At 35.3% G+C, this 68,810-nt stretch overlaps 10 protein-coding genes and 1 pseudogene across 15 annotated transcripts in view; 4 read left to right on the forward strand and 7 right to left on the reverse strand.

The window, feature by feature from the left end:
• Positions 1-2,953: 2,953 nt before the first annotated feature.
• On the reverse strand, positions 2,954-4,972 carry LOC125215392 (U-box domain-containing protein 9-like). Its single transcript, XM_048116797.2, has 3 exons — positions 4,617-4,972; positions 3,282-4,272; positions 2,954-3,206 (listed from the first exon to the last, which is right to left on the reverse strand). Exons 1-3 carry the CDS (start codon positions 4,875-4,877, stop codon positions 3,109-3,111), a joined length of 1,350 nt encoding a protein of 449 aa, XP_047972754.1. The 5' UTR covers positions 4,878-4,972; the 3' UTR covers positions 2,954-3,108.
• Positions 4,973-5,669: 697 nt separating this feature from the next.
• Positions 5,670-13,169, reverse strand: LOC125208895 (serine/threonine-protein kinase TOUSLED-like). Its single transcript, XM_048108406.2, has 16 exons — positions 12,945-13,169; positions 11,209-11,298; positions 10,879-11,049; positions 10,661-10,711; positions 10,419-10,526; positions 10,231-10,275; positions 9,860-9,972; positions 9,052-9,118; positions 8,670-8,736; positions 7,948-8,045; positions 7,691-7,870; positions 7,327-7,537; positions 6,848-7,112; positions 6,604-6,658; positions 6,366-6,527; positions 5,670-6,199 (listed from the first exon to the last, which is right to left on the reverse strand). The coding sequence occupies exons 1-16, from the start codon at positions 13,167-13,169 to the stop codon at positions 6,104-6,106; spliced, it is 2,004 nt and encodes a 667-aa protein (XP_047964363.1). The 3' UTR covers positions 5,670-6,103.
• Positions 13,170-18,802: 5,633 nt separating this feature from the next.
• LOC125209044 (protein YABBY 2-like) lies at positions 18,803-20,829 on the reverse strand. 2 transcript variants are annotated; one of them, XM_048108630.2, is made up of 6 exons: positions 20,558-20,829; positions 20,364-20,483; positions 20,080-20,203; positions 19,299-19,347; positions 19,111-19,186; positions 18,803-19,013 (listed from the first exon to the last, which is right to left on the reverse strand). In XM_048108630.2, the coding sequence occupies exons 2-6, from the start codon at positions 20,460-20,462 to the stop codon at positions 18,969-18,971; spliced, it is 393 nt and encodes a 130-aa protein (XP_047964587.1). In that variant the 5' UTR covers positions 20,463-20,483; positions 20,558-20,829; the 3' UTR covers positions 18,803-18,968. The 2 variants fall into 2 exon arrangements, with proteins under 2 accessions (XP_047964587.1, XP_047964584.1); XM_048108627.2 differs by having other exon boundaries at positions 20,080-20,209; positions 20,558-20,820.
• Positions 20,830-24,287: 3,458 nt separating this feature from the next.
• Positions 24,288-29,969, forward strand: LOC148930179 (uncharacterized; annotated as a pseudogene).
• Positions 29,970-35,195: 5,226 nt separating this feature from the next.
• On the reverse strand, positions 35,196-36,291 carry LOC148930180 (uncharacterized). The gene is made up of 2 exons (XM_089067196.1): positions 35,486-36,291; positions 35,196-35,378 (listed from the first exon to the last, which is right to left on the reverse strand). Exons 1-2 carry the CDS (start codon positions 36,246-36,248, stop codon positions 35,350-35,352), a joined length of 792 nt encoding a protein of 263 aa, XP_088923322.1. The 5' UTR covers positions 36,249-36,291; the 3' UTR covers positions 35,196-35,349.
• A 6,269-nt stretch (positions 36,292-42,560) lies between these two features.
• On the forward strand, positions 42,561-47,335 carry LOC125213616 (uncharacterized). Of its 3 annotated transcripts, XM_048114263.2 has the most exons (5): positions 42,561-42,996; positions 43,385-44,664; positions 44,957-44,982; positions 46,285-46,726; positions 46,823-47,335. In XM_048114263.2, the coding sequence occupies exons 2-5, from the start codon at positions 43,413-43,415 to the stop codon at positions 46,984-46,986; spliced, it is 1,884 nt and encodes a 627-aa protein (XP_047970220.1). In that variant the 5' UTR covers positions 42,561-42,996; positions 43,385-43,412; the 3' UTR covers positions 46,987-47,335. The 3 variants fall into 3 exon arrangements, with proteins under 3 accessions (XP_047970220.1, XP_047970219.1, XP_047970218.1); XM_048114262.2 differs by having other exon boundaries at positions 42,567-42,996; positions 43,389-44,664; positions 46,285-47,335; XM_048114261.2 differs by having other exon boundaries at positions 42,569-42,996; positions 46,285-47,335.
• Positions 47,336-47,765: 430 nt separating this feature from the next.
• LOC125211213 (small ribosomal subunit protein eS25y) lies at positions 47,766-49,096 on the reverse strand. The gene is made up of 4 exons (XM_048110931.2): positions 48,978-49,096; positions 48,805-48,879; positions 48,567-48,701; positions 47,766-48,059 (listed from the first exon to the last, which is right to left on the reverse strand). The coding sequence occupies exons 1-4, from the start codon at positions 48,978-48,980 to the stop codon at positions 47,946-47,948; spliced, it is 327 nt and encodes a 108-aa protein (XP_047966888.1). The 5' UTR covers positions 48,981-49,096; the 3' UTR covers positions 47,766-47,945.
• Positions 49,097-52,107: 3,011 nt separating this feature from the next.
• On the forward strand, positions 52,108-53,008 carry LOC125209243 (uncharacterized). Its single transcript, XM_048108846.2, has one exon. The coding sequence runs from the start codon at positions 52,244-52,246 to the stop codon at positions 52,808-52,810; it is 567 nt and encodes a 188-aa protein (XP_047964803.1). The 5' UTR covers positions 52,108-52,243; the 3' UTR covers positions 52,811-53,008.
• An 883-nt stretch (positions 53,009-53,891) lies between these two features.
• On the reverse strand, positions 53,892-57,243 carry LOC125214985 (diaminopimelate decarboxylase 1, chloroplastic-like). Its single transcript, XM_048116249.2, has 8 exons — positions 56,683-57,243; positions 56,173-56,347; positions 55,541-55,690; positions 55,167-55,328; positions 54,704-54,889; positions 54,451-54,573; positions 54,282-54,371; positions 53,892-54,124 (listed from the first exon to the last, which is right to left on the reverse strand). The coding sequence occupies exons 1-8, from the start codon at positions 57,165-57,167 to the stop codon at positions 54,044-54,046; spliced, it is 1,452 nt and encodes a 483-aa protein (XP_047972206.1). The 5' UTR covers positions 57,168-57,243; the 3' UTR covers positions 53,892-54,043.
• A 2,139-nt stretch (positions 57,244-59,382) lies between these two features.
• LOC125212823 (phosphatidylinositol/phosphatidylcholine transfer protein SFH3-like) lies at positions 59,383-63,407 on the forward strand. Of its 2 annotated transcripts, none has more exons than XM_048113088.1 (13): positions 59,383-59,514; positions 59,639-59,736; positions 60,260-60,521; positions 60,595-60,694; positions 60,775-61,041; positions 61,295-61,372; positions 61,470-61,571; positions 61,651-61,700; positions 61,818-61,917; positions 62,026-62,145; positions 62,260-62,377; positions 62,483-62,862; positions 62,942-63,407. In XM_048113088.1, exons 2-13 carry the CDS (start codon positions 59,691-59,693, stop codon positions 63,029-63,031), a joined length of 1,713 nt encoding a protein of 570 aa, XP_047969045.1. In that variant the 5' UTR covers positions 59,383-59,514; positions 59,639-59,690; the 3' UTR covers positions 63,032-63,407. The 2 variants fall into 2 exon arrangements, with proteins under 2 accessions (XP_047969045.1, XP_047969046.1); XM_048113089.1 differs by having other exon boundaries at positions 59,418-59,486.
• Positions 63,408-63,618: 211 nt separating this feature from the next.
• LOC125212822 (phosphatidylinositol/phosphatidylcholine transfer protein SFH6-like) overlaps positions 63,619-68,810 on the reverse strand; it is a 5,583-nt gene continuing 391 nt past the window's right edge. Inside the window, exons 2-14 of one of the 2 annotated variants that reach the window (XM_048113084.2) lie at positions 67,958-68,261; positions 67,363-67,462; positions 66,985-67,251; positions 66,800-66,877; positions 66,596-66,697; positions 66,454-66,503; positions 66,266-66,365; positions 66,058-66,153; positions 65,854-65,964; positions 65,132-65,267; positions 64,340-64,719; positions 64,010-64,084; positions 63,619-63,925 (exon numbers count right to left, since the gene is read on the reverse strand). In XM_048113084.2, the coding sequence (XP_047969041.1) occupies positions 63,905-63,925; positions 64,010-64,084; positions 64,340-64,719; positions 65,132-65,267; positions 65,854-65,964; positions 66,058-66,153; positions 66,266-66,365; positions 66,454-66,503; positions 66,596-66,697; positions 66,800-66,877; positions 66,985-67,251; positions 67,363-67,462; positions 67,958-68,261 (1,820 nt within the window). In that variant the 3' untranslated portion in view covers positions 63,619-63,904. The remainder of the gene's footprint in view (positions 63,926-64,009; positions 64,085-64,339; positions 64,720-65,131; positions 65,268-65,853; positions 65,965-66,057; positions 66,154-66,265; positions 66,366-66,453; positions 66,504-66,595; positions 66,698-66,799; positions 66,878-66,984; positions 67,252-67,362; positions 67,463-67,957; positions 68,262-68,810) is intronic. The other variant, XM_048113085.2, reaches the window with a different exon arrangement.

The following is a 68,810-nucleotide window of genomic DNA, read 5'->3' on the forward strand; positions in this document are numbered from 1 at the left end:
AAACAAATAGAACGATAGAAATTTTATCGGGTTTTCGGGCCGGCCCATCGGGTTTTCGGGTCTGGCCCTAACGGGTTGCGGGTTAATCGGGTGCGGGCTAATCGGGCTGTAATTTTATCGGGCTAGAAATTTTCAGCCCTAACCCTATAAATTTGGCGGGCTATTCGGGCCGGCCCACGAGTTGCGGGCTACATTGACATCCCTATTGAAAACTTTAGAGCAATGATGGAGGGATTTCATTACGAGGAATAATGATTCTTTGAAATAAATAATTCCATCTTTCTTTTCTAATTTATCCTAATCAGTTAAGTGAAGAATCAATGGACTGAATTATAACTTTCCAGTTGAGACAGAGATATATATTGTTTTTTTTCCTTCTAAATATCACCATCAATTTCTTGATAATATTATCTCGAGTTATCAACTTCTACACTAATGATAAATTTCCGTATTTTTTTAATAATTCAGACCATAACTAGTAATTCGCATTAGAATTTAAATAACATTATAACACAGTAATTTCAAATATTTTTGACCATTTAACCTAATAACAAAAAAAATTATAGGAAGACTCGGCCTAAACATGGAAGAACTGATTCAAATGTAAGCCTACTTTTTTTTAATATGGGCTCTTGGTTTTGTAACCGCAATGGTACATAGGCCAGCAATAGGCCAGCCATCCTCTCCTCTGCCACGTCACCAGCACTAAAAAATCCACCTGCCACATCAGATTTAGGCCAGTCATAGGCCAGCCGCAATAAATTTAATTCAAAAAATACTACATTTACGGAATTAAAATTACGATTAAATTTACGGAATTAAATTTACGAGACATATACGGGAAAATTCATTAACTTTATTTAAATAAAAAAAAGTACATTAACTAAAAATCAAAAAAATTACATAATAAAAAAAAATCCGGGCTTCCACACACGAGCCACCGCCCCACTCTACTCCTCACTAATTTATTAAAAAAATACATTAACAAATGTTAGTATGCCTTGCACTGTTATAGTTTCCCGACGGTATGACATGTTTCTGTTTTAGGTCTTAATTTTGTAGTGGGTCTAGCCCGTCGTCTGTGTGCCTATTTAAAAATTACATAATTAAAAAATTCATTAAAAAAATGTACTCCCTCCGTTCCCTCATAGTTGAGGCGGAACTTTTCGGCACGGAGTCTAAGAAAAGAATGTTTAGTGAGTTAAATAGATAGCTAATAAAGTGGAGTAAATTAAGAGATTGATGTTTTTAAATTTAAATTTCATTTTTGTAAAAATTGAATCTTTTATTTACATGAAAAATTCTTTGATTTTTTAAAATGAACATTCATAGTTAATTAATCCTAAAACTCTTTTGTCCAGAAACTGAACATCCGAGAGAGAAGAAAATGTAATGAAACACAGAATTTTTCATAGCTCTCTACTGTAAACTTAATTGAGAAAGAGTGAAAAGAAACTCTAAACATCTATCTTCATCTATTTCACATATTATCACCATCAAATATTTAAAATTTCAAACTTGAAGTTCATATAAACTTCTTAGATTTGGGGTCTGTCATCGGAACACAATTAGCTAAGGAACTCAAGTGTATTCAATCCACAACCTAATTTTTGAACAAGAAATTATCAGAAAAAAAATAAAGATCTGCCTTTATTACTCAAAATTTCCAGAAAATCACTACAACATCCGAAATTAAACCATAGTTCCAATAAATTGAAGGTGGGTTTATCCACCCATCAGCGTCGGCAAGGAGGTGGCGTGGGTTTATCCACCGTCGGCGCCGGTAAGGGGGAGCACGCCATAGATGGGGTTCGAATTGTAGGGAGAAGTGAGAGATCCTTGTTGTAGAGAGAGGGGCGGCGAAATGAGAACCCGATTTAGGGTTAGAATTGTAGAGAGGAAGGAGAGATCTTTGTTCTTGACGGGAAGGGGGAGGCGACGAAATTTTGAATTGTAGAGAGAAGGAAGAGATTTTGTTCTTAGAGAGAGAGGGGGGAGGCGGAGAAGTGAGATGAGAGAAATTAGGGTTGGTTCAATTTTTTTATTGTTTAATTAGGTTAATTAAGTGTAATAAGGGGATTCTAATTTAGAGCTCAAATCACCATTAAATATGCTAATTCTTTCCTTATTTAGAAACGACTCAACTACGAGGGAACTTCCCGAAATGGCAAAACGACTCAACTATAAGGGAACGGAGGGAGTATTATATAGTTTTTCAAAAATTAAAAAAAAAAAATTAAAAAACGGCACTAGCCGAGCGCTGGCCGATCGGACCTCCACAATGGCGGCTAGCCAATCGGCCAGCGCCCACCGATCGGCAAGCGGACGCCGATTTGTTCGCCGATTTTGCGCTGGCCGATTGCAATGGTTCGGCTAGCCGATCGGCCAGCGCGACGAATCGGCTAGCCGGTCGCTAGCCGACCATTGGAGATGCTCTAAGAGTGTGGGCTTTTGATTTAATGTGTTTATTTTAAGCCTATTAGTTAATGGAGTGTTAAATGGTAACGGAATTAAACGTTATTCATTATTTAATTTTGGATATCAAATTCTCATCTGTTATATAACATACGTGATTAAAATCAAATTACCAAAATATTTTGATTTGATTACTACTATTGTACATACAGAAACAAGAACTCGTCTTCATCACTCACACATATAACTGAAATAAAAAAATAAAAATCCCATATCACTATATCAACACTTAATTCCAAATCCTTTCATCGCCTCTAAAAAGCTTTTCGATACTTGGATCATTCCCTAATGGTAGGTGGTTCCTATATTCCCCCTGGCAAGCCCAAAGAACATAATAACAGTGAGGGCAAGTTTATATCCAAACACGACACCACGCTACCCTCGTCGTGTAGGAGGTCATTAGTGTGACAGAGAGGGTGTTACGATCACCCTAACGCCATCCCACGAGAGGAGGAACACTTTTCAAGACATCACAAAGTACAGTGAAATAAATTAGTCTTAAGATATGTCTAATAAAGATAAGGTGCTCAATGAAAACAAAGTGATTCGCTGTTCAAGATAAAAATCCTACACAAAGTGATAACAATCCTGTGCCTCTGCACAAAGTGATTCGTTGCTGCTCCTTGCTTCCACCTAATCATGGCGTCTTGCTGCTGAGGCTCGACTCAATCTTTCGATGACATCTTCGGTCGTCTCATTAACCCACTCGTCATGCCCTTGCAGTTGCCCACCTGCATCACAAAACATATACTTGTAAATTCTATGTTCATTCATCCCATTGTATGACAAGAATATACGAGACTCACCTGTACTATTTTGCATATCATTCTTCACCTTCTCCTCAATTTCCTGTTGCCAAGTTGCCAAGTTTTCCTTCAAATTATGGCTGTCCGGATAACGGAGGCAGATTCTGTTCAAGATAAGCTCAATGTTCTTTTTGATCAGCGGGTTCTGATGATTGTATAGCAGAGGAAGCAAGTACAGGACCGCATCCACCACCATCCTATCAACTGCAAGCTCATTGGTAGAAAGCAATAAGAGAAGGTCAATCGGTTCATTACCGATCGTTTTATGCTTGAACATTTCAGCTCCGAGAAAACTAGTAACACACATTTCGACTACTCCATCCGTAATAGCCTTCACCTTATTGCTTTCGACGCTACATAGCTTGTGAATTGCAATGACAGCCTCTTCCACTGCGAAATCTACACCTTCATTCACTAACCTCACGAGTGGTTCAAAGGGCTCCAATTGCCCGATCTGTTCCTTGAAAAGATCATTGGTGCATATAGACGAAAGGGCTGCAGCAGCTCCGGCCCTAACCCGCACACTCGCATAAGGCATACGCGGACCCGACAAAGCACTAATAAGAAGCTGAATGGCAGAAGGCGATGTTGTTGCCACAACACGGCTCTTGATGCCGTCGTCGTGGAAGCAGAGGCTCGTGATCATCGCAATGATGTCCTCTTTCAAGCCATAATGCTGGGGATCGATTTGAGAGAGAACATTCACAAGTTTTTCTACGGCATCATCCGATTCTGCAAACTTTGCCCGGATTGAAGGCTTTACTTCTATCGATTGGCGCAGCTTCTTCGCATAATCTTTCTGATCAGATGTGGATGAGATCTTCTCCAGCATATGTAGCAAATCATCATCTTCTTCTTCTTCTTCTTCATTGTAATTACTACTTTCTGGTAGATGGATTGAATGCTCCTTGCACCAGTTCTCTATCATGTTGCGAAGTAGGCGGTTTGGTATGAAATTGACCTGCTCCTTGAGGCTGGCACGATCATATGTCTGCCCAACACTCACATATCAACAGTAGAAAAGATAAATAAACCAAGTCAAGAATTCAAATATACTACTACTGTATTTGCTAATCAAACCAAGAAATTACCACATATATTTGGAAGATTTTCAGCATAGTCAACTTGGTTATGTTAGAAATTACTCCTATCTATGCAGTAGCAAAATTTCCCACAGAAACCAGAAAAACCATAGATCTAAACACACAAACACAATTCAAACTTGAAAACAAAGCATTTCTTGAAAACAAAGCATTTATCATAAGTTTCCCACAGAAACCAGAAAAACCCTAGATTAACACACACAAAACACAATTCAAACAATCAACAGCTCACCCCAGAAGAAGAATTAGTGACCGGGTCCACCATGAGTTTCTTAGTAGCGGGGCATATAAATTCCACCGGCACCACCATATCTTGATCCGAATTATTAGCAGCCTTCTTCAGTTTTAATTCCATAAACGAATGCATCAGTTGACGAGCAGTTTCCATATCCTCCATATTGACGGAGCCCTCCGCCTCAGCCTCAAGCCGCTGCAATAGCTCCACCAGCATTGACATCAAGTCGTCCGCCGCCGTAGTTTCGTCATTCGCCATAGCAGCAATTGATTGAAACCTAATCTACTCTCTCTCCCTCTCTCTGTCGATGTGTATTTTTTAGTTTCGTAAATCGTAGTAAATGAAGTGTTTTGTGTTTACCAACCAAAACAAATTGACAATAAATGATCTTTAATAAACAAAGCATGTTCAATTAATACAATCCATCTTAGCTTAATTACACCGTGTTAACAGTGCAACCTAATCAAACTCAAAAGTTTGGTTATGGATTACCTCATTGATTAATTACCTTAGCTTTTTCTTAGTTTTATGGAAAAATTATATTTTAATATATTTAATTCAATTACATTTTTTTATTATTACTGCATGTATGTCCAAATTCATATAGACACGTATCCACACTTCAAATTCCACTAAATAATTTCACATTTACATGTAAATAATACTACTACTTTATTTTTCGTTCCAAAGGACCATCACTTGTAAATGAGGATTATTTTATTCCTAGCCATTGCCAATACGACTATTTTATTCCTTTGTTATCAGTAGAGTAAGATTTATAAATGAGTATCTAATGAATTAGGTGAAAATTAATAAAGAAACGGAAAGACTAAAATTGATAAATAAAATTAAATAAACAACTAGAGACATTGTACTTAATAGTATATGACCAAGAACAAAGTCATATTATATTAAATGTGTTGATTTTTGCTGTAAAAATAAATGATTCAATTATAATGAGATGACAAAATAAGGAATATAATTCAATTATGGCGAGACAATGGTGATATAGCTGGGGTATAAAATATCGGTGGCATATTTAATAAATAGTTTTAAAAGCACAAAATACTATTTTTCCTATTTTTTCAGGACATGAAAAAATACGTATGTCAATTCTTACAACTCACCACGTAAAAACAAAATTATTCATGTTGCCCGATTGACATCCCTACTTTTCAGGGACGGATTAAACTTTTCAGCGACAGAGAGTAATTCTTAAAAAATGAATTAACTACCCTTACAATCTATGAAACAATCTATGAAGTAGTTTTAAAATTTGTTTAATGGGAGTATTGTTGGAGAAAAATCTATTTTTCGAAGGTCAAAAAGGATCAAAAGATAATTTTGTTTAGAGCCCAATTGCAACACAGACTTTTTACCAATGTACAAAGTTTCCAAGTTTTCATCTCCTCAAAAATTGAATGACTTCTTCCCACAGACGTACATTCTCTCATCTGCAGCTGTACCTCCAAGCCGCACAGTCGTCATTTCTTCGTATAGATCACGTATGGATCCTGAGCAATAGCTAAAACATCAGGTCGCTCGGCTTGATTGTATGTTAGGCAACGGCAAATAAAATCCTGCAGCAGCAATAGACGTAATGTTTCAAGTCACCAAGAATCAAGAACAAGTATAGATTCTCTCGTTTGTGTGTTTATTGTGCAATTTCATTAGAGCAATATATAAGAAGAGCAGAAGAAAGAGATTCGACACATGCAGCACTGAGCTCGGACGTGCAAGAATTACCTTTGCCTCATTAGATACAGATGGTCTTGAAGGGAACTCAACTTTAGGAGGTTGGATAATTGTATCTTCACAAAGAATTCTCTCTTGACTTTTGTCGTGCCCAAAAGGCCTTCTGCCAAACAGCATTTGGTACAATAAGACACCCAGAGACCAAACATCAACCTGTACAATAAACCCATTTGCATGATTGGTTTTATACGAAAGGTACAAGAAGAAAACGTCATCTAAAATTACTGACCTTCGAGGAAATGAGAGGTATCCTGTTTAGCTCAAAACATTCTGGGGGCAGATACCTGGAACGGAGATATTTATTTCAGAAAAGGAAATTGTGCAAAATAGAAAAATAAATGTATATCATAGGATAGTGTAGAAACTACAGATAGAGAGTCAAGAAATCAAGATATTTGGCTACATCAATTGACAATGGCACCTGAAGCCGAAATGAAAATGCTGAAATTGTATGCGTTTAAAATAGAACTCACCAATATGTACCAGCGCCATGGGACGTAATTTCCACGCCTTGGGATCCAACATTGTCCTCCACAATCTTGCTAAGACCGAAATCTGTGACTTTAGCAATGCCAAATTCATCAAATAGAACATTTCCAGGTTTCAAATCGTAATGAATAATCTTCACTGATCTTTTATTCAGGTAAACAAGGCACTGAAAGATCTGGACTACGATAATCCTAGCTTCTCTTTCTGGGAGTACAGGTGTTGCTTTAAGAACAGCATCGAGATCCTTGCCTGGAAAGGAGAGAGAAAACTGAAAGTTACCATCACTTTAAAGGTAAGTAGCTTGTACTTGCATAAAGTGCCAATCATAATAAAGGTATTGAATGATGTATTGCATAATACACATATCCTTGGGCTAATAATGTCCCTCCTATAATCATCCCGTCTCCAGGAAAAGATGTTCAAATGATGTCTGATGATATAGCTGGAATATAATTAGTCATACCACTGCAATACTCCAAGACAGTGCAGAATGTGCTGTGATCAATCTCAAAGATGTCCCAAAGCCGAACTATGTGACGGTGGACCAAAGTTTTGAGAATATTATATTTCCTGATTGCATGCTGTATATAGCTTTGCTTCTTCTCTTCACTCCACTGAGCACTTAAACCATGTAGCTTACAGGCAACGTATCTATATTCCACCAAGTCAAAAGCCTGCATACATAATTTACCGAACAGTATAAGATTGTTATCTTCATTCTAGAAATAAAGAGCGAAATATAAGTTCATAGTTTTACATTATAAATATGTATGTACTGGGATTTTAGAAGTTCGACAAGATATTAAGCATACAAAGATAGCCCTGACCTTATAAACTTCACTAAATCCTCCTTTGCCCAAGAGGTTTAACAGAGCATAACGGACATTCAATATCTGAAAATTGTTGAAACGAGAGCCATCCTCATCCCTTATACGTTTCATTTCACATATTAATCTTCCCTTTTCGAATTCATGACGCTCTCTTTCACACAGTACAGCTTCCTCCTCCTAAAGATAGTGTAGGTGCAAATTATGAAATTATCAAGAAAAACAAAGGGAAGAACTAAAAAAGGAAACACGCTTACCCGTTTGATGCTGGCTAGGCGAGACTCGAAAATTTCATCCTGCATGAGAATATCTTCTTCCTGAACCCTGCCATCTGCATCAGCTACCTCACCCTTGTCTGGACAAGACAAAACATAAAATAGTTTTCATTATACTAGGGAAAGGAATCAAAGAAAACTTTGAGACAATAAAACGAAAAAAAATAAAAAAGCTGTTGTGCCGTATATCTATACGACATATAGGCAAGATTAACAGTAGATTAATTACAAATTGTACTTTTTCACTTTCGGTGCAATAATACATCCTTGTAGCACTAAAAGAACAAATACAAAATTTGCTCCATGAAGGAAACCTAGGAATAGCTCAAAAACAGCATAAGTAGGGTTTAGGATGTTTGACATCTCTATAGCTGACAAATAAAACAGGCATAAGAATGTTTGAAGTTCCTTCCCTAAGACCAACAATACAGTGAGGAAGCAGGGCATTTCTCACTTTCGAAATACAATTTAGCAGACCCCTAACAAGATTTTTTCTAACTTCCATCAGAATAGTAAAAAGTAGATCCTTCTTCCAACCTAAATTCAGTATCATTACCATCTTTGTCATATCAACTTTTGTTGTCTTTTGAAATCCTTTTAGCAGAGCATATCTATAAAGATCACCTCAAACTCTTGCGAATTACAGAAAGTACACTGAGACAATCCATAAGTAGAGCAGCACAAGATTTGATAAATATTTTTACCGAATGGTCGTTTCTTCAGAGATTTTCTGTGTCTTTCAATTCCCTCCTTCATTTCCATCAAACTCCTCTGCCATAAAAACCCAATTAAACAAAGCAAAAAAATTTACAGGATGAGTATGAGAAAATTAATTCTTGTAAATGGAGCCAAACATTCACTGGAAACACCGTGGGATGAATCAAACACTCCCTAAGAGGCAAGGCCACATTTGAGAACTTGCAAATTAAACCATACGAATTTTTGGACGTGATGAGCTCATATGGCATCCAGGAATCATGCAGCATGTGACGACAAGTGACATTTTATATTTTCATGCTAATAGATTTTACACAAATAAGAAACAGTAACTATTCAACAAATTAGTTAAAGCATGGAAGAGCTTACAAGTTGGGCATTGATATCTTTCATGGCTTGTCCACCCTCCCACGCTTCAGATATGATCGTGCCAGCTCTATTAAGTTCATTGAAGAAAAAAGGAGTGGAAATAAATAATTAGATGATACAGATCCAGCTGAACAAGACAGAGAAGAGGAACTCCAAGAGGCAATGATAGAGATCAAAATATCTAGTCAAATCATATCAGATAAAGAAGAAGATTCAGCCTGATACAGATTGGTAGTTAGGATTTGATATCTTTTATTATTTAGATAAGATTTGATATCTTTAATTAGTTTATTTTGAGTAGGACTCTTCACATAAATCTCTATATATTGTGGGATTCTCAATAGGTAGAGATATCTTTTGGAGAAGATCATTGTTGGACGGAGGTAATCCGTAGGCGGAGAAATCCGTGACTCAATAATTAGTTTATTTTCGGGTGCTTGATAAGGGCTCAACCCTTATCAGATTACCAGTTACAAAAATGATAAACAAAAAGAAAATCTAAGGGTGCGCAGCAGCATAGAAATTTATAATCCATTTTTTTAAATAATACTGTGGTGATTCATATGTATTTTCGTTAAACAAAAACAAATCAGAAAATAGTAAATCTTTTTTATGGCAATATTAAGTAAAAATAAGACAATCAAAATTAATCAAGAGCTTTTCCTGAATCTAGATAGATTTCTGTATATCTCCATAATTCATTTCAGGCAAACAAAATCATTAAGATTTTACAACTGGAAGCAAATATCTCTAGTCTCTACGTAGTCCATTATAACCCTCTGAAAACCCCAGATCCATTTCCAAATACCTGACCTCTCCAATGTTGCCAAGTCTGAGGGAATCCTGGCGTACTCTCATCCTTGCCTCTTGTCTTTCAGCTTTTGATACAGACATCAATAATTCATATATTACTTTCATTCTCTGCATTGAAAAAAACAAAAGAAAATAACTACTTGCCCAGAACATTGATCCAACATCTTTGAGGAGCTAAATACACGTGTCAGGCAAATCAGAATCATAATCTGACCTTACACGTTGATATGTTATTCGGTGAAATTCAATCTCTGACTTTTCAAAATTTAAACATAAAAGGAGACCGCCTTAGAGTAAAACAAGACAGAATATACAATAACTATGAGAATCACAAGCCAAAATCTGTGCAGGTTAGAGAAGGCATACCTTTGGTTTCATCTGTTGTTCATAATCTCTGATATTATTAAGCTCCTGTTTGAGTAAAGGAAAAACATGGATGTAAAGAACTTAATACGGATTCTATTTTTTTAAGGATAAAACTTCACTTAATGAGTATAACAAGCATAATTTTGACTCAAGTACAAAAAAAAAGAAAGAGAGAAACCGCCAACAACCTTTTCGAGTCGTTCACATTTATTCCGGGAATCAGAGACCTCTTCGCGTGATTTTTTCAGTTCTTCCACCATTGCTGAAACCTTTGCGCGTAGTGAAGTTCCTTCATCCTGTAATTTCGAAACAAATGCAAAAAATAAATATCTATGGAAGTTATGTTAGTTATACTAAGAACTCTTAGGTTAAAATAATGACATTGGTTCTAGAATTTTGACAGGGTAAAGATCTAAACACAATTTAAAACCTCTCTTGAGGGGTGACCGTCATGCCCGAGCTGTTCTTTAACGAGTCCATCCTGCATACCAAAACCAATAAAAGACTTATGATAGATATTAATTTAATTAGACAACAGCAGTAATGAAAGCATATGACTGTCATGTGATGACAGAAGCTTCGCATAACACGGATGAAGTAACTAACATAATAGACACCAATTGACGGAGAAATACTATGATTTCTTGCCTGATCACTAACACGAGAACCCCGTCCCCTACCGGAAGAGGTAGTAGCCCGAGCACGGCTTTGTTTTCTTATACTTACATCACCACCTAGCTTGTTGTTGTCAATTGGTTCTGTGTTCTTGTGCCAAGCATCAGCTGCTGCCAGTTGTGTACTTCCAGAAAAATTACTGTCCTAAAAGAGACAAACAAACAATAAAATTGTATTATTAGGGAGTTTCAAACAACTAATAAATCAAGAAACAAGAAAAGGAAATAGGCAGTTAAGAATATAAGGAACAAAATACTTAAGCAAATCATGTCACATCAACTAGAACAAAAAATTGTATGTCACCTGAGCTTGTTCAACAGAAATAAGGCTGCATACTTCATCAATCTTCTGCCGCTTTTCAGTATTTGCCAGTATGAGATAGGCTCCTCCGTTCTGCCACATGATATGGACAGATCAAACTGAGAAAGAAAAGATTAAATGCATACATGACAAAATCAAGATGTAGATAGTAGAGGTAGCAAACCACGAGGCAGGGATTCTAGGGCATACCTAAAAGCAAAAAAAAACAAGAATAGAAAATTCTAAAACTAATAAGAATCTGCAATAGTTTTAAGAAGAAGCACGTTGGTCAAATGGGATTAGTGCATAAGTCGCATCAAACCAGCTTTCATTTCGGCCCACTTCAAAACCCATGAAGAGTCAAGCATATCAAAACAAGAATGTTAGGTTAAGTTTTCACAAAAGGAAAAAAAATCCTTAGCTGTCAATCCTATATTTATTACGCATAAAGGAAGAAAGGAATTCGATATGAATGCCGGCTGCTTGATCAATTCTAAACTTTGTTCAAGGTAGATGTAACAACAGTTGATTGAGTATTCCACTAGCTAGAGTAGAATGTGAAGAAAGATGGAGAGATGTAAATTATAGACCGTGCGTGTGTATTAGAAGCTTCCCAGGTATTATGACTTGAATTATACTTGTGGTTTGCACTTTGCAGTGTGGTCCAGTAGGTAGTGTGGTGCACAGTAGATATGGATACTTCATGTTATTGCAACTCAGGTTTCTCATTGGAATGATTTTTAACTTTCTATATGCATACATCAATTGGTAATCTATGGATAAATGTGTTTCTCCAAGAGAACAAGTTCCTAATCAATTAACTTTTGGTGTTTTTGGAGTAAATAATGTTCCACACAAAGGTTCAGAAAGTGCTCTGCAGATATGACATGTGTTTGCTATTATTTCAGTATATGCTTTGAAGTAGCTAACAGATATAAGCATGTGTATGCCATCTGTTCTAACAACTCAGTCCGATACTGCACTTTGGGGTTGAGCAGTTATAAATGATTATCATTATATAATCGTTGTCACCATGGTAGTTACTAGTTAATGGTTTGGAACATAGAAACAACTAGCTCCAAAATGCCAGTTTATCTACAATTTACTTTGCGGACTATAATATATATATATATATATATATATAATATGTATTCATATACTTTTCCTATCTTTTATACTTTTTCCTTCTTAATCCTAGCCCCACGATTTTGTCATCTGACGGTTAGATTAATGCCACGTGTCATTTAATAATGCACATTTTCATTCTAATAATGCACAGCGGCTAATAATGCAACATTATAGACTAATAATGCATTGATCACAACCATCCAATTCAAGGATCCAAGGGCTGAGATTAAGAAGGTGAGATTAAGAAGGAAATAGGACACTTAGGGTGCAAAGGAGCTTAACGCACCCCTATATATGCTATGAAAATGTCTATGGATGTGTAATTTGAACTAAGTCCATAAAACAATCAAAATATTTGGATTACAGTTACAGAAGCACATCCAGCAAAATCATATCCTCAGCAGTCAGCATCACACCATATTTCCTGATCTTGCCATTAACGATACAAAAAACAATAAACATCAAATCAGCAATCCCCACATTGAGCATCAATAGTCACACATTCTTAACATAAACATGCAAGAACAAAAAACTTGCGAAATTTAGATTTTCTCTGCACCACAGAATGCATCTAGTTGAAGAATTCATATAAGTAAAATCCAAATACTCACATCATCATCAGAATCATCAACTAAAGACTCCGGCAGACCATCCGCAGCACCTCCAAACTGGGCAGGCACAGTCAACGAATTCAGGTGCGTCTGGTCTTGTTGCGGCTGTGAGGCAGCTACAGATGAAGCCTTGCCCACCAATCTCGCTTCAAGTTTCGCGATCTTAGAGGACTGACCCGATTGGTTCGAGGAATTGGATGAATGCAAGATCAATTCGTCCGACATTGCTCGTCTATTGAAAAATCCAAGTAAATTCTCAATCAATTGTAGTCAATTGAAGTAAATTCTCAATCCAAGTAAATTCTTAAGCCAGTGACAGAAGGTAGCCAAAATTGGAAAAATAAAATTGCAAAAAAACAAAAAACAAAATCAAAAACAAATGAGGTGATGAATTTTGAATGCTTGAGTGAATCATCCTGTTTCTCCAAAGACGCTTTGAAGATTAATCCATGATACATTTAACGCTTACATCAAAATTCGGTCTCTCTCTCTGTAGGCTCGTGAACGTGTGAGTCTAGGCGAACGACGGCGAGGATACAGATGAATAGATTCCTTGAAACGAAGAGGATTAGGGTTTCCGAATTTGCTGAAAATCTGCAGAGTTGAGCTTGAAGATTGAGTGAATTCGTAGAAACCAAAAAGAGGGAAAAAAATGGTGGGCGAAATGCATTTGAAAAGGGAGATTTTTGAAATTTATGAAATGGTAATTTTGTGTGACAAATAAAATGATGAGAGAAAGGTAAATGAATTAATTTGTTGCAGCTATTGATATGATAGGTTATAGTTGGGGTAAAAAAAAAGAGAAAAAAAAAAGAAAAAAGAGTTATAGTTGGGGTAAAATAGATTTTATATAAGCCGAAAAATCATACAGTAAAATTTAGTTAAATTTTGCATTTACCTTACAATATAGTAATTTTTTAGTAAAATTAACCAATGTCGTTTATTCATAAAGAAAATAGTGTCATGTGATTGAAAAAATCAACAGTATATTGTACGTAGATGCCAATTTTGTTGCCTTGTGAATAAATCCTCACTTCATAATTTTATGTCTTATTTTTAAAATTGCAGGAAATAAATGAATTTGGCTAAATTTCATTATTTTCTGTCAACTAGTAATGTTTATTAATTTGAAATTTGTTAGAGCTTTGAAACTCTATACATAAATTCTACTTCATCCACAATTGTAGCTATTTTTCTTTCTCATTAATATACATATTTGACGATAATTTATCATGGGTTTATTTTACTAAAATATGAATATTACAGTTAGTTCCATTAATTCCCTTTTTCCTTATTTTCTTTCTTTTTCCAAAATTATTTCTTTGTTTTGTTGGATCTGAGCAAGCATAATACGCGTCATGTAAGGAGAATAGGAAGAAATTAATGAAGTGTGACATAATTCATGTGACATCTTGTATATAAAGAGAGAAAATATATCTCGAATCATATTAATGCCCTAATTATTTTGATAGATTTAATAACATTCTAAACTTACAAGCACGTCTATTTCATAGATTTATTTGAATAATTCGACTGAGTTCTTCTTATTGGCTTTGTTTTGGTGTGATGAATTTGGTCGAGATAGTATATTTAGTATTTTCTCAATCATAAAATAATGTTTCATTTTACTATTTTGAAACTTCCATAATTTATAGTTTCATTTACTTTTTATTTAATTAAATGAATTTTATACTCCTCTAGATTATTACTCATATTGTATTAAAAATACTAATATGCATTATTAATGGAATGAAGTTACTTAAACGAAGGGTGGCCTAAAAAAATACTACCTTCTATTTCAATATACATTACTGTTTTGACATTTTCTATAGTGAAATCAAATGCACAGCACTAGAATGAGAGGCTGACCCAACCGACTTAATTAGATCACTGAAACGCGTTGGTGGTGATATTATTACTTTTTTTACAAAATTACTGAAAAAATGTACTAATAAACTAAAATGAGAATGAGAATTCACGAGTGAAAGATAATTAAGAAGAATGGAGTTGAACCAATTTGAATTGTTGTCGGCATCAAGACAATTAGGGCAGGGGCTCCAGAAATGCGTTACGTCAATCTCACTGAGCCATGGTTTGCAGACGGATTTGTAAGTTGCAATGGTTTGAAGAAAAAGTCTTAATAGAATATCAATGAAATTTTTTATTGTGAGTATCTGAATAAATCTTGCTTCATTTTCGTTGAATTTTAGTCCTTAGAGATCAATTTCTATCTACCAACCTATAATTAATAAAAAAAAACAATATACCTTTGAATAATATATATAAGCATAGATTATGAATAGCACTATCATGATTAGACAGAGTCTACAAAACGGATTAAGTAGTAAAAGAAATATTGGGAGTACGGCACCAATAGACAATAGTTATGACATATAAATCTTAAAAAAAAAAACACAAATTCCAAATACTTATATCAAAAAAATAAAAACCTAATTCAAATAACAAATCAAGCCTTTCTCTAATTCAAAATGAGAAATCAAGCCTTTCTCTAAGGTAATTGACGAGAGCGGCGATAGAAATAGATAAGAAGCACAGTACATAAATTAATGTAATAGACTTTTTAAAAAATGAAAATGACTATAATATATTTGTGTTTTGTTCACATATAAATATATATAATATCAATTCTCCATGATTAAATAAAATAACATCTTCTATTATATCCGAAAAATATGTTTGTAATGCTAATGACAATATAATATGTAACAATAAAATTATGCGTTATAAAAAAAAATTATTTTTTGGATTATGAATGTTATAAAAACGAGAATCGATAGTTCAACTTTAGTGGCTCCATAAAATCCTCTAATGGATTGAGTGTTGGGATCGTCGGGTCCAACATGAGAGTTGATGCCTGTGGAAAATGTCGGGAGACATTTAGCACCCATCGTGCTTTGGGAAATATCGGGAGATATTTTGCACCCGTCCGTCCTAGGAGATACGGGAGACATTTGGCACCCATCCAGATGTCAGGAGACAGATACTCCAAGAATGAAGCCACCAACCAAGAAGCTTGGTGGAGCCAACTTCAAGAAGTGACACGAAAAGATGTTGTTAAACTTAACAATTGTTATGCTTACAACAATGTGCCTCGAGCCGCCTGTACCAAGTGCACAAGAGACGAACGTCGTCGTCCGAGATGCATACAATAGTTGGCTCTATGAGAACTACCTACGTAAAACGTTATTCTAAATGTTTTAGATTATAGTGATGTGGAAAAACTTCGTGAAAAACTTTATCAAACATGACGAAGGCAACATAGCTGCCATGGTCACTAAAGAAGTCAACCACGTCGAGAACAAATGCGGTTGGTATATTGATACAGGCGCTACTGCCCACGCGTGTGCAGAAGTAAGTTCTATACTTACAAGACTGTTGAGGGGAGGAAGCTCAACATGGGGAACCAAGTCTCATCCAAAGTTGTCGGCATTGGAGATGTGGTCCTCAAGATGACGTCGAACGTGGAAATCACTCTGAAGGAAGTGTTGCATGTCCCGGACATCCGCAAGAACCTAGTTTCTTGATCAATGCTTGTAAATAAGGGTTTTAAACTTGTATATGAGTCTTATAGGTTCTCTGTGTATAAGTTTGGAAAGTCCATCGGAAAATGCTATGTAACCGGGGGCTTTTTAAACAAAGTGTACCGGCTATTCACCGTGTTGAAAAGTCATTGGCTAATAATGAGAATGTCACTACTTCATCTTATTTGACTGAGTTTTTAAATCTATGGCATTTTAGATTAGGACATGTGAATCGTAATGCTATAAAATGGTTAGTAAACTTGGATTTACTAAAGACAAATGAAGTCAATACCCAAAACAAATGTGAGATTGTCTTGAGGGAAAAATAACTAAGTTACCGTTTTATTCTGTTGTGCGGAACACGATACCCCTTGAGTTAATACACACTGTTGTACGTGATTTAAAATTTGTGCAAACAAAAGGTGGTAAAAACTTTCATAGATGATTGCACAAGATATTGCTATGTCTATCTTCTAAGAAGTAAAGACGAAGCAATTGAAACGTTCAAAAATTATAAGAATGAAGTTGAGAATCAACTTGGATGTAAAATCATAATGATTCGAAGTGATAGAGGAGGCGAATACGTAGCCCCGTTTGAGGAATTATGCAACGCAAGTGGTATAATTCATCAAACGACTGCTTCATATTCACCACAATGTAATGGTGTTGCAGAACGCAAAAATTGAACTCTTAAAGAGATGATGAATGCATTGTTGATCAGTTCAGGGATGCCCGGGAAGTTGTTTTGACAGCCAACTACATCCTAAACAAAATCTCACTCAAAGGTAAGGATGTTATCCTTACGAGTTGTGGAAGGGTGGGAAGCCATCCTACAAATACCTCAAAATATGGAGGCGTTTGGCCAAGGTGATGGTTCATCCGCCCAAAAAAGTTACAATTGGTCATAAAACGGTTGGTTGCATCTTTATTGGGTATGCACTTAACAGTAGTGCATATCGATTTGTTGTCCACAAGTCTGAAATACCGACTGTGACCGTAGGAACAGCAATCGAGTCAAGGAATGTTGTATTTCTTGAAAATACATTTTCTTGCAAAGACAAAGAAAATGTCGCATCCAATTCAGAGACGAAAATTGAGGATGAAACCACTAGCTCTAAATCAATGGTTGAAGAGCCAGAATCGCGCAAGAGAATGAGGCATAATCCAAAGGATGCAGTACTGAGACGTGGTAGACTGGTAGTAGGGTCATAGTAGGGTCAGAACACCAAAGACCTTTGGTCCTGACTATATTACTTTCATGTTGAATGAAGAACCAACACCGATAAAAGTAGCGTTTGCTGGTCCAGACAGATTGCATTGGCGAGAAACTGTTCAAAGCGAAATTAATTCAATTTTCTCACTCTGAGGCGGAAGAACCATAGATGATGTATATGTTAGAGATTTAAAATTGCACAATTTAATTAGTATCCTTAAAAGGGTTATTAAACGGACTGTGTTTGTAGGATATAAATTTGTAGTATGGAATTATTTTGATCACTACAATGCAAGTAAATGGGTATAGGAAAATTATCTAAGGAATAGAGAACACCATGAATATATTTTCACATTATTATTTTATAACCATATTAATAGTTATTTTTTCACATCATATACTTAATGTTCACTACAACAGAGGAGTACTAATTTTTTTTTTATGTATAGTGAGATTTACAAATGACACTAATTAAAGTTGTAATGTATTGCAGGTGGATAGTTATTGTGTCACAAAAATAAAGCATGTGACAGTATATATATATAGTGTCATTTAATTATGTGAGGACATAGCTGATTTTGTGATTTGTAAAGATATAGTTATTTTTATAATATGTGAAAATATAATTTTTTATGACAATATATTTGTAATTAGTTATTGAAATTTTTTATTAATAGTAAAATTTGTGCATGTGCATAACAAAAACATTTTTGATAATTTTAGATGTCACAAATTTAGTTATTTGATAAATTCCACAGAATTCCTTTCATTTTAAAACTGTATTAATAAAGATTATAAATACAAAATATATAGACACTGAGTGCTACTAAACTTAATTTGTTCCACCTAAAACTGTAGTACACGCATCTCTTAATGTCATTATTGTGTTATTACTAGACATTTGGTTGTAGTGATTTATAAATATACCATCATTACCACAATAACATAAGACTTCAGAACTCTCAACTGATTAAAATCAAATTAGAAAGGGAGAACATATTACATTAATTTACCAATAGGAATACAACAAACGCAAATTTTGTTTTTAGTGAACATATATATGGAGTATTATCAATCCCACAAAATACAAAGCGAGTGGGCAATAGGCATGAAATCCATCATCGAATTTAATAATCTAGCATTACCACACGCTTATTTTTGTAATTTTTGTAATTTAGCAAATTTTCACAAACACTTATTAATTAACTGACATATAAATATATATTATAACATGTGAAAAATACCCTTAGTAATCTTCATGGAAACATCTTAGCTTGTTTTGTTGAGTCCAAAATGAATCTGAGGAAGATGCCACTGCATCAATTCAAGACAAATAACAACAATTTTAATTAGTTACAAATTAATGAATAAACTAATTCATGTGGTTTATAATTGTTAATTAACGACTTACATTTTTTGCAGCTGCGCTAAAAGCTTCACGATGAGTAATTTCAGGATTGCTAGCCTTTATCCTCTGAATCTCCTCTCTATACATGAAGCAAATTTGGGCTTGTGTATATATATAATTTTTGAAGCAAATAGAAAAATAAATAAACTTCTCCATTATTTTTGGTTTTGGCCATTATGAAATGAACTTACTTTATAAAACGGTTGTATGCTGATGGAACACGTTGTCTTTTCTCCGGTGCTGTAAAAATATCAGAGTTATTTAACAAATTTAGTTTAAGATACGATGTTAATGAAATAAAAGAGGTAATAGATTATGAAAAGGAGCAAAACTAGATACATACAATTTCATCTTCGAGGAAATACATTTAAATGAGCATAGTTTTTATTACTACATCAAACATGGTATGAGCATAGTTTTTTGTACTTGTGATATCAGCACAAATAAGTTTTCATATTGCATGAAAATCAAGGTTCTATTTATTCTTTCAATTTATGTTTTAAGTTGAAGTGGGAAAACAAATCAAGCTTTATTTTTGTGTAATTTTAGTGTGTATTATGCCTATAACATATTATCTAAATACAATCAATTTCTTAGAAAAAAAAATAGCTACATATTAGTAGTACTTTTCATCATTATGTATGCATATGTATATATCAAACAAACTTCTAAATTAGTGATATACTATAGAAAAGATAGTACTGTCGCAGTCACAATAGGCCAAGAATGAAGAGAACGATAAAAGTCAGTGCACATTTGTCATCACTGTTTTTATCAAGGGAAATCATGAACTTCAATAAAAATGGGATTTACTGTATTAGTAAATGGGAGATTTCACAGCACATGTTGACAGATGATAGATTTAAATGAATGACACCAATAAAAAATTTTGATGTATTAGAATCACAATAAATATAAATAACAAAACAAATAATGCCAACGTAGATTAGAGAAAAGATTAGAGAACATTACGGCGTATCGGAGGCATCTTAGGTTGTACTTCATGTTGAGTCTGCAATGGACCATATCTATTATATGTTGAAGATGAGCCATTCACACTTTCTTTTACAGCAGCCTCTCCCATTGATTGTTGTTTCTGCATCTTCATTAAAACATCAATGTACAATATCTCACACTTGGTATAATCCTCATTAACAAAACCTAAACTCCAATTTCAAAACTGGAATGATCCTCTTAATAATTTGCATGGAAACGAACAATATCATAATAATGTGATGTGAGTTTGGGGTTAATACCTGAAAATCTTGGATATAAACAGACTGGAGCAATCCTCCCATATTAACAGACAGCAAATTAGCACAGTGCCCACATCTAACAGTCACCACATTCAACATGTTGCTTCCTGGAACATTCACCTACAATTCATTCACTTCTTAGAATTCAACAACATAAACATGTATCACATAGATCAAATACTAGCCATCAATACCACAAAAAACTGGCAAAGTTGAGGTTTCAATTTCAGTTTCAGTTTGAGCTAAACCCTAATTTAGGAAAATGTTAGCCTTCTTCACTTCACACTCTATCTAATTTGGAAGAAGATGAAGAAGAAAATCTTAATTAATTTGAAGAAAACCAAATTAGATTCCACTAATAATTAGAAGGCTGCAAAGCATTTATGGGAGTGTATTGACTGTAAAAATGATGGCAGTGGTAGCAGGCACATAAGCAATGGCCATTAATGGGTTGTGCTAAAAATAAAGTCCCATTATCGTCTCTCCTTTCACTTTTTCTGCTGGTCTGTCGCCTTCCTCTCTCTTTACCTCTTTATTTGTATGAGAAAGAGAGAGAAGAAAACGACTGGTCTGGACCGGAAATCATAGATCACCTTATAACCGTAGACACCATCATCATCATCTCAATTAGCTTACTGTCTTTGCTGATTTCTTCAGAAATAAATCATTTACTATCAGAGTTTTTGGAATAATCAATTCACTTTGTGTTATATACATTTAAATCTAAACAAATACATATTATTTGTGGTATATACATTTAAATCTAAACACATACATATTATTTGTGTTATATACATTTAAATCTAAACAAATACATATTATTTGTGTTATATACATTTAAATCTAAACAAATACAGTACATATTATAAATCAACCGTAGAAGTAGACAAAAACTTGAAAAAGATAAGTAGTTCGAAAAAGCTTTCAAGAACCCTAAAAAGCCTAAATCCAAGATATCCGACAAAATCAGCTTAAAACAAACTAAGATTCATGCTATTTTTAGTAGATCCCTATATTTTACAAACCCTTGAATCTCAAGTGAAATAGTAGTAATATTTCTTTCAAAGGAGAATTTTCTAAAAATGAAAGTAGCATAAAATATCAAATATTATTACGTTGAAAAGGAGAATGAGAGATCCACAGTGTTTCTCCAGCATTCAAGACAAAAAAAACATCAAATTAAATTCTGAAGCAAAGATCTCTTTCAATTCCCCCAATTTATACTGCTAAAGTTTCGGGGGAAACTCCCCGCAAAATTAGGTCATCAATTTACATCTTCGATCTAAGCTCTTCAAATCACAAATCAATTGAAAATCAAGACATATATATAGGGGTGCATTATATTGATAACCCCAATTTGTGTGATAACCCTATAACTAAATCTCCACCACACATTTTTAAGATATGTGGTCTAGATTTAATCTAACAAAACTATCATTTTATCAAATAAAACTATCATTTTCGGATATATTAAGGGCAAAATTGTCATTTCATTTTAAAATTTGGTGGGAAAGAAGGAAACTTGAATCAGACGCTACATTCAATTCTTCTCACACTCAAACCCTGCATTCAATTTCTCTCACACTCAAACCCTCTGATCGCGTTTCAAAGCCTACGAATCGAAGGAAAAACATCCGATTCTGGAATATGTCGAAGGAAAACGCTCAAGCATCATCAAAGAAAGGTTGAATGGAAAACGCTCAAGCATCATCCGATTCTGGAATAAGTTTATTACTTATTTCACTTTTGATTTTGCTCGATTTATCATTTTGCTGGAGATTTTGCTTGATTTATCATTTTGCTGTAGTTTTTTAGTGTAGATATTTCTTATATTTGTACAATATCGTTCATGCATAACAATATTGAGAACAATCTATATGTTTAGATTTACATTTTGCTGTGTATGCTGCCGGTATGTGTTTTTCTGTGTTTGTGTGTGTGTTTTGCTTTGTTTATGTGTATTTTGTTGTGTGTGTGTTGCTATGTGTTTGGTTGATCTGTTTAAATGTAGAAATTGTGCTTTTGCTTGATAAAATGATACTTTGGGTGCATAAAATGATAAAATAATAAAATGATAGTTTCTGAAAATGATAAAATGATACTTTGTGAATAGTGTTTTGTTCTACTTAAGTGACAAGTTATGTCCTCTCTGCTTTTTTGAACTCATTGAAATTTAGAAAATGATAGTTTCAGATTATAAAATGATAGTTTCATGGGATAAAATGATACTTTATATTTGTGTGTGTGTGTGTCATGATGCTACTGCTGCTGTGTTTGTGTGTGTTGTTGTGGGTGTCTCTGTGTTTTTGTGTGAGTGTGTGTGTTGCTATGTGTTTGGTTGATCTGTTTAAATGTAGAAATTGTGCTTTTGCTTGATAAAATGATACTTTGGGTGCATAAAATGATAAAATGATAAAATGATAGTTTCTGAAAATGATAAAATGATACTTTGTGAATAGTGTTTTGTTCTACTTAAGTGACAAGTTATGCCCTCTCTGCTTTTTTGAACTCATTGAAATTTAGAAAATGATAGTTTCAGATTATAAAATGATAGTTTCATGGGATAAAATGATACTTTATGTTTGTGTGTGTTGTTGTGTGTGTCTCTGTGTTTTTGTGTGAGTGTGTGTGTTGCTATGTGTTTGGTTGATCTGTTTAAATGTAGAAATTGTGCTTTTGCTTGATAAAATGATACTTTGGGTGCATAAAATGATAAAATGATAGTTTCTGAAAATGATAAAATGATACTTTGTGAATAGTGTTTTGTTCTATTTAAGTGACAAGTTATGCCCTCTCTGCTTTTTTGAACTCATTGAAATTTAGAAAATGATAGTTCAGAAGATAAAATGATAATTGCCCCTGATAAAATGATAGTTTCATGGGATAAAATGATACTTTGACTTTATATAATGACATAAAACATACTTTAACATACTGAAATCTTTTGTTTATTAGGAAAGAACATTCGTGCTGATGATGATGATGAACATAGAACATTAGCAGAACAAATGGAACATATAAGAAATAAGAAGAAAAGAAAGAATGATGATGCAACTGATGGTAAGACAGCTTCAAAGAAGGGCAAGAAAAAAGTTGTTGAAGATAGTACAGTCATTAAGACAGCAACTTTGGCAGGAAGAAGGAATACTGACTTCTTCGTTGACATGCTTGAATCTCTAAACGAGAATCAAAGAAGAGCTGTTCGAGAGATTGGGTTTGGCGCACTCCTAAACTTCAATATAAGAAGTTTCCCAAGAGCATTGGCGTATTATCTGATCTACAACTTTAACCGTAAAAGTTCATCAATTGAGTTGAACAGTGGGGAATCACTGTTTTTAGATGATGAAGATGTTCACATAACTCTTGGGTTCCCGATTGGATCTTTACCTATCAACAAAAGCAAATTTCAGAACAATACCCACATCAAAACTGAAATTTCTAGATTCTGTAAAGGTGGAGAGAAAAAAATGGTGCCAAAGTATGTTGTAGAGCAGATGGAGAGAGACAAAGAAGGTGGTGAGTTTTTTAAATGGACTTTTATGGTTCTCATGGAGTATGCCTTGATTAACACTCCTGCTGATGGAAATTTGAGGCCAAAAATTTTAGATTACATAGCTGATGTTGAGAAGATCAAACAATACAATTGGTGTAGCTATGTCATATCTAGATTGCATGAAACACAAAAGACGTGGAAAAAAAACACAGCAAAGATATTTACCGGGCCAGTTATCTTTGTAGTGGTAAGAATATATTTGTTTTCCATTGTCTATGAATCTATTTACAGAAAAAATAATATTTAGTTTTTGTTTAATGTAGGCTTGTTACGTGGACAGGATTGTCTTTGAAAAAAAAATGGTGCCAAAATGTTATCCAACAGTGAAAGGATGGACTGCCGAACTGTTGAAAGAAAGACAAAGAGCAGAAATGGAGAATTCAGAATTTGGTCTGGGTCATAAGTATGACCGATATAAAAAGCAGCCACATGAAGAAAGTGATGAAAATGACGAAGAAGATGAATCTCAAGATGAAGAAGTTTTGAAGACAAATGATCATGATGAAGTGGGAACAACCAATGAATGAGAGAATTTCATAAATGAATGGAAGGAAGCTGCCAAAGATGTTCAAGCCTCAATGGTGAAGATTGTTGATGTCCTTGAAGCAGCGCCGGATAAACTCAGGAATCTCAATAGCTTTAAGATAATCTGTGATACAACGAGAAATGCAGTGGGATTGAGAGAGGAAGGTGTGCAGCATGTTATAGAAAGTCAGAATACAATGACACAGGCTATAAACAATGATGAAACTGATGATCCTGAATGGATTGATATCATGATTGAGTTAACTAAAGCTGCTGAGAGGACATATATACTGAAAAATAGGAATGAGTTCCCTACCTTCACTCTGATACCTGAATGTGACGACAGTCCTAATGAGAATGAAGAATTTAATCAGGAAAAGGATGTGGAGAAGGAAAAAGATGATGAGGTGGAAAACGAGCAAGAGAAACAGAATGAAAGAGAAAAGGAAATGGCTAATGAAGCAGCTGGAAAAGAAAAGGAAAAAGTTTCGGAGAAAGAAGTTCAGAATGAAGAATATGAGGTAACTTTTAAAAATGATAGTTTAAGTACATAAAATGATTGTTTATATGGTTAAAATGATATAGGTTTGATGATGTTTTTTGGTGGTTCTGTTTTATTTGAAAACTGATACTTTTACATCATAAAATGATAGTTTAAGCGGATAAAATGATACTTTTGCATGATAAAATGATAAAATGATAGTTTCAGGGAATAAAATGATAGTTTTGTTTCATAATGATAGTTTTAGATTTTTGGCTGATAATGTGATAGTTCCTGTGGGTGAAATAGTATCCCTTCTGTCAATAACAATTTATATTTTTTTTAAATGAAAGCATGACAGAGTTGATACCATAACATCCACTGTCATGGAGGATATAAATGGTGAAACAAGAGATGATGAAGTTTTAAAACAGAGAGAAGAAAATTTGAATAAGGACAAAGGGAAGAAGATTGTTTCTCAAGAGGAGGATCCTCCAGTCGAAAAGGAGAAAGTGGTCAGAACAACAAAGAAAATTGTTGAAGCAATGTGCTCTCCCTACAATGTCAGAGCAGTAAATCTGAAAGGAAAGCTGAACAAAGAAGAGAAAGAAATAATGTACTGGTTGATGACAGATGAAGATAGTGAATAGTAAGTTTTGAATTACATAATTATATTCTTATTCAGTTCTTTTAACTAACATTAAATATGAATTTGAAATCAGTTATGAGGTAGTTTATGAGAACGACAAGATCACAATGTTCAAGATTGACTTCCACAGCCTTGCTCCACGTACATACGTCAAGATCAACATCATAGATGCATGGGTTGTGTTCCTCAACTACAATGAAAAATTCAAATCAAAGGCAACACCGAGTCGTCTTTTCATCAACACCGCACCTACGGTACAGTAAACGAGTAAATAAATAATAGTATTACATTAAAAGTTAAAATATATTTACAAAAATGTAAACATGACAGATTTACAACATTACTGCAAGGAGATCTGGTTGGACTGAAGCAGAGGCTCGAGAAAGATTTTGCTCAAACTTGAATGAATTTGTGTCAAAGATTGAAAATTTCAAATGGGAAAATTATGACCTGGTAAGTCATAATTAGATATACATTACAGAAAGGGGTGCGTTATAATGATAACCCATATTTATGTGATAAGCTAATAACCCTATCATTTTATGGGTATCACCATAAATATGGGTTATGATATGATCACGTCCCTTACAGAACAAAACATACCTATATTTTTGAAAATGACATTTGTATATAATGTTTTGAAAATTAGATATTCTTTCCGATCTGGGCTTACGAACATTATTATATCATCTGCTTCAATCTCAAAATGAAAATGATGGATGTGATTGACAATGCTCTGGTTAGTCAAGATTTCCTTCAGAAGAAATATGAAGATGCACCAAGTACTCTGGTATGTTTAGTTAAATGCATTCAATATAATTCAGTATGGAACATAATATCATTTTTAATCAACCTCATGTATGTTTTGTGTTATTTGAACAGAGAAGTTTCTTCCGAACTTATCTTGGAAATGGAGTCAATCCATCAATGGGAAGAACTGTCAAACTGTCAAAAACCAGATACATGAATATGCCATGGCAGAACAATACAAATAAAGTTGACTGTGGAATTTATGTGATGCGTCATTTGGAGACTTACATGGGTGGTCCTGTTCGTAACTGGAATTCGGGTTTAACGAAGAAGGGAACAGAGTCTTTCATAAAACTCCGTGCCAGATATACTGAAGCATTGCTTATTGGAGAGACTAACAAGAAGGCTTTTGAGACATTTACAATGATAAAGAAGAAGTTTGAGAATGACAGCAAAAAAGGAGAAATTGATGTTGAAAAGATGATTAGAGAATTTAAACCCCCTGTAGACTAACTTGTATGACTTGATAATAGCGTTTTGTAATAGTGGTTTCGAATATAATCACCCAAAATTATCATTTTATCTGCTGCAAGTATCATTTTGTCATTATATAAATCAAAAGTATCATTTTATCAGTCAGAAGTATCATTTTATCATTTTATCTGCTCCAAGTATCATTTTATCTGCTGCGGGTATCATTTTTTCAGGTTAAAGTATCATTTTATCAGTTTATAAAACAAAAGAATCATGTTGTCAGCCAAAATGTCATTTTATAAGCCCAAAGTATCATTTTATCTGCTGCAAGTATCATTTTGTCATTATATAATTCAGAAGTATCATTTTATGAGTCAGAAGTATCATTTTATCATTTTATCTGCTCCAAGTATCATTTTTTCAGGTTAAAGTATCATTTTATCAGTTTATAAACAAAAGAATCATGTTATCAACAAAAATGTCATTTTATAAGCCCAAAGTATCATTTTATTAAACAAAAATGTCATTTTATACATCAAAAATACCTAAAGTATATCAAATGGCTTCAATCTGTCTTCTCATTGACTCTACCACAATTTCTTGAATCATGACGACCCAGCTTATGACATTTACCACACCGTCGTAGGGGCTTATTTGCTTTCCTTATTGCACTCTCCCTCCTTGCTACTCTGCCACTAGCTGATCCTTTGGTACTAACAACGTCTGGAGGATGTACGTCAATTACATCAGGTACTGACATTCCATAAAAATCCTCAACCATCTTCTTCTTTTCAATGACTGAAGGTGCTGCACAATTTCCAAATATATGCTCTTCCAAATCATCAAGACCAGCACTTAACAAAGACAAATGATCCATACTTCCCTCAGACTTTTGGACTAATCGATAAAAGTTGGAGAACAACTTTTTCTTAACTTCCTACTTTTCATCCAAATCTGCAAGATAAAAGATAACATTATTACAATAAATACTATCATTTCTCTGAATGAAAAATAGAATTTTTACAAATAAGGTTAAAAATGGAACACACGTTCAAATGGTTGTTGTTCCTCAGATGGTAGACCATGGGCTGCCTTTAGTAAAGAGCTCTTCAACCACCTTCGACCAAAATATTTCTCAGGAATGAGATTAGCAGACTTATTCTTCAACAAACAAAATATATGACAACATAACAAACCAATTCTGGAAAACTTCTTGCAACTACAGTCGAATGTGTCTTGCTTACAATCATACTTAACATCCCATGTTCTACCATATTGGTCCTTGACCTGATGCATCTTGATGTTATCCTCAACAGTAGTTATAGAAACAATCTCACATACCATACTTATTTCCTGTTGTACATGTTTGAAAATAGAATCAGTGTATATTGTAGATGCATGCTTCTCAATAGGCAATTGGGTTGACAAATCAGGAATAGTTGAGTAATCCAAGTAGTTCAATCGTGAATTGGCATTCCTTTGATCTCCCACAGCATAATTAAAGAAATTGATGAACTGTACAAGATTTGCACGTGGCTTTGTGTAGTTTTTAAAAAAGCTATTCTCTGATTCAGACATCGATGTAGTCCTAAGAAGCGACCCCATGGGAAAATCTCGAAAATAAGCAGGAACCCAGAATTCTCTATCTTCAAACATTGATCCAAACCAGTGCACGTCTTCTAATCCATACCGTTCCATTATATCATTCCATATTATATCAAACTCATCAGGCTCTAACAAATCAGACCAAACACATGCATTCAACTCTTTTTTGAAATCTTCATTACCAAGTAAAGATTTGGGCAACTTATCTGACACCTTAACCATGATATGCCACATACACCATCGGTGCCTTGTTTGTAAAAGTACTTGTTGAACAGCAAGTTTGATCCCCCAATCTTGATCAGTGATAATCAATTTGGGTGCTACCCCCATGCATCGAACAAAACAGCCAAACAACCAAGAATAGGATTCTCTACCTTCACTTGATAACAAGCCACCTCCAAATGTAACTGGTCTAGAATGATTATCTTTTCCAGTGAATGGAGCAAAAATCATGCAATACCTTCAGAATATAACATAAAAATGAATTATATTTTCATGCATATAGAAAAGTATCATTTTATCATTTTATCAGGTTAACTATCATTTTATCAGCCAAAAGTATCATTTTATCAACTGAAATATAATTTAATCAGCAAAAAGTATCATTTTATGTCTATTAGCAACAAAAGTAATATACCTGTTAGTGTTGTATGTTGAATCAAATGAAATTACATCTCCAAACATATGATAATTTCGTCTTGAAATAGCATCTCAATTTCAGATGATTCCTCTTGAGAACGCATATAATCAAAAATCATTTGAGCATCTGAACCATCAATATTGGACATAATATCACGATAACCATTTCTAATATCAATAATATCACATCCAACATTTTCAGGTCCACCCATTATCTCCTTCAAAAGTTTGAATGTGATAGTGGGACCTATATTACACCTGCCACAATCCTCCATAAACCTCCGATGGATAGGATCCAGATTGCGATTGGCCATCATAAAATGTCTATGCTCATCCGCAACCATTAAGTGATTATGATACTCAACAAATTGATAAACCTCATATCCTCTGCTCATGCCATCTGAAAAATATCTCAAGTTGAGCTTAGCAAGACATTCACACCTAAATGACCGACACCTACGCTTCTTAACAGACACTTCAGTTGATTGGGATGCATGACCAGGTATAAAATTCTTAGAGCCTTGTCTGCTGCAAGCCAAATACTGCCACTTAGTAATACCTTGAACTGATTTGTTGCCCATTTTACGAATGCCAAAACCAACTGAACGAGCATAATGTTCATAGAAACCAACTGCTTCTACTAATGTATTGAATTTCATACCAATCATTGGCTTCAAAGCATCATCACAAACAGGAATGTACATACCTACAAAATCAGCAAAACTATCATTTTATCATAGTATCATTTTATCCGACAAAACTATCATTTTATGCAGTAAACCAATGAAAATATCAGACTCCAACAACAAATCAATTGACTTCAAAGCATCATCACAAAGTCCCGCGATTCGAGCGCTCCCACCTCTCAAAGTCCCGCTTAAGATCAGCGGTACTTACATCCGTAAGAGGGGCGGGTTTCTCGGTTCTTAACGCGAGGTCAAGATCCATGCAGCCCAAAGTGATTAGAAGGGTTTCCTTCCAATCCTTGAAATTAGACCCATTTAACATAGGTATGTTTTGCACGTTGGTTGACACAGTAGCAGAAGACGTCATAACTACAGAGAAACAAAACCAAATTAATGCTCACATCATAAAATTCAAATAAGAATGTAACATCTCGAGGTACCGGCACAACATTCAAATCAAGTCTGTGGACAGTAATATGAATTTGTAAGTGGCAACCTCTTTGTAGTAATCAAACACTGACAATAAAATCATGTCAAGTAATGTCCACCTGTGGGCATCACATTTACTTACACGAAAACTGAATAATCATCACGTATTTATTACCACAGGTATGTGTGCATTTCGTGCCAAATATTAATCTTCCTGTGGGCCGACTAGTATCCGCATTAAAATACACACACACTTACCGTCCTAACATTCGCAGTAAAGAAGTCTAGACAAGAGAGATTACTGTTGCAACGTCTTATTTCGACTAATCTATTTTGAACATTAGTAAAACATAAAGGAACATGAGATGTACCAAAATTATTGAATTTAAAACTTAATTGAACTCTCAAAAGAATTCATCCCAAATTAGTTAACCAAATAAAACCTTATTAGTTAACCATCAATCTGTTGACCAAATAATTTTCGCCAGAAAGTATCAAAATTTAGATACATTAAATATTAGATTAATTGGTAAACAGAAAAGACAAAATATCAATTCATCGAGAATTGATTCCATATACATATATATTCCTTAATTAGATTTCACAATTCTCGGTCTTTACACATGTATACAAGAATTGAATTATTCAATTCATCATCAAAAGTCAATTTGATATATGCACATAATTAAAAATACCATAAACAATCCGGCGATACACCATAAGAAAGAATTGAATTAATACAGGCTCGATATGCGTGCAAAATCAATTTTTCTTATTAAACCAACATGAAAGCATAATTCTTTCACTAAACAATTTCGGATACATATACACAAAAAAAAAGGTGACAAAAGAAGTTATCAAAATACACGACTTTGATAACTATAACCAAAGTGGCGGTGCACAATTTCTTAATCAACACATATAATAAACAAATCTCGTATCAGAATCCTCAACAATTACTTAAATTAAACCGTGGAAACAAGAACTGGAAAACAATTCTCACAATTACAGTAATCCAGCAAATTCATATCAGATAATCGCACAATCCTTAATCGAGAAAAGCAAAACACCAAAAAACCAACAAATCCATAAAATATAAATCCTAATTTTTATGGATTTACAAGGCAAGCAAGAATTAAAACCTAATTCTCCTTATTCCCAATTCTCAGAGAATCATCAATAGAGTGGCTCTGATACCACTTGTTGTAATAATTGAGTGAACAATTACTTAAAAGCTCTCTATGATGATTAACCAAGAACAACGGAGAAGGAGCATAAACTGTAAAGCGGAAGCGTACCTTGATCCATAACGAATTAAAGGCGGAATTGCTTTGCAGTGGCTATGGATCTTCCAAACGATCAGAGACGTCCTTCACAATAGTCTGCCGAGAGAATACAGAGATATTGAACGTTCTTCTGACGTCTGGGGACCATAACCCTAGCTTATATTTATATTAAATATAAACCCCTTTATTTTCTATTCGGTCCCTCATCAAATAGAAAATCACTTTATGGTATCTACACTTATTTCCATAACAATTAAATACACTTTAGCCCAAACTTTAATCTTTATTGGATCACTTTAATTGGGCAACTGAAAGATAGCCATACACATTAAATTAGTCATGTGGAAGCCCAAAAATTCTAACAATCTCCCACTTGGGCAACACATGGCACCAAATAAATGTGTACAAACTGAATGAGCGCTCAAAATGCTATCACATAGTGTATTTCCGAACAATCTTATTATCAACCATATCGACATAGGACTAAAGGGGCAGTCACCATATTTTTTCATGATTAAACCCATCATTAATCACATATGCAAATATAATCAACAACAGATCAATTATGGAGTGTAGCATGGAAATTTCATGCAAGGTGATCATACATGCCTATTTCCAACTGGTCCTCCCAAAGTGAGATCAAATCAAAACCAAATTACACAAGTAATGGACAAATATAATACTTTACTTCTGCAGAAAATAACATGAGTTTTACAACATGTTTAAACAAAATATATAGAGCATTAACAAAATTAACTACTCCCACTAAACGGAAGTGTCCTCAAATGACAAAACACCCATATGGGCTACATGCCCATGAAAGACCTTAGGTGGTAGTCCTTTAGTAAGCGGATCTGCAATCATCAAATCCGTTCCTATATGCTCTATAGAAATTTGTCCACTCTGAACCCTTTCTTTTACAACTAGGAACTTTATCTCAATATGCTTTGACTTGGCAGAGCTCCTATTGTTGTTGGAGTATTACACTGCTGAGTTATTGTCACAAAACAACTTAATTGGTCTTTCAACTCCTTGAATAATACGCAGCCCAGTGACAAAATTTCGCAGCAATAACCCATGACAAGATGCCTCATAACAAGCTACGAATTCTGCTGCCATAGTGGAAGGTGCCACAAGTGTCTGCTTAGCACTTCTCCACGATATGGCTCCTCCAGCCAGCAGAAATACATAACCCGAGGTGGATCTCCTACTATCTTGGCATCCAGCAAAATCAGAATCAGAATACCCAATGATCTCCAAATGATCTGATTTTCTGTATGTGAGCATGTAATCTTTTGTTCTCTGCAAATATCTCATAACCCGTTTTGCTGCTTTCCAATGATCCATTCCGGGGTTACTGAGATACCTTCCCAACATGTTAACAATAAAAGCCAAATCGGGTCTAGTACATACTTGGGCATACATGAGACTTCCAATAGCCGAAGCATATGGAAACTTTTGCATCTCAGTAATCTCAAGACTTGTTCTAGGGCATTGAGCAAGACTAAACTTGTCTCCTTTAGCCACAGGGGTGTCTAGAGGCTTGCAGCCATGCATCTCAAACCTTTTTAGCACTTTTTCAATATATCCCTTTTGTGACAATCGTAGAATATCACGAGAGCGATCTCGGTGAATCTCGATCCCTAATACAAAAGAGGCTTCCCCAAGATCTTTCATCTCAAATTTCTTTGAGAGAAAATTCTTGGTATCGTGCAACATTTCCTTATCATTTGTGGCAATCAATATGTCATCGACATATAACACCAAGAAGATGCATCTGCTCCCACTGAACATGTGATACACACAATCATCAATAACATTCTTCTCGAAACCGAATGAGAGAACTGCTTCATGAAATTTATGGTACCATTGACGAGAGGCCTGCTTGAGCCCATAGATGGATTTCTTTAGTCTGCAAACCATTTTCTTTGGGTCTCCGACCACAAAACCTTCTGGTTGCTCCATATAAATCGTTTCCTCAAGTTCACCATTGAGAAACGCTGTCTTAACATCCATCTGATGTAGCTCAAGATTAAAATGTGCTACTAATGCCATGATTATTCTAAATGAGTCTTTCGAAGAAACCGGAGAGAAAGTCACTTTATAATCAATGTCTTCCTTCTGAGTAAAGCCTTTAGCTACAAGACGTGCCTTATATTTATCCACATTACCTTTTGAATCCCTTTTGGTCTTAAAAATCCATTTGCAACCAATGGGTTTCACACCTTCAGGTAATGGGTAAATATCCCAAACGTCATTAAATAGCATTGACTTATATTCCTCATCTAAGGCTTGAGTCCACTTCTCAAACTGAGGATCCTTCATTGCTTGAGCAACAGTGACAGGGTCATTGTTTTTCAAACCAATATTATCCTCATTTTCAGTGAGAAAAACCACATAATCATCCGGAATGGCATTTCTCCTTTCTCTAGTGGATCTCCTTATTGGCATTGGTTCTTGAGGTTGTTGAGGTTGAACTTGAATAATCTCATCAACATAATGTTGGTCCTCATTGAGATTATCAACTTGAAGTCGTGCATTTATAACATCATTTTCTTGAGGTTCTTGATCTGCTTCTTCTTCAATGTCAGGAATAGAAATCTGAGCATTGTCAGAAGCAGTAGCAGGAATCATAGACTCCTCCTCAAAAGTGATGTCCCTTATTGCATTCTTCCCCCCAAACTCAACATCCTCAAAGAACACCGCATTTCCCGTCTCGAAAATTGTTCTTGTGGTGGGATCATAAAATTTGTAACCCCTTGACTTTTCTGGATAACCAATAAAGTAGCTGCTCACTGTTTTGGAGTCCAATTTCTTTTCATTTGGCTTGTAAGGCCTAGCTTCAGCTGGACATCCCCAAATGTGAGTGTGATTTAGACTAGGCTTTCGCCCATTCCAAAGCTCATAAGGTGTTTTAGCAACTGCTTTAGTTGGTACCCTATTGAGAATATATGCTGCAGTCTTTAATGCCTCTCCCCAAAGTGATTGTGGTAAGGAGGAGTGAGAAATCATACTTCTCACCATATCTTTAAGAGTTCTATTTCGTCTTTCAGCTACACCATTCATGCTAGGCGACCCTGGCATTGTGTACTGAGGGACGATTCCACACTCTTCCAGATAGAGGGCAAAAGGTCCTTGACGCTGTTCACCTGAGCCGTCATTTCTGCCGTAGTATTCGCCACCACGGTCAGATTTGACTTTCTTAATGCTTTTGTTGAGATGGAGCTCAACTTCAGCCTTGAATATTTTGAACTTGTCTAGAGCCTCACATGGATTAAATATAGGTACCCAAAACGAGAATAGTCGTCTATGAATGATATAAAATATTGTTGCCCATTCCAAGAAGCCGTAGGGAATGGACCACAAATGTCCGTATGTATCAATTCTAAGACGCATGTAGCTTTATTGGCACCTAATTTCTTTTGTTTGATCTGTTTTCCTTTGATACATTGAACACACACATCAAGATCTGAAAAATTAAGTGTGTTTAATATACCATCTGACACAAGTCTCTCAATTCTTGATTTTGAGATATGACCTAAACGCTTGTGCCATAAGTTTGCCGAATTTTCATTATTTAATTTTCGCTTAGTCCCCTTTGATTCAACATGTAAAGCTTCTGAATATGAAGTAATAGAATCAAGCATGTAAAGATTGTCATATGCACTTAAAGAACCAGTGCCTACAATACCAGAATTATTTGAAAGAGTAAACTTATTATTTCCAAATGAACAAGAAAAACCAAATTTGTCCAATGCAGAAATAGAAACCAAATTCCGTCTAAATGACGGTATAATAAAAGTATCTTTCAAATCTAGAAAAATTCCAGTCTTTAACAACAATCTAAAATGCCCAATAGCTTCAACTTCTACCGATTTGCCATCTCCCACATAGATGTATCTTTCACCATCAATTGGCTTTCGGCAGCTCAGACAGCCCTGCATTGATAAACTTATGTGAGTAGTAGCACCAGAATCTACCCACCAAATATCACTAGGGACTGAAGCTAAATTAACTTCAGAACAGACCAAAGCAAGAATCATACCTTTCTTAGCACGCCATGCGCTATACTTGGCACAATTCTTCTTCATATGATCAGACTTACCACAGAAGTAGCAACCATTTTCCTTATGTTGCTTCTTTTGTGATGGTCCCCTGTCCATAGCAGCCTTCTCAATAGGCTTTCTCTTCAAGCCCTTTCCCTTATTGCTTGAACTAGTAGCCAGTTGAGCAACCTCAACTCTGTCTTGCTTCAATCTCTCCTCTTCTTGTACACAGTATGAAATGAGCTCATTAATAGACCACTTCTCCTTTTGGCAGTTATAACTGACCTTAAATTGACTGAATTGTGTAGGAAGAGAGAGTAACACCAAATGCACAAGTAAGTCCTCAGGGACTTCAAGTTTGTGCGCCTTCAAGTTTGAAGCAATATGAGACATCTGCATGATGTACTCCCTTATGTTGCCCTTGCCCTTATACTTCATTGAGATCAAGCTAGCCAGAAGCGTGCTTGTCTCGGACTTTTCGTTTTTAGCAAAACGCTCCTCAATTTTGGCAAGGTATTCACTAGCATTAGCAATATCCTCAGAAGCCGTGCCCCGAAAGGCCTCTGGGATGCTGCGCTTGATGATCATGAGACTCACGCGATTCGAGCGCTCCCACCTCTCAAAGTCCCGCTTAAGATCAGCGGTACTTACATCCGTAAGAGGGGCGGGTTTCTCGGTTCTTAACGCGAGGTCAAGATCCATGCAGCCCAAAGTGATTAGAAGGGTTTCCTTCCAATCCTTGAAATTAGACCCATTTAACATAGGTATGTTTTGCACGTTGGTTGACACAGTAGCAGAAGACGTCATAACTACAGAGAAACAAAACCAAATTAATGCTCACATCATAAAATTCAAATAAGAATGTAACATCTCGAGGTACCGGCACAACATTCAAATCAAGTCTGTGGACAGTAATATGAATTTGTAAGTGGCAACCTCTTTGTAGTAATCAAACACTGACAATAAAATCATGTCAAGTAATGTCCACCTGTGGGCATCACATTTACTTACACGAAAACTGAATAATCATCACGTATTTATTACCACAGGTATGTGTGCATTTCGTGCCAAATATTAATCTTCCTGTGGGCCGACTAGTATCCGCATTAAAATACACACACACTTACCGTCCTAACATTCGCAGTAAAGAAGTCTAGACAAGAGAGGTTACTGTTGCAACGTCTTATTTCGACTAATCTATTTTGAACATTAGTAAAACATAAAGGAACATGAGATGTACCAAAATTATTGAATTTAAAACTTAATTGAACTCTCAAAAGAATTCATCCCAAATTAGTTAACCAAATAAAACCTTATTAGTTAACCATCAATCTGTTGACCAAATAATTTTCGCCAGAAAGTATCAAAATTTAGATACATTAAATATTAGATTAATTGGTAAACAGAAAAGACAAAATATCAATTCATCGAGAATTGATTCCATATACATATATATTCCTTAATTAGATTTCACAATTCTCGGTCTTTACACATGTATACAAGAATTGAATTATTCAATTCATCATCAAAAGTCAATTTGATATATGCACATAATTAAAAATACCATAAACAATCCGGCGATACACCATAAGAAAGAATTGAATTAATACAGGCTCGATATGCGTGCAAAATCAATTTTTCTTATTAAACCAACATGAAAGCATAATTCTTTCACTAAACAATTTCGGATACATATACACAAAAAAAAAGGTGACAAAAGAAGTTATCAAAATACACGACTTTGATAACTGTAACCAAAGTGGCGGTGCACAATTTCTTAATCAACACATATAATAAACAAATCTCGTATCAGAATCCTCAACAATTACTTAAATTAAACCGTGGAAACAAGAACTGGAAAACAATTCTCACAATTACAGTAATCCAGCAAATTCATATCAGATAATCGCACAATCCTTAATCGAGAAAAGCAAAACACCAAAAAACCAACAAATCCATAAAATATAAATCCTAATTTTTATGGATTTACAAGGCAAGCAAGAATTAAAACCTAATTCTCCTTATTCCCAATTCTCAGAGAATCATCAATAGAGTGGCTCTGATACCACTTGTTGTAATAATTGAGTGAACAATTACTTAAAAGCTCTCTATGATGATTAACCAAGAACAACGGAGAAGGAGCATAAACTGTAAAGCGGAAGCGTACCTTGATCCATAACGAATTAAAGGCGGAATTGCTTTGCAGCGGCTATGGATCTTCCGAACGATCAGAGACGTCCTTCACAATAGTCTGCCGAGAGAATACAGAGATATTGAACGTTCTTCTGACGTCTGGGGACCATAACCCTAGCTTATATTTATATTAAATATAAACCCCTTTATTTTCTATTCGGTCCCTCATCAAATAGAAAATCACTTTATGGTATCTACACTTATTTCCATAACAATTAAATACACTTTAGCCCAAACTTTAATCTTTATTGGATCACTTTAATTGGGCAACTGAAAGATAGCCATACACATTAAATTAGTCATGTGGAAGCCCAAAAATTCTAACATATATATGTCATATCATATTTATGTGATAACCTAATAACCCTATCATTATATGGGTCAAAAGTATCATTTTTACTAAAAATGATATTTATACACGATAAAATGATATTTTTTCAGCATGCATAAAATGATACTTTTATTCCATAAAATGATATTTTGTTCCATAAAATAATATTTTTTGTCCATAAAATGAGGGTTATTAGGTTATCACCATAAATATGGGTTATGATATGATCACATCCCGGGTGCAATCATATCATAACTCATATTTATGTGATAACCTAATAACCCTATCATTTTATGGGTTAAAACTATCATTTTTACTAAAAATGATATTTATACACGATAAAATGATATTTTTTCAAGCACTACAAAAAAAACGCTAGTTTGCAAGCACAAAATTGCAAGCACATGTTGTGCTTGCAAAATCTGGCAGAATTCCGACCAAAAAAACGACCAAAATGCAAAATAGATGGTTGCAAATAAGTTTGCGACAACTTCTTCGAGCAAACTAATTATGCTTGCTAATTTGCGAGCACATGGTGCTAGCAAAAGCATGTTTGGTAGCAATCACCGACAAAATGCGAGTAAACTAATTGTGCTTGTAATTTGGTCGCTGTTTTGCTAGCACACTTTGTAGTGCTCGCAAATGTTATCGCAAATTAGCTAGCACAATTTATTGTGCTCGCAAATGTTAGATCTAATCCAGATTGTACCTGTTGCATCTCTCATTCTTTCCCATTCTCATTTCTTCTTTCTTCTCTTTTTTTCCTTCTTCCTAGCGATTTTTTCGATTTGAACGTGTTTCTTTGCTCGTGGTTGGGTAAGCTTGCCATTTTCCTATTATTACAAGGTACCATTTTTATTTTTTATTTGCTCTTCTAATTCTTTGGTTTAAATAATTTATTATTTTTGTTCAAGGTGAGAAATGCTAAAAATTAAAACAAATATTGGAATAATTGAATTACTACTCCATCATTAGCTATTGTAGAAGTTGGAATTAGGCCCATATAGTGATAACCTAATCTCGGGCTCAACATTTAGAGTTAACATTTTGTTACTGTAATTAACAAGCTTCATCTACTTAGCCATTTTATTCCAAATAAAAATACTGATAAAATGTGTAATTAAATTACTTGCAAAAGTCTTGAACTCTCTGGATAATATATTTAGTGGCTTAGGAAGAAAGGACATTGGATAATTAACTGGCTCTACTTGGCTCTTGTATAAAATCTCAATTAGATTTACAATTCATTAATGGGAAAACGATTTGTTTCCCAAGAAGTATTAGGCAAAAGCAAAAAAAAAATGTGGAGAAAATGCTTCCATAAATAATTTGAAATGTTATTTTATTTGATTTGATTTGATTTTTTTTGGTATGATAGGATAGTAAAATGAATATTATTTCGGGCAGAGAGTGGATGTATAAGAGAAAATTTCCGACTGGAGAATTCAATCAGGAATTTATTGATGGGTTAGATGAGTTTATAAATTTTGCTATTCAACACCCTTCTAAAATGGATGGCTCGAAAATTAGATGTCCATGTAAACGCTGTGATAATAACAAATATTTTCATACGGACACGGTGAAGGAGCATCTTGTGAAGAAGGGGTTTACTCGGAATTATTATGATTGGAGATATCATTACGATGTCGGAGCATCGTCACAGGCAGAATCCATGGATTTTGATACACCATCAAATCCATACCAGCATATGGCGCACGATGCGTGGGGACAATCAAGTGCTCACGAGCCTTGGCAATATGTTCCGCCTACGTACATGCCAGAGTCCCCCATTAATGAGTTGCAACAGTTCTATAATATGTTAGAAGCGTCTAAGTCTGATTTGTGGGCAGGGTGTGATTATTCTGAGTTGTCAACAAATGCTCGACTAATGACTATGAAGTCTGAACATCGATTGTCTCAGCGAGCTGTTGACGAATTGTGTCAGTTTATGGAAGAGCGTTTGCCGAAACCGAATTGTATGCCTAAAGGTTTTTATCAGTGCAAGAAACAGATGCAAGCTTTAGATATGCCTGTTCTCAAGATACATTGTTGCATGAAAGGGTGCATGATCTATTGGAAAGAAGACGAAAATAGGACTGAATGCCTAAATATGAGTTATGGTAAAAAGGGATGTGATCATATCATAACCATATTTATGGTGATAACCTAATAACCCTCATTTTATGGACGAAAAATATCATTTTATGGAACAAAATATCATTTTGTGGAATAAAAGTATCATTTTATGCATGTTGAAAAAATATCATTTTATCGTATATAAATATCATTTTTAGTAAAAATGATACTTTTGACCCATAAAATGATAGGGTTATTAGGTTATCACATAAATATGAGTTATGATATGATCGCACCCCTATATATATATATATATATAAATATATAAGTTCATATTAAGTAAAAAAAATTGTATGGGTAGAATAATATTATACTAACAAATATATATAATTAAATACAAACTAGTACTATTATTTAGTTTAAATGAAAATATACTTTAATATCAAGATAGGGTATATAAATTAAATATATACTATAAAAAATTTAGTATCTAGTAAATAGTAGTATTAAACTATAACTAATAGTTATATATCAAAAAATATTACAAAAGTAATAAAATTAGTGACAAGTAAAGTAGAATTAAAATTTAGAGGAAGATAATTATATATATCATAATTAACAATTACATAAAAAAATATAAAATGAAACGAACTAGTTTGTGTGAATAAAAAATTTAATGATTTAGGTATAAGAATATCTAGTGTTTATATTTTTCCATGAGGGCCTTGTGGTGGAGTGGTAGAAATTTTATTAATTAGAATGGGGTTATGAGTTCAAGCCCTTTCAACAACAATTTTAAAAAAATTTAAAAAAAAAAATAAAAAACCAGTTTCCGATTCTCGGTTGGACCGGTCCGACCGTCCGGTTCAGACCGTTCTTAACGGTTCAACAGCTCACTGGTTTAAATAGGTAAATCGGACCGGACTGCCCACCGGTTCGAGGTCGGATCGGTCAAACCGGCTGGTCCGATCCGGTTTTTAAAACATTGTAAATAATTGTGTTATTTATGTATTTGGAATGAATAGGTGAATGCTCTAAGAGGTGGAATTATGTTGAGATTTGTATTTGACTTATGAGCATCATTACCTGATTTATAAGACCCTTTTTATATGAAATGAAGCAATTGAATGAAATGTGATTTTTTGGTATAATGGAATGAAAATGAAATAATTTTAAAAAGCAAAGAAAATATTATTTCATTTGTATTTTCGTTCCATTCTTATCCTTAAATCATCACTACACAGTCATCCCAAGAAAGGCTTTAAATGTCAATATATATTTCAGTGTTACCATCCGAATGTTTCAAGTCATACAAACGCGAGCGAACAACCTTTGTGCCACAAAAATGAAAATTTAGCTACACTATTTCTTGGCATTAAAAATGATTTGAACTATGTCGAAAGTTTTTTTCTTTGGGCATAATCACATATGCTTCATAAGAATTGGGCTTGGCCAAATGGGATGAATTACTCCAAATCAATAATTAAAATTTAAATATTTTAAAGTTCTATAAAATATTCTCTCTGTCTCTATTAAATAGATCAATTTTTTTTTGTCAATTCCATAAAAATAGTATATATCCATTTATTAAAATCTTTCTTCTTATTTTTTATTTTATCATTTATGACCTCCACCATACACTATTACTACTTGACTACTTTTTCTCATTCTCTTGTAGAGCAACTCCAACCACGAAAGGTAAATGAAAGAGGTATATCATCTATTTACCTTTTCAAAAAGTAAATTATACCCTTCCAGAAAGTAATACATTCCAATGGAAAAAGGTATATAGAGAGGTATATCATTTAAAATAAATAAAGTAATAGTACAAAATGTATTAAAAAACATAAAGTGTAATACATTCTCAAATACCTTCCCTTTGGAGAATGATTTTTTATGAAAAGAAGGCAAATATGGTGGTTATATGATTTTACCTCTCCATTGATGGAGAGGTAAAGATACCTCTTCAAAATGGGAAAAGGTATAATACTTTCTCAAATACCTTTTCCCTTGGAGAATGATTTTTCATGAACAAAAGGTAAATATGATAATTATATGACTTTATATGGACAAAAGGTAAATATGGTAGTTATATGGCTTACCCCTCCATTTACCTCTGCTGGGAGATGTTCTTAGTTACTCACGTAGTCTCCAAATAGATATCCTCTATTACTTTACTCATGTAGTGTCCAAATAGCCTATTTCTAGAGTGTATGGATTAAATACACCGCATGAATATTGACTCAGCAAAATGAATTATTCTAATCTGAACAAAAGGATGATTGGGAAAGGTGAAATGAGTGTATCTTAAAATCCAGCCTACATTTATGGTAACGTGGAGAAGCCGGATTGGCTCCTAAACCGAGCGACGTGTAGGTTAAACGACCAAGCGATTGTTGCCGGAAAAAACCGCCTTTTTCATAGGATGCGTTATGCGTTTTTCCTTAAACGGCTCGGCTCTCCTATCGCCCAAGCCGTTGGCAAAAACAGCTTTATTGGGTATATTAGAATTCATTTATTCATCATCAGTCTAGTAGCAATTGAGGCCCTGAGCTCCTCCTCGGCTTAATAATAGAAAGCCATAGAGCCTGACTCCAATTTCGCTCTCCTTTTTCTTCATTCTCTCTCTCTCAAAGAAAAAGAGAACAGAAGAATTTTCTTTCTCTCTCTTTCACTGCAGCTATACTAGTTAGTACTTCACCACACATATTCAAACGCACATGCGTACGTATATTCACCCAGCCTCAGAGCCACACAATTTGCTTTCTTTCTTCTTCTTGTTTGCAGATTTTTGATCAGCAACCACTTTTTCTCACTTCAATTTCTAGCTCTCCCTCTCCAGACTTCAGCTAAAAATGGTTCAATTCTGATTTTTCGGTGTTGTATCTTGAGAATTAAGTGAGAACAGAGGTAAAATTCAGCAATCGCCTACTATTTTGTTTAAGATTTTATGCTACTCTGAAAATTTTTGCGAGTATAACCTGTTTTGAAAGCTATGTTTGTGTTGTGGGTGAAAATTTTCGAATCTCTATTCCTCTCACTTTAATTTTGATCTTCTGGTCTTGGATTTGTGTTTCTTCTAGTTTAATCTGAAGAAGGGTTTTAGTGTTTAATGTGGAAGTTAGAAATTTCTGTTGTACTTGTATTTTGTTTTGTTTCTAACTAGATCATGTATTATGATGAGTAAAGATCATATGCTTTCCTTTGTTCTTGCATATTACTGTTAGTTTTGGTGAATTTATGTTAGGGCTTTTGAGTTTCTTTTGTTCATTCATTTTCTTTTGATGGAAATCTGAAGGTAGAAGTACAGTCCAGTCCTTTTGAGCATGTCTAAACAAGTGATGCAGTCAATGAATGATAGCACAGGGAAGAGTAGGGAAACTATGCAATCTTATCAGCCTGGTTGGATGTCTCATTGGATGAGGACGCCAAGTAATGCAACTAAAGATCAACGACGAGATGACGGTGCTTCTAGGGGTAAGGATACCGACCTTTTGTCTAGGGGCGATCATATGAAAATGGAGGCTTCTAGGTCTGCCAAGTATCCACGAACAATGGGGGGTGATGCTGAAAGTTGTAGAATGAGTTCAAAAGGATTGGGTGCTGAGGAATTGTGCAGTGCTAAAATAAAAAATGGCAACCCTGATGATGCAAGAAGGCTAAGCATTGATCACAGCCTTGGCTATGACGAAGCTAGTAGCTGTAAGGGTGGAGTTCAGTTATCTTCAGGAGCTCTAGCTGCAGAGGGAAAATCCTCAAGAGAGTATCGTTTCATCAGTGAAGGCGTTTCGAAGAAACCTGTTGAGTGGGTGAAACCACATGTCTCTGTCAATGAAAGAAGTTCTTCTGCTTCAACTCCTTCTCGGGAAAGATTTGTTGGACCTCCAACACATACAACGCCATATCATGATGTTGAAAGATACAAGTTTGACAAAGGGAAAGCTGTTATGGGACCGTCTATAAGTAGACCTGCCATTGTTCCCAATACTCAAGTTCCAGATTTAATCGGGCAAGAACACAGCCAGAAGCACTCCCAGTCAGCAGATGTAATTTGGGATAACCAGCATAGGTTGAAACCTGGTCAAGGCTGGTTCCAAAGGATGCAGCATATTACCTCATTGCCTCCAAACCAATGCATTGCTCCAGAGAAGAATGAACAGAAGGCGTCACGCTATGACTGCTACCCATTCCAGAATCTTCAAAGTGGTGTTCATGAGACAATGAGAATATGCACTACTGTGGACTCTATAGAAGCCACACCTGAAGGTTTTCCTATGTTTTCTCAGACAACTCGCAGTTTGTTAATCACAAAAAAGAATGATGTCAATGTATCTGAAGAAACTGGTGCTTTTAGAAGGTTAATTGCTCGAATTAATGGAAACTCATCCAATGATCCATTCCCTGGCCAAGCGAATAGCGGGGTGAAGCTTCAACCAATTAGTTCATCCAACAGTGAAGGGCATGGAAATGCTGGGGATATTGGTGTTGGAACTTCTAAGGCTGCTTCAAAGAATGAATCATCAGCTGAAACAGACACCTTAGTTATGGACAATTTTAAGGAGGAGAGACTAAATTCCGGTACGTATTCACACTTTTTGATCTCAAGATTTACTCTAATTGATTATTTATTTGTGAGTACCCTTATTATGATTAATATTATTATTTTCAATCAGTGTAGGTTATTATTTATAACTAATTATGTTTGAACTTCTGACATATAACATTCAGAAGGCACATATACACCATTGCTGTTTAAAATCATGTCTGAAAGTTGATGTGTTATTTAAATGTAGCACCTATGTAAGAAAGTTGTTTTACATTGTGAGAATTCAGTCTTTTTATTAAGCCGTTTCTCTTTTCCTTGCTGTAGGTGTGAATTCTATGCAGTCAACCAAGGTAATATTTGCAATAAAGAATTTTTTTATAGTGCATTTTAACCCTCCAGCATATTGTTACCTAGTTTAGATTAATCTTTCATCCAGTAAACTATTTTATGCCTACTTTACAGCATGTCTTTTGTTCTGAAATTCTGTGATATTTTCATTTATTAGCAAAGGAAGCTTTCTGTGGCCAATCCCGCAGAGCTCTACTTCTTAGAACACTAGATCATCGGCCATCAGTTAATCATGGGGATTTTTCAATGCATATATTAGTAATTTTCAGTGTTTCAACTTAATACTGGTGTAGGATATACTCCCAGCCACTTTAAGTTCTGAATAGCACAGACAGTTTGAATAATTCATGTGTTCCTGTCAAAACACCTGATGGGGGGAAATTTGTGTATTCCGGTGACTCTTGTTTTCTTTTGGTTGTTGAATATGTGATATAGTTGACAGTCCTAATTCCAGTTGTTGCTAGAGTATCCTGGTAGTATGTTAATCACTGCTAATTAAAAAATTCTGTAAGGGGGTGATTATCTTGCATGAATAGAATGATCAATGATTCCTATTCTCTCCCTGCACCAGCTCAGCTCATCCTCACTGCCATCTGAAAATGGTTGTTGTTTGTTGTTGTTTGTAACATTAGATTCTATGGTTGTTGTTTTACCTGGTGACTGAAAATACCTGGCATGTAGTCTTATTATTTTTATTACTGTTAGTTGAGTAATATTGACTCGCAATTACCTGTTCTTAATTTGTTTAGAGTGAGGTAATAGGAGTAATTTATAAGTTGCCTTACGGGTTACATACAATTTATTATCTGGTGAGAGTATATGTAATATGAAGTACTCCTATTAGTGGAAATCATATGCATAGTTGAGAATGTAGGTTCTGCTTCAGTTAAATTAATGTCTTGGTTTGAAAGTTTGAAACTGGAAAACTCAATATGATTATACGTGTTGATTTTTTGTTTAATAATGGGAAAACAAACATTTTTTGGTGTTTAAAGTTGTAGAAGAGGAGTCCCAATGAACCCCTTTTGTGCAGAGATTAGGTTTCGAAGACCAAAGTTGTTGGAAGTTTAACTCATACATATGCTATTATGCATATTAATGCATCTTCCACGTATGAGTTTGAAACATAAATATATTATATGGTTTGCCCTGGTTTTCTGCAAGTTTTCTACTTGTGTTTACTTAGACATATGTTTCAGAAGGTGGTTTATACTTTACTCCAATCCAAGTATTTTTTTTCTATCCTATTTTTGTAAGTCTGGTATATTACATGTGGTGCAAATTAACATTATGGATGATTCCAGATTCCCAATTCGGACAATAACCTATCACCATGGGTCAATGCTGCTTCCTCAAGAGAGCTTCGACATCGTTGGGCAAGCTCTGGGCTACCGCCAGTTGCAAGTTCATCAGAGGACGTCCCTACTTCCTCAAGAACTCAGAGTTTGGAGATGGACATGCCACTGTTCCAAGCAGAGCAGCCTGAACTGAAATCTACTCCAAGTTCCAGATGGGTCAAACGTCTCAAGAACTCATCCGATTGCTCTAGTCGAGGCACAAAGACCTTGAACATGGCTGAAAGTTTATCGCATGAAAAAAAGAGAGCCTTTTTCAGAAGTATACTTAACAAAGGCTTCGTCAGCTCAGAGCCAACTCCAAAACAGCACCACGGGAAAGAAATGTTTTTGTCCGAAGGAAGTGGAAACTCCTCAAAGGAGGATGAGCACTTGTCACCGAACCTACCAAGTAAGAGCAAGGAGCTGTTGCTTTCACATTTTTGGATAAAAAGGTGGCTCTGTAACGGGTCACAAGTTCCCCGAGAGAAACCTGAAACACGGGTAGTTTGTGAGCCACAGGTTCTGAAATCATCAGCGGATGACCTCCAAAAGAAGCAGTTCCCCAGCATTGCAGCTATAGCAGTGATGGGGAAGTCTATGGCTGGTTTCCAGTCATGCGAGCTGGAGAAGAGGGGCTCGTTGACTGTTTGGAAGACAAACACTAGCTAGAAGGATGGCAACCACATTTGGCTTATGGAGATCTATCTACTTGGTGTTCTATATGCAGAAGATTGTGGCCAAATTGTCCTTTGATCAAGCAATGATGACAGCGGCTACACACATGCATGACTGTCTTTGGTCATTGGAATGCATTTCTGGTGCCTCTTCCCAAGTTGGTAAGAATGCATCTCAATGCGTCAGTCTTCTATGGCATGTGAATTCCAGTTATGTATGTATAGGCGGGAGGATTGATGAGCAATGTGGTTGTATCAATATGGAGGGTCAAGTGTGAAACTTGCCCCAGTGTTGTTTAGACTTGAAACATATGGTTTTAGTAATAAGAGATTTTGCTTATTTAGATTGGTCTCTTTCTCCCAAATCGTACTGCATCGCAAACAGAGATTGAACATGAAGTTCAATCATTGGCATAGTTTATAAGACTGTTAACGACATACGATGAGAGGGTGACTGAATCAGGTCGTTATTGTGTTCACACAACGATGATACGACCCAGTAAATTGAAACACAAATCCCACTTGCTTCATTCAAACAGGATAGTAATATGACAAAATGATAACAATCCCGTAGCAACACATACTATAATGTTTATCCAATTAAGCTTTAAAGATCAATTTCTTAAATCTCTTATGTCCAAAAGAAACACCAAAACTAACGATCCAATGCGAATTCGACAAGATTAAAACTCAATTTCACATCAAATTAAATTAACCATTCCCACACCAGCATGGGAGGGGAGTAGTAACAACAAAAGACACAAAAACATGCAATAACAGCAAATGAGAAACATCACTTTGAAAGAATTCAACAACCGTATGCTGAGTTAAATAACAATAGTAAACAGTAGAACTTCCAAGCTTAGTATCTCTTCCAGAGTTCAAAACACAGCATAAAATGAAACAGAAATCTAATTGGGACAAAAAAACATCTCTGATGCCATGAAAATACACCTAGGTGTTGGTTGCCCTGGTGTAAATCTGCTGGCTTGCATGAGCAGAGACCATTCTGATCAAACCTCTTGCCATCAATTCTCTGATGGCCTTCCTTGCAAGGGATCCACTAATCTGTTGCATCAACAATAGCAGCAAGTGATCAATAAAGATAATCTACAGAATTATCTAGAAAATATAGCAATTACTATAGTATAAGAGCTAGCCAAGTATTGAAAACATTATACATAAAACAGAGCATAAAAACAATCAGAACATATCCCCATGGTCAAATCATATGCTTAGTATCAAATATAATCAATTCAAGTACCTAAATTTATCAATTAAGCAATAAACAAGCTATGGTATGACATACCATTAAGTGCAGCTTCAAAATTCTCCAAGATGTTATACATGACAGCTAGTTAACAGGCATGATTAACAAACAAATCGAAAAATACTAGTACTAGAAAACTTTAATTTCTAAATACTTAACATATTACCAAATCAAAAAATTACCTTTACATATCACTGATACTGATCTAATCAATCACATCATCAAGCAAAATAAATCAACAAGAAGATACTGATCTAATCTACTACTAAGCATATATAAATGATAATGTGATATGAAGAAATTACCCTGAGACGATCTGAGAGAACGGAGGGAGTGATGAGCTTGTACTTAGGGGCCTCCGTCAGCAGCTTGTCGTACGTACCCTTGTCGAACAAAACCATGTTGTTCACCTTTTCCTTTTGCTTTCCCTTGCTCCACTTCTGCAATAATTACAATTGCCACACAATGGCACCAAAATCAGATATCCGTCATACCAAATCAAATTAGCATTCAAACGAAAACGTCGATTAGATTGGCTGTGACCTTCTTCTTTTGCTTGCCTCCCCCGGACTTCGCTGGCTTCGATGACGGCGGGGGAGCCTTATCCTTCTTCGGCGCCTGCAAATCTCACAAAGAAAAAACCGAATTAGTGATCGGCGCGAACGAAATTCAGTGCAGGTGAGAGAAGAGCGAGGTTGAGAGCGGCGGAGACGTACCATGGCTGAGGTTGTTCCGCGGCAGAGATGAGACGGCGGCGGATTTTTGACGAGAGGCGAGTGCGGATTTCGCTTTAGGGGAAAAAGTTAGGGTTTTAACTACTATTTGTAGCACCAAAACCATCACTTCGTTTCCAACACGACTTAATGGGCTTTCCTTTACCAGCCCATTATTCCTATACTTTAATGGGCTTTTCTTTACCAACCCATTATTTCTACACTGCTTAATGGGCTTTTCTTTACTGCCAAAACTGACAGTATCTATTTCATTTTATAATGTCGAATCAGATTAGGATTGAATTTTGAAGCCTAATAATTTAATTTCAAAACAAAATTATGAGTTGAAGACTCTTTTAAAAGGAACACAATCAACCATTCTTTTTGGATTAGGGTTTAGGGCTATTTTATTAGCCCAGTTCGCCCTTTTATATGTCAGATTAAATTGATATATTGATTTAGATATAGAGGTGTGCTTAATAAATAACTCAAATTAGAATTACAACATCCTTCCAACTATATGCTGTCACGTGGCATGTATAAGCAACAAAACAACGTTATTAAGCAACAAACTTAGTGGATGACTTAGATGAGCGAATTGCATAAAAGACTGTTTATGTTGCATTAAATGCAATTTATTTTGCATTATAGACTAAAATGCAAAATAAATTGCATTTAATGCAACATAAACTGTTTTTATGCAATCCGAGGTAATTCTTATGTGTCATCCTTTGTTGCTTAATATCGTTATTATGTTGCTTATACCTACTACGTGGCAACATGTGGTTGGAAGAATGTTGTGACTCTAAGGGTTAAAGGACATTAGTGTTCCCCTTTAGATAAAACAATTAAAAATTGGCTAGCTCATCAAGTCGTTCAAGATCTATACAGTACATAAAAGATGTCAGTTCGGACAACAAATTCATATGCAAAATTATTCTAATCTTATCATTTGTGCTATTTTTTTCATAAGAAAAAATTGAACCATGTGAAAATGGTATAATTGTATATATGTAAAGAAATGATGCATGATAATGCATTAGATAGTATGGTGTTTTGGGTAGTTGGGATTATATTGGTGTTGATTGGAACAATTGGATTTCATTAGACGAAGTGAGTCGATGAGGCTTATATTGGTGTTGATTGGAACAATTGGATTTCATTAGACATGATTAACAGTCGTTAAATCAATGCCTTGAGTAAGTACTATATGTTAGTTTAAATCATTAGCAGTATACCTAGGCAAATTATTTTATATGAGTATCTGAAATAAGAAATGAACTAATATGCTAATACCCATTCTTGATCATATAGTCGCGGGACGAGATATTTTTCATTTAAAGATGATCACGGGCCAATCATTATCTATTTCATAGTATAATAATTGGATCCTAGATTTATAGAACCAATTATGAAGATATTTGGATTCATTTATTCTTCCTTACTAAGTAAGAAATTGCCACGTATCTCCTCTTCTTTTGCTGAAAACTCACAGCCAGACCCACAACTAATAATGGTCAACAATTTTGGACACATACAATACAATACAATATACAACTATCAAGATAATATGCATGAACAACTCAAATTTTGATGTATTATTTTTTTCTGAAGTTTATTTAAAACTATGAATTTTACATATTATCAATAATTTGATTTACAAGGCAGTTTTGTCCATTCATCCCAAAGTGAACAGTTTTTTTTTTAATTTGCTTAAGTGGACATTTTCATAGACAGTATTATTTATTTAATCCCTGTACATCGGTGAGTTAAAAAAAGACATCAGCTTCAAAAATAATTGTATATGACAGTACTTATCAATAGATATAATCGAATCGGAATTATAATGATTAATTTTAGCAATAGATATTAAATTATACTGATGAAATGGCTAAACAAATTATGATTTATATACTCTCTATTAAAAATCCTTATTGAACTTTATAATTTAATGGCAGTGGTAAATAGTTTGAGGTCGTTATAAACTTATACTAGTAACATTTTATTTAACTTAACATCACTGATCATTTTTTTTTATCGTTGGCTCTACTTTAACTAAAAGTTAAAAATAAAAAAGTAAAAGTATACTTTCGGAATGCAAATCTTAATATAAAAAAATTGGTTTGGGACATGAACCATGAACGTGGCAATTTATCTGATCTCCTCAGTCGTTATCAGTTATCACTATAATGTGTCAATTACAAAATTGAAACCAATTATTGGATCTGTCGCAATCAATCGGAAGCTTATTGCAGTAAAATTTCTTTTTCTTTACATTAATATACTCCATAATCTCCATTTAATATAGTACTAGTATAAAATATTTTGAAATCATGTATTATTGGTCATGGACTTATTTCCGTTCTCTACAACATTTCAATCAAATATATACATTACTTTACCTCATTAGTTAATAATGTTAAATTTCAATCTCAAGATCATCACATGTATCAATAGATGAAACATAGGAAATATATGATCAAGGAATCATTTATAATATGTACACTCGGACAATTCAAATATAGTTTTGAGCCTATCCATCTTGGACATGAATATATATCGAAATATAGTGCTAGTATTATGTTTCTTTTATACTACTTTAGTCTACAAAAAAATAGTCTTAAATCTTAATTAGTATTGAACAAACACAAATTTTATGGCAAATTCGGTAAAGGAAAAAATAAATCAAAAGAAAAGTAATTGAAATATGGTTATCAAAAAATAAAACTCAATTCATTAGAAAGAGAAATCTATGATAAATAGACAGAGACAAGATTATTTTGTGTGGATAAGGCAACTTTTTTTTCATATGCAATTATATTACTACTACTTATAGAAATTTTTTCTGTATGTATATTAATTATAACAATGCTTCATTTTATGACATGTAGATATTCATATAATTCAATAATTCGAATTAATATACCAAAGCAAGTTTTTCCATAATCAAAACGAGCACTACGCTAAAACAAGAGATAGACCCACACACCATGCATGAAGCAAAAGTAAAAGTAGGAAAAATAATCAAAACCACTACTAACTGATTAAAGTAAATTCAAAAGATAAGGAAACAAATTCTGCACACTCATTTATTTTCCTCTCCCTATAAATATCACCACTCACCCCATTTTCCCATTACTCACAAATCTCAAAAAAATCAATTCATTTATCTCTAATCCAAATAGATCACTCATTAGCCATTCCCACTCTCTCTATACAAAAGAGAAGGCAACAATAAGCAAAGATATCCAATTATAATCTGCACAGAAATGGATTCAGTCAAGTTCGAGAACATAAAAATGGAGAAATCAAACGCGATTTCAAGGCATCGCCGCGCTGAGCGAATCACGACTTTGTTTCGCGCGATTGAGCTTCTCGTCGTCGCGATCGTCGTCTCTAGGTTTTCGACGGCGCTGCCGCTGAATCTATCGGTGGAGTACTTCCGAGAAATCTCCGCCGCTCTGATCAGTCCCCGATTCGTATTCCTCGTCGGAAATGCGATCGTCCTTATCCTGTTTTTCAAATCGGGCGGATTTTCGGCAAAGGAAGGGGAGGCGATCGCCGATTTCTACGACGAGTACGTCGAGAAATGCCGGAGGAATGAGGAGAAGAAGGTTTTCGATGATTGCAGAGTGATTTCTGCGAAGAATATGTGTCGGAGCAGCTCCGAGAAGCTGGTGGTGCATGACGGCAAGCGCCGCCGCGAGCTGACGCGAAGCAAGACGGAGAACTGCCGGAGCCGGCGGAAGGCGGAGGAGATGAGTAGCGAAGAATTCCGGCGAACGGTGGAGGCGTTTATCGCCCGGCAGCAGAGGTTTTTGAGGGAAGAAGATTGAAATCTTCTTTTTGAAGGGATTTTTTGACCCTTTAGTAAATAGTATACTGTTTGACCATGAAAATACATGTGTATATATATGTAGATGGATTGGGATCACAAATTCACCTTATTTAATCTTGGTGAAGTTGGAGTGTGTATTCCATGTATGTTCCACATGTTAATGACAATGAATATTACTGCAAAATATTATATGAAATTTATTCAATCAGAAACATCATTGATTCAGTAATATTTTTAAAATAATTATCTATAATTAATTCACGGACTTTAGTCAAATGTATCCTCACTATTGCAAACAATATTATAACCAAAGAACTAATAAACCCATAAAAGGGAATAGTTTAGTCAAATTTTGGATGTTTAATGTCTATTACTACTTGTTAAAAAATTTAATGACAAATCATTAAAGTTATTTCAAATTTTTGCAATTGTCTTGGCAACATTTTTTCCGGCAAATACGAACTAAGTTGGCGCACACATGTTAAATTATAGTAGCGATGTGAAGCACGTCATGGACAACATTGTTTCGAGCTTCAATTTTCCACAAATTTGATAGAATGGGACAATTGCGAAGTTCTGAAACTTTGTGATTTGTCATTTAAATTTTTAAAGGTGCGAAACAAACAAAAATTGACATATTCTTCGTCATTTGATAGGTAGTTTAGCTCTAAAAAAACAAGTTAATTTCCGGAAAGGCAAAGGGCCAACCATATCCGTTGCATCTTTTTGCAGCTGTTCTTCAATGCTACAATAAAGCAGAAAAAAAAGAGAATAGCATAATGGCACATAAATATCAGTACGACTGTAATATGCTCATTTACTGGTCCATGAATTTTAATACTACAAATTCCAGAATAAACAAACACTTCACTTCCTTTTTATCAGTACGACTGTAATATCACAGCCCAATTGTCTGCTACTTTACAAACTACTCCTTTTTATCTTTTTGGTTACCCAGTCAAATGAACATACACTTTACTTCCTTCACGAATCAAAACAGCGCAGTATGAAAGAATCACGCATTCATCATATCAAACAGTGTTTGTGAGAATAACGAGATGCTCAATGCGTAAAGTCGATTCCAGGAAACAAAAAGTCGATTTTTATTCAGCCAACGCAAGATTCTGAAATACAAAGAGAGATACAGACAGCGAGCAGATGATAAATTTGATCAGCGACCAAGGTACTTGCCTACTCGATGTGGAAACAATGGGCAGACGCCAGAAGTAATCTAAAGACCCTCGAATAATCTTAAATGGTCTTCGAATGTCTCCCCATGTCGGATTTTGGATACTGATCCATCCTCTTCAACCTAGAAAATTAATTCAATTTCAGTGTCCCGATTATGAATCATTTCAATGAGGAAGTATAACGAGAGGGGTGTGTTTGATTCTATACAACAAACCAACTTTAAGTTTTCTAGTTTAGGGGCGATTGAGTTTAGAATGAGTGTAAGTGAAAATACGAACCCAGTATTCTGGAGGTCGCATTTTCAGATTGTAAGTGGAAGCCATGCTCATGCAGTAAGCACCGGCATCATGAACTACCAATCCAGCACCCTACAAGCCAAGAATCGAACTGAGTGAGACGAGAGGTGATTGGTATGGACATATCATGTACAGAGATATAACAATCTACCTTAGTTGGCGTGGGAAGTTCCCTATCCTTTCCTAAGAAATCAGCCGATTCACAAACAGGACCAACTATATCAAATGTCGAGACCTCAGCATTCGGAGGTGTAGGTGAAACCAGATCTATGTGCTGCAGTGACAAGTGAAGCAGGTAAGGATATAATGCGAGATGATTAGTCAATCATTAGTGAATAGTATAAGAACAGAGAAAATATAACAAGATCTGAATATATAATTGTGAACAGAAGCACTAACTCCACCTGATAAGCTCCATACAAACTAGGCCGAATAAGTTCTGACATGCTGCCATCAATCACAACGAAATTTTTTGTCCCGTTGGTTTTCACTCCAGTGACACGATTGACAAAGCAGCAAGTGTTAGCAATGAGCGATCTTCCAGGTTCAATTATGAGATTGAGGTTTCGTGAAAGAACCAATTCACGCACCTGTAAAACAAGTAAATGGCTCAGCACTGAATGCATTGCATGTGGGAAAAAAATGAAAAAAAAAAGGAAACACGAAAAGGACATGCACATAAGCAAAATGGAAAGAAGCTTATCTACCAAATCTAGTGAAAACACAAGGGTCACAGAATTGAAAACAGACGATCACCAAAGGCAAATTTGAGTAAGTTAAGAAATACTCTACTGTCTATTACAAGCAAAACGAGAAATGCAATTTATAGGATTCTGAATATTGATAATAGCAGTTACCAATACTTACAGTGTTGATGAGGTCTCTTGGCGTCGGAAGGACAGCTCCAGTATGATAATAGTCTATCCCAAGCCCACCTCCAATGTTCAAGTAATCTATTTCAAAACCTTGGGATCGGATCTCATCTATGTAGTTCACCATCAAAACTGCGGCATCTCTAAAAATGTCGACCTGGTGAATCAGTTAACTCGCAAATTACAACACAATAATCATAAGATATACAAAACAGAAACCCCAGAAGAAAATAACTGTAGACAGAGGTGGCATTCTTGGTTAGCATTGTGTCAAAATCACAAGATTTCAAAGGGCCACAATTGATATGGAAGACAAATAGTTAGCAGATACAACATGAACTCTATCACTGTCGAACAGACAGAAGGTACCTTTGTAATAGTAGAACCAAGATGACAGTGTGCCCCAACAAGTTTCAGTTCGGTGGGGTGTGCCTTCACAGCGTCTAAAAACCACTGCAACTTTTCATTTCTGATACCAAACTTGGAGTTTTTATTTCCTGTTGCAACATAAGGATGGACCTATACAACACAGAAGCATATGTTTATCTCAAATACACAAACAATTTAGTAGAGAAAAAGTATAAGCTACAATACAATTTTTTCTAGTGGAAGTTAATACATCAAATCTGAAGATCAAGTAAGCTAGGATGACACTATTATACTGGTATTTCACACAGAGTTAACCAAAATCACATTTCACATTGCAATATAGAGAAACATGTACTAGGACTGGAATCAAGTTTCAATGAGGGATACAATGATAGTGAGAATCTGACAAATGAAAGATAAAAATGGTACCAGATTTCCAACTTTCGGTCATACGAAGCAACTTGGAATCTTGGATGCAAGGCATCAATAGAACTATCAAGCCAATAGACTTTTTACATTTTCTTATTCATATAGCATGAAAATAACTCCAATAATCAAGAAATAACTCAAATGAACATGGACTGCTAGCAACACTTGCAATGTCATATTTAGATGTACAAGCATCCGAGTACCTGAGGATCAACATCCGGATTGATGCGCAGGAGCACATTAACCTTCTTCCCCAAAATTCTTGCAGCAGCCACGATATTCTCCAAATCGAATTCACTGTCAATGTTCACAAAAACTCCTGCTTGTGCAGCCAAGACTAGATCCTCCAAGATCTTTCCATTCCCATTAAATACACACCTGCGCCACAAACGAACATATGCTCTAAAACTAGGTACAACTACAAAATAAACAACGGTATACATCAAACGCAAACAAATTAACCTCTGCTATTACCATTCAGGTATACAAGGGTGCTGCAAAATACCACATTGAAGAACATGAATTTGTGTTTAGTATGCAGAGTTGAATAGGTGAAAGTCATTCCATTCTATATTAAAAAGGGGGATCCAAAGCTCTAAAGCAAAGGAACAAACTAAACCCTAAACCAAATTGAATTGCTCAAAATCAGAGCTCATCTCTTTACACTGAATCCAATAATCAGTAAATAGAAAAACCGATTGCACTGATTATACCTTGTAGGATCAAAACCAGCTTGGAGAGCCAACCTAAGCTCATTCCCACTAACCAAAACAGCTCCACACCCCAAACCCTGCAAAAGCTCCAATATCTTAAGATTGTTATTGGCCTTAATCGCGTAACCGATGATTGAATTCAAGCCCTCCAGCGCTTCCTTGTAGGCCTCGACATTCCGTTTGATCTGCGGCTTGCTGTACAAGTAGAACGGCCGCTTCTCGGCGACTTCCATCACTTGTTCGACCTTAACGCCCTCGCAGTAGAGGAAGCCATCGCCCGATTTCGTGAAACAGTGCTCCAATTTCTGTGTTTGGGGCTCCGGTGTTGAGAGGACTGCCCTCGGAGGGCGGGCTCTGAGAGATGCGGGAAGGGGCTTGCATTTGAAGGGGGAGATGAGGGCTGTGGTGAAGGGGTTCGAGGAGAGCTTGAGGTGCTTGGTGTGGGGGAGAGATGGGGGCTGCAGGAGGAGGTTCGAAGCCGCCATTGTTGCGGAAGTGAAGAGTGTCAGTGAGGGTGAAGTCCAGTTATTACGGAGGTGATGTTTTCAGGTTTCAACTGCCAAATTCTAGGTTTAGCAAAGGCGGCTCAGCTTAGGGAAATTAGTCAAAATTGAATTAGACTAATTCATTTTTAAACATATAAATACAAACCCTAGTAACCGTTATCTCATAAGCCATATGCAATTACTGTTTTTATTGAAAAATCGATTGATAGTATAATTATTCACTTAAAAATCAATTGATAGTACTCCCTCCATTCACTAATATAAAGAGAGGTTTGATCTGATACGAATTTTAAGAATTATAATAGAAAGTTAGTTGAAAAGATTAATGGAAATAGAGTACTATTTATATATATTAATTTTATATTAAAATATAAGTGAGATAAAATTAATAGAATATAAAGTTTATTAATAAAAAATAATAGTAGTGAAAAATAAATAAAAAATTTATTGGTAAATTAATAAAAATGACAAAATGAGAAGTTTATTGGTGATAGAAGAAATATAATTAGTCTCGTTTAAAGTGATACTAGTACATTAATATTTTTGAAACATCTCATTCGAACTGATATCGATGAAAATACTAATATTAAAATAATACTAATATTATATAAAATTCAGTACTACTATTCTACAAGAAATACTCTATTTAAATGCTACGGAAGGATCAGCATTTGTTTGTGTCACCATAAATATACTTTCCATCAAATGAACTTGTTGAGACGAAATTTGTATCCATAAACAAAATTGTATGAAAAATGTGTTCTGACATTCTGGTATATGAAATTCAACATCTAATAAAAAGTACACTGAATAGAAAACTCAATTCTTGACGAACTCATCATTTCTATATGGAGTTATACAAATTTATTGAATTATACCCTATATATATTACCATTATGATTAGAAGATAAACATCGTAAAAAATATAGCAGTTGTACTGAAGTGGGCCGACACAATATGTCAAATGGCCCAGTTATATATTGTGAAAGTATTGTTGAGTCCATTTAATATACAAAATCCGAAAATCATGCTGCGTAAGCAATCAGTAGTCAATATATCTGTAATAATGAATTGAAACATCATAGTACTCCTTACTATATTGTAATGTAATAGTAGTAATTAAAATCATGGCAACCACAAAGAAAAAAAAATTGGGAGGGAGGGAGTGTGTGAAAATCAGAATATCGATAGTTGGTCTCAAAAATTAGTGGAGCACCACTAATTAGTAGTGATCCACCTCAACTAAACTAAAACTGGTCTACACTTGGAAATTTTCCAGAGTAGGAGTATTATATAACCAGAGTTTTTTATTTCCTTTCTAGAAAAGCATAAAATAAAGGAATTTAATATTTATTTCATTTTCTTACTATGATTTCACACTCTAATAGTATAATTTCCCAAAAGAGTGTGTATTGGGGTTGGGAAGTTAAGTGATTAATTAAGTTGAAAATTCAAAAATAGGGTAAAATCATGTCCTATTAAAATATGTTAAATGTGACTTTGTTATTTACCTGCGCAATTCGACGCGCCACGCCGAATTTAATTTAAAGGAAAATCGGAAAATTCGTTGTAAGAAATAAGTTTACGATATTTTCAATCAATATTTAAGTTGGTGGGAAATATAAATTCGATAAAAAAATTTAATTAAGAAAATTATGAGAATATATTTTACATTCAATTAAGCTTTAACAAAAATACTACTCCTATCATATTGAGTCAAGATTGTAGTCCACCACCTTGGAACTATTCACAATATACAGTGAATTAAAAAAAAAATATTGACAATATTCTCCATGCAATCGCCGGCGTGCCTTGCACTTCCCTCTCTCTCTCTCTGCGCAGGCGAGGCGAAGAATAGATTCAAGTGTAATAGCTATTAAATCCATCGATAGAGGCGCGGTAATCCGAGACCGAGTCGATATCTCCATTGATATATTATGCATTATCTACCTACCAATATACAGATGGATTTGAGCTACATCAATGGCAGGCTAGGTCGAACTTTATTATAGTACTACTATTAAATTAAAAAGAAAGGGGAATAGCGAATAATGGGGAGCCACTGATTTTGTGGGGGATTGAAAGAATAATGGGGGCCTTTGACTCATAACCAGGTAGCTGATCATGATCACCATGATCATGATATTAAAATCCCCCAATTTATTGTTTATTATTGTCCCTCCATATTTTAGGCCATTGGTATAATAGGCTCCTTCTCTTCCACCGCTCCCTATCTATCTATTTCTCTCTCTTCTCTCCAAATCATTCTTCGAAGTTGAAATCTTTCTCATATTCTTGGTGGGTATAGTTTATCTTCTCCCCGAAGGTCTGCATTCATCAATTTGGGGCTAATAGCTTAATTGTGCAATGTTTGTGTTGTTTTGGGGAGGCATTTTGGATTGGAATGATGTATTGCTTTTTGTTTAAATAAATTCATTGGATATTTGCAGGTAAACTGCATGTTCGTGATTGTTACAGTCGTCAAACTTGCGAGCTGCAGTCATGAGTGGCGACATTCCTGGGGCTGTTGAACGCCCATTCAGGCCAAGTCAGTCCATATTCTTTGTATATGTTTCATATTTTGATTGGTTTTGTGTGGGTGGATTTTGAGGTTTATGTTGACAATGAGTTATGGAGCATGTCTTGTATGGTTGACTGATGTATTGCTGATATTAAAAGATAAGAAACATGAATAGTATGGAACCTTGGATAGTTTTGTTTATCAACATGAGTAGTCAAAATGTGTTGAATATGAAAGAGTGGATGAAATGGATAGAAATGATGGTTCTTAGCTATAGGTTGGTGATGCAGTGTTGTTGGTGTAAATTCAAAAGTTGTTTGAAGCACAAGTTGTTTGAATTTTTTGTGTTTTGGGTTTATCTTTCAAGTTATCTTGGCAATGAATTATATGTTGTGTACGACTGATGTATTACTGATATCATGAATTGTATGGAATCTTGAATATTTTTGTTTATCACCAGATTAATTGAATATGAAAGAGTGGGTGTTGGAAATGGATAGAAATGATGGTTCTTAGCTATAGGTTGGTGATGCAGTGAATTCTGTGGCAGGTCTTGAGAAAATTGACACAGATATACTGGAGGATGAGAGGAAAAAGAAGCATGGGTCTTTTAAGAAGGCAGCTATCAGCGCCTCTTCCAAATTCAGGCACTCTTTAACCAAAAAGGGACGGCGTAACAGCAGAGTTATGTCCGTTGTCTTTGAGGACGAGCGTGATGCTGAGGAGTTGCAAGCTGTGGACGCTTTGCGTCAGGCGCTTATCTTGGAAGAACTGCTCCCTGCTAAACATGATGACTATCATATGCTGCTGAGGTAACTTGATCAGTCACTGTAATCCCTTAATTACAGAGGTAGTAGTCCTTAATCGTGGCGTTTGATGAAACAGGTTTTTGAAGGCTAGGAAATTTGATATTGAGAAAACAAAGCAAATGTGGGCTGACATGATTCAGTGGAGGAAAGACTTTGGTTCAGACAACATCATGGAGGTATATCTATATATTGTAGTAGTAATTAGATATGGAGAAACTCTAATCTTAAACTGCTAAATGATGATGATGTTATCTAGGAGTTTGACTTCAAGGAGAGAGATGAGGTTGTAAAATACTATCCACAAGGGCATCACGGTGTTGACAAAGATGGGAGGCCGGTTTACATTGAGAAGCTCGGTCAAGTTGATTCAACCAAGCTCCTGCAGGTCACGACCTTGGATCGCTACCTCAAATACCATGTTCAGGAGTTCGAGAGGACCTTCGTTGACAAGTTCCCGGCCTGCTCAATCGCAGCCAAAAAGCACATCGATCAGAGCACAACCATTTTGGATGTTCAAGGAGTGGTATGATTGGATCGGGTTTTCATATATAACTGATTTTTTGCAATGAATAATGAGTTTCTTTTGACATAATATTATGTATTAGTCTTATTTATCACTACTTTGCTTCACATAATATAGATCAGACTATTCAACACCAAAATATGTAATTGTTCAGTTTTACGAAGAACATGAAAGATAACATGTGTGTGATGATCATAGCTCTCTTGTGAGAAAGTCATTCGATTTCTAACCAAAGTCAAAATTTGGTTTTTAGGGACTGAAAAGTTTCAATAAGGCTGCTCGGGAACTCATTCAAAGCCTTCAAAGCGTTGATGGTAATAACTACCCTGAGGTAATTGCTTCTTCTCTTTTCCTCTTCAAGAACCCTTTCATTTTCATTTTCTTGAAGTTGATGGTTTATTGAAATCTGATTTTTCTTTTTCTTTCAGACCTTGTGCCGCATGTACATAATCAACGCAGGATCTGGATTCAGGCTCTTGTGGAATACCGTTAAATCATTCCTTGATCCAAAGACCACGTCCAAGATCCATGTGAGCTGCCTTTACTCTTTAGTGCAACATGGTACACTATGCTCGAGTTTCACTAACCTGTCGTGTTTCACATAACCAGGTTTTGGGTAACAAATACCAGAGCAAGCTTCTTGAGATCATTGATGCAAGGTAAAGTTACCTTAATATTGTGAACAATATTTGAGTTCTGTTTTCCATTAGAATTCAGTTACGTTCAATTTTCTGCAGTTCTGATGACATAGTATCCGTTGCTTGATCTTGTATCAGTGAGCTACCGGAGTTCTTGGGCGGTAAATGCACCTGTGTAGATAAGGGTGGTTGCATGGTTTCTGATAAGGGCCCTTGGAATGACCCCGACATAATCAAGGTTTGTCTAAATTCATCAAGCTCCAAACGTTGCATTGTTGTCCTTGTATTTTGTTTCATTCCAACTAGTGAATGCCTAAAACCATATATATCGTCTTTTGTTTGCAAGATGGTCCGAAACAATGAGCATAAATGGGCAAACAAAATTGTCCTTTCACCTGTCAATGAATCCCCGAGAGCTGATGATGATGATATTGCAAATTCAAAAGTCTCTCTTGCACATGAAGAAGTAAGTTGGATCAAAGATGATGCAGAATTTGCTTTAGACATTAATTAGTCTTCAAGTCAAGGCTTGTTTTTGCCATCTCAGCTCTATTTGTCTCATATTATTATCATCCTCCAGGTGACCAAGCGACCACCAAGTGCGTATGAGACTGCTAAAGACGAACCCATGATTGACAAGCCCGTTACAACTATTGTGCAAACAAAAGAGAAACAAGTCAACTTCGCTCGTCCTAAAGGTACAAAATCACCCTTGCTTGAGTTAGAACGTCACTTATGTTTGTCGTTTTGGTATTTCCATGCAATGTTTGATTCATGACCGTTTATTTTGTCTTCTTCTCCAGCTTCATCCACAGATTGTTTCCCTGGAAAACTTGATTCTAAGCCTTCTGATAGAATTAGCAACCATCTCTTGAATGGAGTAATGACTATCGTGATGGGAGTCGTGACTATGGTTCGTATGACACGAACCATGCCAAGGAGACTCACAGATGCCACCCTCTACTCTTCCTCCATGTACAGTGACAGTCACACCAACAACTCGCCTGGGCAAGCCGTCTCAAATGAGGATTACTTCATCATGATGAAACGCATGAACGAGCTAGAGGAAAAAGTGATCATCCTAAGCAAAAGGCCAACTATGCCGCCTGAAAAGGAGGAGATGCTGAACAATGCCTTGCAACGTATCAACATGCTGGAGCAAGAGCTATCTAACACTAAAAAGGTAATAAAAGTCGATCTTTGCCCACAATAGCCTTTGCAATATTGCATCGTGTAAACCAAAAATGTTGATGTTTTGTCAGACTTTGGAGGATACTCTGGTTCAACAACAGGAACTCGTTGCCTTCATGGAAAAGAAGAAGAAGAAAAAGAAGAGATTCTTCGCTTTCTAAAGTGCAGAATTTCAATATGCTTTGATTATTTTCAGAGATGGTGATGTGCTGCATCAAACACCATTTCCCATCATTCATAAAAGTTTGTGTTTTTCAGAACCTGTTGAAATCTTATGTAAATTGTAAATAGCCTTCTTTGCTGTTTGTGTTGGAATTCTACAAAACCGTTTGTAGGCCGAGAATTTCATTGATGACCCGAGCATTCTCCGCTCTTGCTTACAGCACGATGGGGGGCCACAAGGAAATTGAAAATTTCCAAGATCTCATGCATCCTACCAAGAATATATATTGAAAGATTTTCATCTTCAAATTTTATATATTTGCTACATTTATTTTTTTAATATTGTTATGAAAGTCCTCCGGACATTACTTGCTACATCTCTTCTCTAACATTTTCATATATTTCCTACGTCTCTTTTTTTAATTTTTTGTTTGGGAGTCTTCCAGATATTACTTGCTACTCATCTATTCTCTGATATTTTCAAATATTTTGCTACAATGATTATTACCTGAGCTATATTAGCAAATCCAAACAAGGCACAAAATTCATATTAAAGTATCATGAAAGAATTAATGGCTCAAAAACATAAAGTTGAGTCAAGATTACTCTGCCTCAAAATATCTTTTAAATGTGTCAGTAACATGCAGAAATAATTTATGAAATGGAAAAAACCACTGTTCCAGAAAGGGAAAAAAGATGTGAGTATATGTATGTTGGGAAAAAATTATCGCTGGAAATTTACATTTCAGTTACATCTCTATGATGGTTGGTTAGGTAACTCGGTTTACATCTCTGATGAGGAAGGTTAGGCGGTAAGCATTAAAATGGACAGAGATGTCGTCAACCGTCAAGCTCCACGTAGAATGTGCAGCTTACCAGCAAAATTTCTTCTTCTGAACAAAGAAAAACAAGGCATGTCAGCATAAACATAATTACACATGTGATCAAAAGATCGAGAGCAAATCGCAATCACTTACTTGGTGCTTAGCGAATTGTTGATTATCTATGTAAGCAAGCAGCTCCTCTTGCTTCATTAAAGCCTCGTGCAGAGCCTGCAGTAGCACACTACCAGATAAGCATAACCGAAAAGTCTAGGGGGTAGGTTAGTGGTGGCGGGTACAGAAAGAAAGGCTATGGCTTAAGAGGGCACATGGATAACTCTTAATCACATTCACAAATTGTTTTCCTAGAACCACAGCCCTACAGTTCTAATCACTCACCATGCCGGTTAATTCATATTCTTTTAACTCTGACCAAAACTAGCCACGGTGTCATGTAATGTGTAATATGTGACAGACAGAAGATACCTTTTTGGTTGCAATCAACTCAGCTTCTAGGGCATCCACACGGTAGACAGCAGCATTCAGCAGTTCCTCTTTCTCATGTGGCATCTCAGATGGCTTTGTCTGAAGAGTAATCACCTTATCTTCAAGCTCCCCCAGCCTCTTCAGCACAGAAGATAGGATTTCGGTATCCCTGGGAGATGATGTTGGTGATGCAGGTCTAAAATCATTTTCTGGAGCGGTTTGCTCACCTTGCATTAATGCATGGGGAAGTTTCTTTTTGATATGGCATGAAATTGAATGGAAACAAAAGAAAAAGGTCATATAGAATGTCATAAGAGCTGCCAAAACTCGAGCGTTAAATGCTGCAGGTACTTTGGGTGAATCAGGCGCTGGCGCTGGCCCTGGATCAAAAATTTCACACAAAGTATTAACATTATTGAAGAAAAACTATTTATACAGAAATAAAACACGGGAAACCTAAAAAAGAAACCATCGACTTCAGCAAACAAAAACATCAGCAATGTATATATTATATCTGTAGATGGTGGATGTGAGTGACATCATATCACCTACCTTTTCTTCTACATATTACCAATATTCATCCGATATAAAAGAGCAGAAACAAGGCAAAACAAGCAACTGCACACAAGCTAACTCACATGTGTGCTGGTGAGTATAGAGGGAGTGCAACACGAGATAGGAACTCACAATCAGATGACAAGACAAAAGAAAAGAGTGGCAATATGCAAATATAATGCATAAATAGAAACCATAAAGTAATTTAGAGAGAGCACCAAAGAAATGATGAATAACCTTCAGAAACATTGAAGTTCTCAGTGTTTGTCGGCTTCTTCCAGCCAGAGTCAACAACAGCCTTGTCAACCATTGGGACATATTCATCGTATCCAGAAAAATTACCAAAATGGCTAGTTGTTCCCACAGTCTTAGCCTGCAATATGAGTCAAAAGCACCTGAGCATCCATGAGAAAATGAAATACAAAAGAACTCAAGTGTCATGATAATAGTATTCCCTATTCCCCCACAATCCATTTTCAAAGCCCAATTTGATCTGTTGGCTAGAGTGAAAAATTAGGATATACTATTGGCTACAGTGAGAATTTAGGACATATTGGCTAGAGTAAAAAAAATTACTTTATGAATGTAGCCTTTTCTTGAGAACAAATTACAAAATGTAAATAAATATAAATAAGTAAACAATAATTTAGAGACAGGCATACTGAGTATCTCCGTCCCTGTTTACAGGCATACTGAGTATCAGAATGTATTACGCAAAATTTTAGATGTGATAACAAGTTTCATCCAGATGTAAGCAACATGTTTGTTTTGTGATTCATCTGAGATCTTCAATGTCAAGATGTTTAAGAATATCATGCCAGCAAACACTTTGTATCCTTACAAAATGGAAAAATTAAAAAAGAGAAAAGAAAGAAAGCAAAAACAGATTCCATTTTTCCTCATGCGGGGACAGCACAGATTAAACTACCTATCAGTAAAAAGCTTTAAGTGAACCTTACCTCCTCACGAACTGGAGTCAACCGAAGTTGCGAAAAACTTCTATTGGTTTTTGGAGAAGCAATATCTTCAGCTTCAGAACCAGATTCTGCTGAAGTATCACTGCCTTTCAACTGTTGCATAACCAATACTTGTAAAAACAATTCTCGCAAAAGGATTGTTTAACAGGATAAACTAGAAAATGTAAAAGACCCCAGTAGTCATACCATGGGGTAATGAGGCTTGGCGTATACTACCTTCCCATCACTGTTGATAATTTTGACAATCTGCTTGGCACGCCGTGCTTCACCATTAAGCACCATCTGCACCAGTAAGCAAGACAGTTAACTATCTCCGTACTACAAGAAATTTGAGAGGGAATACATGTACAGTTACATCACATATGGGTATTCTAAACCCTGGGTAAGATATGACCTTCAGAATCTCTGGATTCTTCCAGGGTCCTTTATCAGAAGACAGGCAGCCACCGTCATCAGCACATGTACATGTTCCTCCTAAAAACTCTGGTAGTTCACTGCATGTTCACATCAATATGATCAGATCACAAAATACCTTAATGTTAGTCACAAGAAGATGCCATATTTTCATAACCACCTATTTACCTGGCATCAATTATCTCAAGTAACTTGTTGTGGTATTTACATCCAAGAACCTGAATTGATTAAAGAAAATGAGACATCGGTATGCCTCAGCCAATAACTCAACCAAGTACCATAAATAGATAGATGGTAAAAGCAAGCATACATGAATCTTGGTAGTTGTCTTGGGATCTATAAAGTTCTTTACAGTATTCCACAATAGCCTAAAGCCTGGACCAGCATTGATTATAAACATTTGATGAAGAGTCTGCAAAAAGGAAGCATTAATTAATAGAAATATTCAGTCACGGTAAAAAACCAGTCAACAACAAAGTCCACCTCAAAAAAAAACAGAGTTTTGAGTATTTACTTCAGGATAATTATCACCATCAATCTTCTGGAGCCGCATAATGAGATCCCTGGCACTCTTTGTGAAGTTTTTCAAGCCCTGGAAAAACAATAATCAAACACTACGGGTTTCATACAGAACCTATTCCTTATTCAAGAATCAAGACCATCAGACTGAAGTATAAAGCAAAGGAGTGTATAACATACCACACCATGAACATCCAAGATTGTTGTGCTTGAATCAATGTGACGTTTAGCAGCAATTGTACAAGCTGGAAATTTAACTTGAAAGCATTTCTCAAATTCTCTGACATGGTATCTTATGTAGCGATCCATGGTAGTAACTTGCATAAGTTTGTTTGGTTCGACTTTCCCTAGTCTCTCGATGTATACCGGCCTCCCCTCTTTGTCAACTCCATGATAGCCATGAGGGTAATATTTCATAACCTCATTGAACTCTTGGAACTCGAAATCCTGATGGATAAAATAAATGGTGGAGTTCACTTTCAAAAGTTGGAATAGAGAATAAGAATAAGAAGAAAACAATCAATTTTGCATGAAGTCACTAGCAGAATTTTGGCTTACCTCGATAATTGTGTCAGTACCAAATTCTTTCCTCCACTGGACCATATCAGCCCACATGAGCTTTGATTTTTCGATGTCAAATTTTCTTGCTTTCAAAAACCTGCAAGAAAATTCCTCAACATTCTTAGAAATCGAAGCGTTTTCAATTGAATCAAAAAACAAAAGCAGCAGGGAAGGGGCAAGCCGAAATAAAACTTCAGAAGAAAATTCTCTTCAGAGTGTAGGCAAGTTATGAAGAACCAAAGCAAAGATTAGTTCAATGATGAAGAGTAAGTATCTGTTAAATACTGGCAGTTCACAAAATGCTGCATGAATGACTCAGTGGAGTCTAATAGTACAATATTAGCTATCTTCCTAAATTCCCGATCCTACACCAGAACTTCAATTGGCATGTTACCTCTACATCACTTCAATAGATATACTGTGTTTGCCTCCCAAAATTTGATTAATGTTGTGTTTCTTTTACTAAATATCCTAGTTAGAACCTATTCGTCACTCTATGACCACGATTTCACCCACATTTTCTCAATCCTCCAACATATCAATTGATATACCTGTCCATAAACAAAAGAATTTTTTGTATAAAGAATATAACCTCAGCATCATATGGTAATCATCAAACTTTTCTGGTAGAAGCTCTTCTAATATTAGGGCTTGCCGAAATGACTCGACAGCTTGCAGGTGCTCGGCATCCCGGATATCTTCAATTGAGACAGAACTGACTCGACCGTCACTCTTTCTTCTACTACTCTTCTTCTTGAGAGTATGCTTGAACTTTGAAGATGCATTAAGTGCTTTCTTCTTCAAAGAACCAATTTTAGTCCTCCTTTCATCTTCAGAAATATCAAAATCAGACTTTCTTTCTCTTCTCTCCTCACCACCGGAAAAACCCTCAAAGCCTGTTTCACGTAGATACATTAAGTAACACTTTGCAAATTAAATATAAGCAAAAATAAAATATAAGCATGGCATTTAGCATTCAGATTCCATGAAGCATTCTCAACATTTCTAGCCCTACGCACTTTAAGGCAACAATCTTGACATATCCAGTGGTCTTAAAATTGACTGATGTGATAACTTTCAGCAATAACTTTCAACAGAATAAAAATGCAAGGAGGCTGTCAAACTTTTGAAGAATAAACATCAGCGGGTAAGACTTAAAGATCTGGTCAATTAGTACTCCATTGCACTTCAATATTTGTGAAAATAATTTCACCAATAAGAAACTAGATCCTCTGATAAATATACAGCCTATGAAAATTTAATACTCCGTACCCTAAATTGCCCTAGCTCAGACACAGTAGAAAAGCAAATCGATACCAAGGATTAATTACAAGCAAAAAATCACATTGACAAGCCCAGACATCTGGAAAAACTAATCAGGTTCACATTAATTCACACATCAAACTGACAATCCGCAAAATCGCAGCTAATTAACAGCGAATGCA

This window comes from Salvia hispanica, chromosome 3 (genome assembly GCF_029641045.1).
Source record: "Salvia hispanica isolate PSC_SH4W2 chromosome 3, Shi_PSC_v1, whole genome shotgun sequence".
In the NCBI taxonomy this organism is placed as follows: domain Eukaryota; kingdom Viridiplantae; phylum Streptophyta; class Magnoliopsida; order Lamiales; family Lamiaceae; genus Salvia; species Salvia hispanica.

What these genes read in the sequence shown, in the direction of transcription:
- LOC148930180 (XM_089067196.1), bottom strand. Translation starts at nt 36,248, where the DNA reads ATGTTAAATGGGTCTAATTTCAAGGATTGGAAGGAAACCCTTCTAATC. An exon ending in CGCATGGCGTGCTAAGAAAG is followed by an intron (nt 35,379 to 35,485) that starts GTATGATTCTTG and finishes TTATCAATGCAG; the next exon opens with GGCTGTCTGAGCTGCCGAAA.
- LOC125209243 (XM_048108846.2), top strand. Translation starts at nt 52,244, where the DNA reads ATGGATTCAGTCAAGTTCGAGAACATAAAAATGGAGAAATCAAACGCG.
- LOC125213616 (XM_048114262.2), top strand. Translation starts at nt 43,413, where the DNA reads ATGTCTAAACAAGTGATGCAGTCAATGAATGATAGCACAGGGAAGAGT. An exon ending in GGAGGAGAGACTAAATTCCG is followed by an intron (nt 44,665 to 44,956) that starts GTACGTATTCAC and finishes TCCTTGCTGTAG; the next exon opens with GTGTGAATTCTATGCAGTCA. An exon ending in ATTCTATGCAGTCAACCAAG is followed by an intron (nt 44,983 to 46,284) that starts GTAATATTTGCA and finishes GGATGATTCCAG; the next exon opens with ATTCCCAATTCGGACAATAA.
- LOC125208895 (XM_048108406.2), bottom strand. Translation starts at nt 13,169, where the DNA reads ATGTCGGACGAATTGATCTTGCATTCATCCAATTCCTCGAACCAATCG. An exon ending in TTTCTGTTGAACAAGCTCAG is followed by an intron (nt 11,050 to 11,208) that starts GTGACATACAAT and finishes TGTCTCTTTTAG; the next exon opens with GACAGTAATTTTTCTGGAAG. An exon ending in GATTTAGTGAAGTTTATAAG is followed by an intron (nt 7,538 to 7,690) that starts GTCAGGGCTATC and finishes TTATGTATGCAG; the next exon opens with GCTTTTGACTTGGTGGAATA.
- LOC125209044 (XM_048108627.2), bottom strand. Translation starts at nt 20,462, where the DNA reads ATGTTGAATGTGGTGACTGTTAGATGTGGGCACTGTGCTAATTTGCTG. An exon ending in GCATACAACCGTTTTATAAA is followed by an intron (nt 19,187 to 19,298) that starts GTAAGTTCATTT and finishes CTTCATGTATAG; the next exon opens with AGAGGAGATTCAGAGGATAA. An exon ending in TTAGCGCAGCTGCAAAAAAT is followed by an intron (nt 19,014 to 19,110) that starts GTAAGTCGTTAA and finishes GAATTGATGCAG; the next exon opens with TGGCATCTTCCTCAGATTCA.
- LOC125212823 (XM_048113088.1), top strand. Translation starts at nt 59,691, where the DNA reads ATGAGTGGCGACATTCCTGGGGCTGTTGAACGCCCATTCAGGCCAA. An exon ending in GACTATCATATGCTGCTGAG is followed by an intron (nt 60,522 to 60,594) that starts GTAACTTGATCA and finishes TTGATGAAACAG; the next exon opens with GTTTTTGAAGGCTAGGAAAT. An exon ending in CAACTTCGCTCGTCCTAAAG is followed by an intron (nt 62,378 to 62,482) that starts GTACAAAATCAC and finishes CTTCTTCTCCAG; the next exon opens with CTTCATCCACAGATTGTTTC.
- LOC125215392 (XM_048116797.2), bottom strand. Translation starts at nt 4,877, where the DNA reads ATGGCGAATGACGAAACTACGGCGGCGGACGACTTGATGTCAATGCTG. An exon ending in TCACTAATTCTTCTTCTGGG is followed by an intron (nt 4,273 to 4,616) that starts GTGAGCTGTTGA and finishes AGTGTTGGGCAG; the next exon opens with ACATATGATCGTGCCAGCCT. An exon ending in TGATATGCAAAATAGTACAG is followed by an intron (nt 3,207 to 3,281) that starts GTGAGTCTCGTA and finishes TTTGTGATGCAG; the next exon opens with GTGGGCAACTGCAAGGGCAT.
- LOC125214985 (XM_048116249.2), bottom strand. Translation starts at nt 57,167, where the DNA reads ATGGCGGCTTCGAACCTCCTCCTGCAGCCCCCATCTCTCCCCCACACC. An exon ending in ATCCGGATGTTGATCCTCAG is followed by an intron (nt 55,691 to 56,172) that starts GTACTCGGATGC and finishes TGTGTTGTATAG; the next exon opens with GTCCATCCTTATGTTGCAAC. An exon ending in AACTTCCCACGCCAACTAAG is followed by an intron (nt 54,372 to 54,450) that starts GTAGATTGTTAT and finishes CTTGGCTTGTAG; the next exon opens with GGTGCTGGATTGGTAGTTCA.
- LOC125211213 (XM_048110931.2), bottom strand. An exon ending in GAGGCAAGCAAAAGAAGAAG is followed by an intron (nt 48,702 to 48,804) that starts GTCACAGCCAAT and finishes TAATTATTGCAG; the next exon opens with AAGTGGAGCAAGGGAAAGCA. An exon ending in TTCTCTCAGATCGTCTCAGG is followed by an intron (nt 48,060 to 48,566) that starts GTAATTTCTTCA and finishes TTGATGCAACAG; the next exon opens with ATTAGTGGATCCCTTGCAAG.